We start from the raw sequence: 72089 nt of genomic DNA on the forward strand, positions 1-72089 counted from the left end.
CTATGCCCAGCACCCGTGGTGACTTGAAGGCTGGGGGCTGCAATCATCTGAAGGCTCATTCACTCACATGTCCAGTGGTTGATGCAAACCTTCAGCTCAGACTTCAGTTGGGGTTTTGGTGGCAACATCTACACGTGGCTTCTCTTTGTTGCCTGGACTTCCTCATAACTTGGTGGCTGGGTTCTCATGGCAAGAATCCTGAGAAAGCAAGCCAAGGCCCACATTGCCTTTTATGACATAGTCTTCAAAGTCCCATAGTATCATTTCCTTCACATTCAACTGGTCAAGGCATCACAAAGGTCAAGGGACAAGAATACTGCAGTGTCCGTCGTTGGAAAATACAGCATGCACAGACACACAGAGTGGTGATCTATACCATCCCTTCCAATTCAATAATCTCCTGAAAGAACATTGTGTGTGCATGTGTGTGTCCCCAGTACTATACTCACGAGTTAATCGTGGTTTGCAGTTGCTTCTATTTTTTCTCTTTAATTTTAAATTATAATGTTATAATTAGCCCATAATTATCAATTTAGTTTGCTATAGGCTATTTCACTTACATTAATCATGAATATTTATCTCAATAATGTTTTGGTATGCAGTTTTATAATAATTGGAAATTAGGATGTGTACATGGTATTTCAAGTATGAAGCATCAATAAGATGTATGAATAATCACCCCAAATGTACTCACACAATGAATTATGTGCTGCCCATGAGTCATGTTTTTAAATAACTTGCAATATATTATCAAGTGTAATTAAAGTATTTTAAGTTTATAAGCATTTTCTAAAATAAATGTGTAAGTTCATCCTGACACTTATTTATTTAGCTCTTTGTATAGTTATTAAAGTAAATTATTTTCTCATTAGAAAATGAGAACAGGAAGGAATGAGACAGTAGTGTTTTTCCTACCCAATGGGCCCCAGGTAGATGCTCATCAAGGTCTACTGAACTAAATTGAAGTTGTATAACCCATTCATTCATTCAATTTATTTATTCAAGACAGCTGAGGAATGTCAAAGGGAGGAGGGCACCTAGGATGACTGCAAGGCACCTAGGATGACTGCAAGGTTTCAGGCATGGGCAACTGAGTTAATAGTGGTGTTTTCCTAAGATGGGAAAGACAGTGGGAAGGGCAAGTATTAGCCTCGCTAGGACTGTGAGCTCATGTGTATGATGGCAACAGCCTACATACCCTACCAACCTTTCTATCAGCATTTCTGTTTAGATCTTAAAACCTCCCTATGCTAATGAGGTACCAAGATTTATGATATTTTAAATGAATCCATCTCTACCTTGGGTTATCAACAGCTAAGACATACCCTTCACCAATCGATGGTAGGAACCAGGGACTCATAAGGACAGCATGAAGAAAACCACTGATTCTCCACTTAACCCAACAAAAATAAAACTTTTAAAAACACATGTGGCAGAGCGTACTATTGCTAGATTTGTTGAATGAGATGTGTGATTTGACTTCGTTTTACAATAGTAAGAATGTTACAGAGCAAGAGGGAGGGGGTGGTTCCTTCACGATAAATTATTACAGAAAGAATTCCCCCTTTCTGTCTCTGGAGGTTCCTTCCCCCACGCCCACCTGCTAGGTTCGCAATGCCCGCCGCCAGAGGAAAGACGTCTCTCAATGCCAGAGACTGGTGAAAAGGAAAGGAATTGTTTATTTAAAAGTTACACAAACTTAAAATAATGACCTAATGTCTTCAATAAGATACTAAAGTCCTCTAGAATACCCACAGATGCACAGTCCTTCCCTCTCCCTGTGCCCAGTCTGGGGTACCGTGTCTCAGGAAAAGAAGTAGAAGTCCGTGATTCAGGCTCCCGGCACCATCAGCTGTGTGGCTGCTGCAATCTCCAGTTAATCCAAAGCCATGCGGCACCTTCTCATGGCCCACCAGCAAGAGTCCTCTCTCCCCTTTCTCTATGGCTGCAAAGTCTCTCCTGCTGCCTAAGCCACGTGGCAAGAAGAAGCACTCCAAAACCTCGTGGTCCTCTCTACTCTCCTTCAGAACCGCGTGGTCCTTTTCCCCACTTCAGAACTACATGGACCTCTATCTATCTACTTGCTTCAGAGCCTTGTGGTTCACTCCTTCCTTCAGAGCCGCATGGTCTCCTCCCCATTTACTTTGGAGCCGCGTGGTCTCCTCCTTCTCCCCCAAAACCTTGTGGTCCTCCCCATTTACTTTGGAGCCGCGTGGTCTCTTCTTTATTTACTTTGGAGCCGCGTGGTCCCCTCTTACTCTATGGCTGCCGGGCCTAGGTTTAAATCCCAGTGCCCATCTTCCTTTGCAGCCCCATTTCTGACTCCTCCTACAGTCAGTTACACCTGCCAGCATCCCCGTATTCTTCCAGCTTTACTGGGCTGCCATAGTAAGTCTGGGCAGGTGTGGCCCCATGGCATGGAGCCAATCATCTCCACGCTCTCACGCAGGCCCTGTAACCAGGGGGAGTTGCTTCCCAGTCCCATCCTGGGTGGAATTTGGTCCCATCCCCCTGGCTCAAAGCATGGCCACAGCTACTTAACACATCCATGAAACCAGTTAAAGGTTATAGATATGTTAAATGACTGTGCCAGGGGTTAGCTGCAAAGCTCTTGCTACCCAAAACAGCTCTGAATGGCCCTGTTCCATGTGTCCCATCCCCCTTGGCTCAGGCCTGTGGGGGTGAGGACATCCTATATACATTTTTCTAATATTTCCTGGACACCCCGAGTCCTGGACCCCATTACAAATCCCTTCTTGGGGCCCTCCTCTTGGCTGCACCCTGCTTCAAGAATTGGATACACTGATCCATCCCCTTGTCCACCTAGTCATCAAAAGCATGTGAATATTATAAAGCTGAGGAGAAGGAAAGGGCTCGGATGACTGTACCTCAACGGGACCAGACCTGTGATCTCAGCCTCACAAGCACCCATCTTCAAACTGAAAAACAACCCACCATAAAAGAAGTTCAAATTCCTATACAAATGTCTGCTTTCCTGAGCGCCACCCACCAGCCCATTAATTCTACTACTCTGTCCTCATCTACCCCCTTTCTCAAGTTCTAACTTTCCTCTTTACACAGTTTAGGTTCCATGCATGTCTTGCTATGGTGGAGCAGCATAAGAGATGTTTAAAAATGTCTCTTCTGCCCGTCTCCCACTGCAAGATACTCAACTGGCAGGTCTTTGTTGAAGCCAATCACCCACCTCATCTGTGCCCGCACTCAGGACGCTGAACATCGCTGGAGAAGAAATCCTACAATAATGCTAACTGGCCTCACTTTAAATTCTGACCATGTATCTCAAATCAACGCCCAACACTGGCTAACAACCCTGCCCTATTACCCTAGTAATTTCACTGTCTTACTTTCTGAGATGCTATCACAACGTCTTTCTCATCAAACCTCCCAAACACCTCCCAACCACAGCATCATTTTATGCTTCTTTAAGAAAGTAGGCAAGAGCTACTCAGTAGTAGCTCATAGAGAAGCTGAGAATTATATGCCCATGTAAGATTCCTACAGTTCATCAGTGGCAAAGTCAAGGCCAGAATTCTTGTCTGTGAATTCCTGTTCCTTCCAGAATGTTCCCCTGTCCCATCACACCTTTATCACACCCCTATCCTACTGACTTTATTAAAAATGACTAATTAAATGACCGATTTTAATCTGATTTTAATTTTACTAATTAAAATCAGAAGAATTTTTCAACTCACATTTCCCTGAAACAGACCCAGGTGAGCCAATCCCTCATGTCAGCTCCTCCCCAGTCCATGCCCAAGTTCAGGCTTTCCACACCTCCACACTTGTTCTACAGGTATCTGTCCACTCAAGAGAGGTGGAAATGTGAGTTTGCCAATCCCATTATCTTTGACATCCCTTGTTTCCTCAAGCTCAAGTTAAGAAAATCATATCTGCAATTTAACTCCATCTAGAGGCCCTTGAGTCTGACTTCAGAGACCTACTTTTATGGTTCCTTATGTGTCAGGCATGAAAATGAAGAATGTCTTCCTGGCTCTGCAATAATGCTCACCGTGTAAATCACAGAGGCATGGCAGTGAAACGAGGCTATATTTCAGGACGCCAAATGCTGAGGGAGGTACGTGGTACAGCAGATGCAGGGAGAGAGGGGAGTGGCAGGCAAAGCCCAGAAGCTCAGGGTTTGGGAAATGTACATTCTGGATTTCAGGCTGACACTGAGTGAGGACAAGGTGTTTCACTCTCAGAGTTTCCTTACTAACAGTCCTGGGGCAATTGAGCACAGTATCCACAGGCCAGGAACTCTTCAGTTGGAGGAGAGAGGCTTCAACTGCACAAACCAGAGAGAGGCATCTAGCCAATCCCTGCCTTTTAGTCTGCTGGGGCCCATTTACCATTATCTTGAACTATTGAGTTCTGGGTATTTCCCAACAGACCATCTTTTCACATTCCCATTCCTTATTCTCTTCGTCCCTCTGCTTCCTGGTCCCACACATAGTTCACATTAGCAGCTTTTAGCTGGGATAAGTGCGTTACTTTCTGATAATTGGCTTCATGCTCAACACTAAAAGCTCTTCTGATTTGACTGCTCAACCCAGAAATCCTTTACTTTGTCAGAATTGGGGCAGGGAGTGGGGATGGAGCAAGTGAAAAAGAGCTCTTACAGAAGCTTCTTCAGGAAAAATTATACTTTTTAGTTAGCCAATATTTCATTTGGGAACATCATAACCGAAACACAACCTACATTGGCTGAACAAAATAACATTGACTTTGCCTCAGACAACATAGAGTCCAGACGTAGACTTTCCAAAGCAAGAGCTATAACACCATGACACTGTCAGAAACCCCAGTTTCTGCTTATCTTTCTGCACAGCCATCCCTTAGTGAGTGCTTCTTGCCTCTTGTGCACAGTACGACTGCCCTACTGCCCACATTACATCTAAGTTTCATGAAAGCATAAAAAGAAGGTTCTTCTGCTGGTCTTGTGTAAGCTCACTCATGCCTCTTAGCTCAACTGGTCCATGATGGCCTCACTTTCATGTTGGCTGGTTCTCAGTAGGGGTGGCAGGGTTAACAGCACAATGTGCCTCTCATCATCCAGCAGACTGGCCTGAGCACTTTCACATGGTCCTAGTTTCTCAAGAGAAAGCAACTACCAAGACGCAAGCACTTTCCAAGACTCTGCTTGCAACTCATCAGCAACAGCCCATTGGCCAAAGCAAATCACAGAATCCATGTGGGGAGAGGATGGATGCAGCAATGGGAAAAATTTGAAGCTATTTTTGCAATCTACCACACTCCCCTGAAAAAGTGTTCATTACAACCAGTTGTAATGATGTAACATACTTTATTCAAACAAAAATTAACCATTTTTTAATCTTAATTTTAAGTAATTTTATTTACTTATACACATTTTTCATAGTAAATGCATTTTCATTATTCATAAATAAAACATCTAATGAGAATAAAAATAGATCTTTCTGGGGGCTATGGCTCAGTTTGTTGGAGCATCATTCCATACACCAAAAGGTTAGGGGTTCAATTCCCTGTCAGGGCATATACATTGGCTGTGGGTTTGATCCCAGTTGGGACATGTATGGAAGGCAATCAATCAATATTTCTCTCTCACATCAATCTCTCTCCCTTCTCTCTAAAATCAATAAACATTTTTTTAACCACATCACTGTCCTACTTAAAAACCTATTTTGGAAGCATTAAAGAGGTTTGTCAAAAGCATATCCCTATTTATACCATCCTTATAAACACTTTTATGTCTCAAATGAGGCCTTTAGTCATTTGGAGACAGCTTCAAACGACTAAATGAGAAGGGAGAGTCCTTCTCTAACCAGGTGCTCAGAAAAGACAGCGTCTGGCACTGGGTTCACCTGGCAAACAGATCTTGTGGAGCAAAGTAGGGAAGAGGCAGGGCAGAGAGGCAGGCACAGCCAGCATTGTCTGAATTTCTCCTGTGGCCTCGAGGAGTCCCCAGCAGACCTGCATGACCCGCAAAACCAAAGACCCAGGCAGGTAGCCACTCTCTGGTCCATTTTGCCAAAGCCCTTTGTACTTTTTCTGTCATGATACTTGGCCCACTGAACTAGAATTGTCCTCTGTACACGGAGTCTCAGCAGCCATTTCTCTTATCCTTGAATCCTCAAAGGTCATTCTGGCCTTAGAAATCTGCTCTACCCTAAAATATTCAATGAGTTCTATGGCTACCCTCTTCTTGTTTTTTAAACTCTCAAGTACCAGCAATAGCCTCCAATCCCCCTCAATTTGTTTTCATCCAGTTGCTAATTGCTAACTTATATTTTCCTGTTTGATTAGTTACTTGACTGATTTGCTTCTCTAATTAGAAATGTGAGTCTCAGGACAGAGATGGTCTAAGCTTCATTCACCAGCACCCACCACAATGCTTGGCACTCTGTAGGTGCTCAGTAAATATTTGTGGAATGAATGAATGTCTCTGGCAATCTCTTTGACATCAAAGTCCGTATCTTAATCCTTTCAAAAAAGGAAGGAGAAAAGAAGATTTTCATCCAGGTCTCATTGGCTGGCCTGTGTCATGTATCCGCCCTTCGATACAAGGGAGGCAGAGAAATTGAGTCTGACCAGGAGTGGTGCCACCCGGGACAGCTGGCTTTCCCTGAGCAGGGAGAGCAGAAGAGAACATTTGGTAGGCAGCTACACTGTCTGCCACAGTGGCTTTTCTGAATTGCCTTGGCATAGTACCAATAGCAGAAATGGTCTTGAGAGCTTTCCCTGTCTCCTGATGCCACCAAATAGTAAATCCCACCCATTATAGGATATAAAAAGGGTGGTCCAAACCTACAAAAGTATGTTTGACCATCAGTCATCTGTCAGTAGCAATGGAAAGAACAGAGAGGAGGGACATGGAGGCATAGGAAGGAAAAGAAGAGAGAAAGCCCATCTCTCATAACTTCTATCTCCATGTTCAGCATCTCAAAAGCTTCTAGACCTTTCTTTATGGCCCTCTACTCCAGTACCCAATCCCAATCCTCACACATACCACCACCCAACCTGTGACTACACATCCCGTACACTGCGGCTTGTGCTGCCAATGACACTTCTGGGGTTTCTGAACACACAGCTGTTCTCCCCAGTTCTATTGTTGCTATCATCACTGTGACCTCAGGAATACAGATGTTGCCCCTTCCATTTTGCCACTTCCTCCAGCACAAAAAAGGTCTCTTGCCGAATTCTCTCTAGTAAAGGACTTAATGAGGCTTCTGTGAAGGTTTGGCAATAATATAAAGGGAAAGCAACACAAATAGCAGCTTACTAAAACTAAACAGACTATAAAGACTTATCCCTGGCTTGCTATCACATGACCAGGAAACCACCTCAATCAGTGGAAGTTCATCCAGCCCAAGAGTACAAGCCAACCTCACTTCTATCCCTACAGCAGGAAAACACTTTCTCCCTCAAATCTAAGATCTATGATTGAAGGTGGGACCCTCTATTCCCTTCAGAGGAAGCTCAACCCCCATCCACAGGAGAATGGGGGACCCTAAGGCCCTGTGGAGGCAATTATGTAGTAGTGCTATATCATTTCAATTCTCAAAGTCCGGGTCATTTGTTCTGAGTGTGGAGAGCTGCAGCAGGCTTAGTCTACCTCCTTTTCAAGTCATCTTCACTAATGGTTCAAAACTCTTTGGGGTGCTCCAGTCTTTCCCACTGTTTGTCACATTGTCCCATGCTCCCGTATCCCAATTTTCAGACCCCACCACCCAGTTGCCCAGATCCTCATAACTTCAATGTGTTAGAAGCTCTGACCCCACCCACAGTTTTTACCCTGCCCTGTCACAGCTGTAAGTCATAGACATGCTCGTAATCCACAGGTGTTTAATGTGTAGCCTAATGAAAAAGATGATTAGGAAAATGAGGGTTAAGAATCAACCGAAGAGAACCAAGATGGCGGCGTAGGTAGACACACTGCGCCTCCTCGCACAACCAGAACTGACAGAGAATCGAACAGCAAGGGGGACCAACACCAAGGAAATAGAAAATAAACATTCATCTAGACCGGTAGGAGGGGCGGAGACGGGCACCGGGGTGGAGAGGACTCGCGTGGCTGTGGCGGGACTGAGAATGGCGGAGTGTGGGACAAATGGCGCAGGCAGTCTGAGCACTAGCAGACCCTGCAGCCCTACATTTGCACAGATAAACCCAGAGGGCTGGACTCAGAGTGGCGGAGAACGGGGCAGGCAGAGCAGCGGGTAGCACCCTGCGGCACCACATTCGCCCACAGATAAACCAGGATTAACGGCAGGGAGCGAGGCAGACCACACAACCCAGGGCTCCAGCTCAGGGAAATAAAGCCTCAGACCTCTGATTGAGGATGCACGTGGGGGTTGGGGCGGCAGCGGGAGAGACTCCCAGCCTCACAGGAAAGGTTGTTGGAGAGACCCACAGGGGCCTAGAGTGTGCACAGGCCCACTTACTTGGGAACCAGCACCAGAGTGGCCCAGTTTGATTGTGGGTAGCAGAGTGAAAGATTGAAAGCCGGAGGAGAGTGAGGCTGGCGCCATTGCTCCCGCTCGGCCCCTCCCCCACATACAGCGTCACAGCACAGCGACCAGCATTACCCCGCCCTGGTGAACACCTAAGGCTCCGCCCCTTAAAGTAACAGACATGCCAAGACAAAAAAAAAAAATGGCCCAAATGACAGAACACTTCAAAGCTCCAGAAAAAATACAGCTTAGCGAGGAAGAGATAGCCAACCTATCGGATGCACAGTTCAAAGCACTGGTTATCAATATGCTCACAGACTTGGTTGAATCTATTCGAAAAACAGATGAAAAAATGAAGCCTATGCTAAGAGAAACAAAGGAAAATGTACAGGGAACCAATAATGATGAGAAGGAAACTGGGACTCAAATCAATGGTGTGGACCAGAAGGAAGAAACAAACATCCAAGCAGAAAAGAATGAAGAAACAAGAATTCGGAAAAATGAGGAGAGGCTTAGGAACCTCCCGGACACCTTGAAACGTTCCAACATCCGAATTATAGGGGTGCCAGAAGGAGAAGAGGAAGAACAAAAAATTGAAAACTTATTTGAACAAATAATGAAGGAGAACTTCCCTAATGTGGCAAAGGAAATAGACTTACGGGAAGTCCAGGAAGCTCAGAGAGTCCCAAAGAAGCTGGACCCAAGGAGGAACACACCAAGGCACATCATAATTACATTACCCAAGATTAAACACAAGGACCTACATCCAAGATTACTGTATCCAGCAAAGCTATCATTTAGAATGGAAGGGAAGATAAAGTGCTTCTCAGATAAGGTCAAGTTAAAGAAGTTCATCATCACCAAGCCCTTATTATATGAAATGTTAAAGGGAGTTACCTAAGAAAAAGAAGATCAAAAATAGGAACAGTAAAAATGACAGCAAACTCACAGTTATTAACAGCCACACATAAAACAAAAACGAGAGCAAACTAGGCAAACAACTAGAACATGAGGGTTGTCATTAAGGGAGTGGGAGGGGGAGCGGGGGGAAGGTACAGAGAATAAGTAGCATAGATGATAGGTGGAAAATAGACAGGGGGAGGGTAAAAATAGTGTAGGAAATGTAGAAGCCAAAGAGCTTATAGGTGTGACCTATGGACATGAACTATGGGGGGGGGAATGTGGGAGGGAGGGGGGTGGGCAGGATGGAGTGGAGTGGGGGGGGGAAATGGGACAACTGTAATAGCATAATCAATAAATATATTTAAAAAAAAAAGAATCAAGCGAAAGCATTGTGCTCAAGAGAAAATGAATCACCAGATATGGTTCAAAGTAACCAGAGGGACAAAACAGTCAGCAAACGCAGCATCTGCAGCATCTGCAGCATCCCAGGCAATGGTTGCCTGCAAGTGCAAAGTTATCAGCTCACCAAGAGACAACAGGAAGGCAGAAATAGAGACAGATATTTGGGGGTCTGGATTCAAGTGACTTAAGGCAGGTCTTTCAATGTAGACATTTGACTGGCTCTGGGCAAAATTCATGTTGTAAGAGTGTAGGATTGACAGACACAGTAAAGCAAGGGTCTTAAAGCAACTCTGGATATGTTACAGAACAGACAGGGGGACGGAATGATATGAAATACCCCCCCTTTTTCTCTGGGGGTCCCCCTCACCTACTAGATTCACTTTGCCCACCACCATAGGAAAGACGTCTCTCAATGCCAGAGATTGGTGAAAAGGAAAGGAATTATTATTTATTTGAAATAATACAGACTACAGTTCTTTAGAATACCCACAAACACACACAGTTCTTCCTTCTCCCCTTTGCCCAGTCCGGGGTACCGTATCTCAGGAAAGCAGTAGAAGTCCGTGGTTCAGGCTCCTGGCACCATCCATGTGGCAAAAGGGAGCACTTCCAAAGCCATGTCCCGGAAAAAGCTGCGTGGTCCCCCAAAAGCTGCAGGATCCGAAAAAGAGACGCCAAATTACTGCCGCACCTGGGTTTAAATCCCAGTGCCAATCTTCCTCTGTAGCCCCATTTCCGGCTCCTCTCACAATTGGCCACAGCTGCCAGCATTCCAAGCAGGTGTGGCCCTGTGGTGTGGAGCCAATTATCTCCAAGCTCTTCTGGACCCCATTACAAATCCCTATTTGGGGCCCCCCTTTGGCTGCACCCTGTTACAGATACATACACAGTTGTTTAATCATTGAGCTATTTGCTCGGATGAGCAAACTATTGCCTGAATACATTGATTTTGAGAAATTTTCTGATCCAAGCAGTGAAGTTATTTATTGATTTACAGTCTCATCTTTCATGGCGAGACTTTCCTGACATGATTTAATTGGGTCATGTTAACAAACAGGTGGTCTCAGTTCTTGGTCCAAGTAGTTGAGCTCTGTGTATGCAGGTGGTCTCATCCTCAGCACTGAACCAGAATCCAACCCTGCCCCTGTGGTGGCTAGGAGCCTCTATGTGTCTGAGAATACAAGACTGGATAAGAGCTCCTACATATCCACCAAGCTTTGAACAAACCAGGCCTAAATATATGCAGAAGCATATCTTAAGAGGAAGAATGGGAGATTTCAAAGAACAGGACTTCCTGTGAAGTCAGTGAGAACATTTATTATTTGCAAGAGTAAGATGAAAAGAAAATGCAATACTTCAATAGTGTCTTTTTTCAATTATTACCTATCTATCCTTGCCACTTAGACTTCTTTCGGTTTCCTGAGATATTCATATTCTATGCACCCACTGGATAGCTCCTTTGGCTATTTCTTTTTTAAGAGAGAGAGAGCGATGCAGAAAATACAGTGATGCTCTCTCAGGGAGGACCATCCTCCAGTTTCCTGAGAGTCAGGAGACAGGCCTGGCATCCCAAAGACAAGTGTTCCCCCCATACACACTGCAATATCCCCAGCCTTGTTCCAGAACATGTGGGATGTTTCCTAGGATACCTGTGAGGCGGCCTGTGTTAAGTTCTTTCGACATAGATGACTTCAGACACCATCATGAAGGAAAGCATGGTCATACTGGTCAACAGAACTCTTGTAAACAGTAACGCTTCACAATAAAGCAGAAGGAGCTTCAGGATTTTCATCCAATGTCTTTTGGTTGCCTCTGGCCCCAGCTATTAAATGGTGATGCCCAAATATAGAAGTTTAACCTCGAATGTATTTGGAAAACATATGGATGAATATACATAGTTTGTTAGAGTCAATAAGATAAGAAATCATAACTCCATCATTTACCTGTAAGTTGGCTCTCCTGTCTTGGTCTTACTATAATTTCTTTTTGCCTGATCATTCTTTCCAATGGTCAATAGTTGGAAGTGGGAGGAGCAATGAAGAAAGATCATATCTATTTTAGGTTACATTGAGGGCAAGCTAAGATGCCCTTGACACATGAAACTCTGAATGCATTATCTCCCAAAAATATGACTAATAACAGTGGCTCCAGGGAAGACCTTGTTGGAATAATTGGGGAGATTCAAGTATGGAATATGAATTAATATTTTTTCTTGGGTGTGGTAATAGTACTGGGGTTATGTAAAAGAACGTAGTTACTCCTAGGAAATGTATGCTGATTTATTAATTGGTTAAGTTGCACGATGCCTACAACTTACTATCTCATGGTCCAGCAAAACAAACAAAGGGAAATCTTTATACACATAAATAAAGCAAACACAACAAAGTAATATCAGTTGTTGAATTTAGATCAACGGTATGGCACATAAGCAGTTACTGAGCTGTTCTTCCAACTTTACAGTAAATTTAAAATTTTTCAAATAAGAGTTGGAAAAAAATGGTTATAAGCATTGTTATGAGAGTAAGGGGGTCATCTATCAGTTGGTCTTCTACCTTCCTACCAAGAAGCTATAAATAAGATTGCACAATGAAAGTTAAACTATGAAATCCACAGTGAACCAGAAAAGAGCTTTGCAAAATCACATTAAGATAGAGTGGCTCCCAAGCCCAAGAAAGACTGGACTGAAGATACTAACAAATTTAAAGAAAGAATAGGCTCATCCATGGAAGCATAGCAAAGAGAGAATCAGAAAAACAAGTGCTGGCAGTGACGACTCACACTCTGTCCAGAGGACAGGACACCTTGTTAAACGGCTTTAAATGTGACGGTCTCACTGGCAAGAGAGCCCCCTGTTACAGACAGGGCTTCAGCCAGCTGTCAAGCCCTGAGTCCATTAAACTTTCAAGATCACATAATTAAAAACCGCTTTGCTTAGATTCTATGCTCAATAGGAGACCTCCTGATTATTATGTGGCTTCCCACTGAGCTTGCCTGCAGGGAGAGAATGTGCCGCAGGAGGTCTTAAATGTCCAATCCGTCACCAGTTACAGTTCTCATGATAAATTATAAAATTTGCATTCCGATTTTACACATCAGACTGCGCTATCTGAATGAGTACTTTCATCAGAAATGGATCCACAATTGCTAAGCGAAGAAATTGCATTTCTGAACCTGCCAGACTGAAAACTAGATTTTGAATGGTGGAGAATACACCCTGAGATAGCTACCTAGATTTCACCAAACCTTGTAGCTCACCTGTCCTAAGCAGTGAAGCTTACACTATCATTTATCTAGTCATCGCACCACCTTCTTGTCATGGAAAAATATATCTGACTTCAAAATAACTCACTTACAAGTGAATATTTGGAGCACAACACATGTGTAAATGGGAAGCTGCTGATAAAGGAGTAGAAAAGATTCCAGGTCAAGATGGAAGGCTGTGCTCATGCATGAAGCCTCCCTCCCTTTCAAAACACACAGAGATGATACATAATGCATATGGATTTTGAAAATTCAAAATACATGCTTAAAAACAAAAATGAGGAACTCCAGTTGCCAGAAACATTGCAGTAGGTAGGAGTTGAACCCCTACAGCCACAGGAGTAACTGAACCATAGATGTGCCTTACAGGTTGAGGTTTTAAATCCTCCACAGAGGCTGGAACTGAGGCCAAGGCTACACGTTTGGCACAGGAACTAGGTCTGAGACCCTTAACAGGAGTCAGGAGCCAGTAAATGTCTTTTCTGTCCTTCAAAGTGGATTTAGGAAATTTTCACTCATTGGCCCAAGTCCACAGCCCTTAAAAAAGAAAATCCCCCCCAAAACTGCACTGCCTGAGAGTATGAGATGAGTGAGTTTTCTTAAACGGTTTACATGATGCAAAAACCTTGAGCCAAGAGGTAAATGTAGAAAATTGCTGCTAAGATTTTCCTTGTGGTCCCAACAGAAACAAATATGAAAATTCCCACAGGAAAACCTCTGCAAGCCAGGACGTGTCCCACCAGTGTGAAAAGTACTCCATGCTGCAGTCATGGTCCAGACAGAAGAAACCCGATGCTCTAGGAGATCCTCAGCAAGCACGATGAAGATCCATATGCAAGAAATCACCAATAATAGACCAATGAGTGGAACTTTAAAATAAGATTACCTATAAAGTGTACACATGAAGAAAGAAATGGAGTCTAACAGGCATGAAAAGACATAATGGAAACTAATAAAAGAAAGTTTTTAAAAACATAAAAATTATAGAAATAAAAAAACACAGTGGGGGAAGGGGCAGATACTCAACAGATAGGTTAGACAAGAGATCAGAGCTAGCCAAAGAGAAAATTCATGAAATGGAAAATAGAGCTGAAACAATTTTCCAAAGTTAGGCAAAGAAAAATAAAACTGGAAAAGAAGAATGGGACAAAACTTATCAACTTGAAAATATACACAAAAGGAGTTTTAACAGTGAGTAAAAACAATAAATGTAGCAATTAGAATACAAGTAGCCTAACACATCATTTTTCCCCCACAGCTAGATGTCTGGGGAAGAAGCTGTCCAGAGCTAGAATAACAGCTCACACCATGCCAAAAATAAACAAACTAATATATATACATATATTTTCTAGGTAGATTAAACATAAAGGTAAGAAGTAAACTTTAATATCATTACAAGAAAATATTGGAAAATAATTATATGACCAACTGTAAAGAAATATTTCTCCAATTTAAAAAAAAACAAAAATTCATAGGTTAAAAGATCAAAATTTAAGTTTCTTGAATGACAGAAGATACTTCGGGCAAAAATGAAAGCAACAAGTTGAAAGACAATGTTTGCAGTCTATCTAAGCAACAATAATTAATATCCAGAGTTGCTACCTGCCATTACAAAAAAACAAACAAAGCAAAAACAAAAAAGGACAAAGCAGAAAATAATGCAATTCATGTGGAGGAGTGACCCGGAGTAGGCGATGAACACATGAAGCAGTACTTGTCCTCATCCTCACGAGTGACCAGGGAAATGCAAATTGAAACAAAGAGATAACATGGCTCAATATCAAACATTGGTGAGAATGCAGTGAGTTGGTCAGTGGAAACTTAAAACCTTGCTGGAGGAGCTGCATTACAATATAGCCCCTTACAAGTGCAATTTGGCAATGTCTAGTAAAATTCAAACCCAGTCATTTACTCCTAGGATTATACTAGAGAACTTTTCTCATGGGAACTCAAGGACTTTTTTTAGCAACCTTGTTGATAACAGCAATAAATTAGAAAAAATCTGAATGCTCATCAAAAAGATACATTTGGGCATATCCATAAATCACACATTACTACTAAAAGTGTTAAAATCAACGAACTTAAAATCAACATACATTGATATATGTCAATATGGATAACTACCAAAATCCAAATGATGAATGAATTGATAGGGACAGCTGCCAAAAACCAAACCATGAGTAAAAACGAGTTGCAGAAAGGTATATGTGTGTACATTTTAACAACATTTATGTAAATTTTAAAGCATATGAATCAATTCATATACAGTTTATGGATAAACATGAAGTGGGAGTATACCCTCCAAGTTATGATAACATTTGCTTCTGAGCAAATACAGATAAAACTTCAAATATATCTTTTGTTTTTTAAACACTTAAAACAATTGAGATAAAACATGTATTTGTTTATTATAAGTAGTAAATGGACTGTTACAATATTTGTTATACTGTTCTCTATATTCTCTTAACCTTTATTCTTTCTAAATTTAAAAGACATCGAGTAGGAAACTTTAAAAATACATGTAGATATTTTTAATGCTTTTTTAAAGATTTGTTTTTGCTCTTTTTAAAATGTATTTTATTGATTATGCTATTACAGTTTTCCCGTTTTTTTCTCCCCTTTATTCCCCTCTGCCCTGCACGCCCCCTCCCACCATCATTGCCCCACCTTACTTCATGTCCGTGGGTCGTATATATAAGTTCTTTGGCTTCTCCACTTACCATACTATTCTTAACCTCCCCCTGTCTATTTTGTACCTACCAATTACGCTTCTTATTCCCTGTACCTTTTCTCCCATTGTCCCCCCCACCTCCTCTCCACTAATAACCCTCCATGTGATCTCTACTTCTGTGAATCTCTTCCTGTTCCAGTTGTTTGCTTACTTCATTTTTGTTTGTGTTTGTTTAGGTTTGGTTGTTGATAGCTGTGAGTTTGTTGTCATTTTATTTTTCATATTTTTGATCTTCTCTTTCTTAGGTAAGTCCCTTTAACATTTCATATAATAAGGGCTTGGTGATGATGAACTCCTTTAACTTGACCTTATTCTGGGAAGCACTTTATCTGCCCTTCCATTCTAAATGAAAGCTTTGCTGGATAGCGTAATCTTGGATGTAGATCTTTGCTTTTCATGACTGAATACTTCTTTCCAGCCCCTTCTTGCCCGTAAGGTTTCTTTTGAGAAATCAGCTGATAGTCTTGTGGGAACTCCTTTGTAGGTAATTGTCTCCTTTTCTCCTGCTGCTTTTAAGATTTTCTCCTTATCTTTAATCTTGACTAATGTAATTATGATGTGCTTTGGTGTGTGCTTCCTTGGGTCCAACTTCTTTGGGACTCTCTGAGCTTCCTGGACTTCCTGGAAGCCTATTTCCTTTGCCAGATTAGGAGAGTTCTCCTTCATTATGTTTTCAAATAAGTTTTAAATTTCTTGCTGTTGTTCTTCTCCTTCTGGCATCCCTATGTTTCGGATGTTGGAATGTTGAAAGGTGTCCTGAAGGTTTCTGAGCCTCTCCTCATTTTTTTGAATTTTCATTTCTTCATTTTGTTTTGGTTGAATGTTTATTTCTTCCTTCTGCTCCAAACCATTGATTTGAGTCCCTCTTTCCTTCCCTTCAGTGCTGGTTCCCTTTATTTCACTTTGCATAGCCTTCACTTTTTCCTCTATATTACGACCATACTCAACCATTTCTGTAAGCATCCTGACCACCACTGTTTTGAACTCTGCATATGATAGGTTGGCTATCTCTTCCTCACTTAGTTGTATTTTTTCTGGAGCTTTGATCTGTTCTTTCTTTTGGGCCATATTTTTTTGTCTTGGCACACCTGTTATGTAGTAAGAGGTGGAGCCTTAGGTATTCACCAGGGTGGGGCAACCTTGTCACTGAATTGTGGTGCTATATGTGGGGGAGGGGTCCAAGAGGGAACAATGCCACGTGCTCAGCTCTCAGCTGGCTTTCAGTTACTTCCCCACTACCCATAAGCAAATTGGGCCCTTCTGGTACTGATTTCCAGGTGGGTGGTTTTGTGTACCTTCTAGAACCCTGTGGGTCTTTCCAATGAACTCTCCTGTGAGGCTGGGAGTTTCTCCTGCCACCTCAACCCCCACATGTTTTTTTTCAGTCAGAGGTTTTGAGGCTTTATTTCCCTGCACTGGAACCTTGGGTTGCATGGTCTGTCTCTCTCCTCAGTTGTTCCTCCCAGTTTATCCACATGCAAATGTGGGACCACCCACTCTGCCAGCCACCCTCTTTCCTGATCCAGTCCTCCAGCTGCTGCCTTGCTGTGAGTCCTCTCTGCCCCTCCTACTGGTCTGGATGAATGTTTCTCCTTTATATCCTTGGCTGTCGGACTTCCATACAGTTTAATTTTCTGGTAGTTTTGCTTATTTTTTGTTTTTAAATTTGTTGTTATCCTTTTGGTTGTACAAGGAGGAAAAGTGTATCTACCTACACCTCCATCTTGGCCAGAAGTAGATTTGCTTTTAAAGGTTCACAAACATAGCATAAGTACAAAGATGCCACATAAGTGAAGTCTTTCTATACCCATCAGATTATCTCCTTAGCTGTTTGTTTATCCAAATAAATCATGTGGCTCAACCATTCTTGTTGGGAATTCAACACTGCCTGACAAAACCTTCCTCTCCCCGGCAAAAGAGCAATTTATTCCATTAAGCAAAACCTGGGCCTGTGAGAACAGTCAGAATGGGACCCAGGGATGACAAGTTAAGATATCCTGATGAATTGCTGTTTCATCTCAGTGAGCTCACTCAACTTTTATTTTTGTGTTGGAAAGGGGTTTCCAATAAATTATTCAAAATAAAGCATCTCTCCTTTCCAAAACAGGCTGTGTGTCAGAACCAGTCTTATATACACAATCGTAAATAGCCTCATGCAAGCAACATCAGAGCCAGCATCTAATTGGTGCCTTGACCGGGCCTGGGGCAGAAAGCCTGCTTCATTGCAGTCAATATTCACAGTGTAAGAAAACAAGGGTTCCACAGAGCAGAATAGACAAGAAGTAGATGTCAGCATGGAACTAAAGATGCATCCAGATTACCTGCAGAGGGTGAAGTGTGCCATATGAGAGCCCGGACTTCTCACCAGCTCCAACCCCAATCTTCAGGCCCCTACTCTCCCACTCTACCCTGTGTACCCAAGATGAAACAGGGGCCAGGGTGGATGTGGTCAATTAGCATAGGTCCAAAGAGGCAAGACCCTGTCAATGTTGGAACTGAACAAAAAATTGGTATTTCTCTTTTTCTATCCCCAGTAACAGCCAACAGTGAGGTCTTGAGGCATTTCCAAATCCTCAGAATCTTACATAAGAGTGAGATGACATGGCAGAGCCCTGGGACACCTCTGGCAGTGGCCCAGGGTTTAGGAGACCTGAATTCCAGTCCCAGCTCTGCCACTAACAGGGGAGGCCCTAACCTGAGGCCTCTCTCTGGGCCTCAGTCTTTTTCACCCATAAAATGGGATGATAACACTCACTATCTCTTCCCAGGGTGGTCTGAGGATCTTTTAGTCAATGTGTATATCAGAGGAAATTTAAAAAATCTAAAGCTAATATAGTGCAATAAGTATTTTTCTAAAAAAAAAATGAAATGCCAGTTAAACATACCCTTCTTACTTTAAAAGTCTGGAGGGTAGCCCTGGCTGGTGTAGCTCAGTGGATTGAGCACAGGCCTGCAAACCACAGCGTTGCCAGTTCGAATCCCAGTCAGGGCACATGCCTGGGTTGTGGACTTGGTCTCCAGTAGGGGGCATGTGAGAGGCAACCACACATTGATGTTTCTCTTCCTCTCTTTTTCCTTCCCTTCCCCTCTCTCTAAAAATAATAAATAAAATCTTTACAAAAAACAAAAGTCTGGAGGGTTGAAGCAAAATCAAAGACACAAAAATGTTTTCTCAAAAAAGAATACTTTTAAATATAAGCCATGTGACTAGCCAAGCCATGGATCCAAATCCTCTGATTCAAGAACAAAATTGGGGTGACTTGGGAGGTAAGTCTTTCACAAAAACAAGTAAGATCTTCTTCAGCCAGATTTTTGACAAGTTGCCATCTTTACTGGGTAACCAGAAAAGTCCAAGCTGTTACAAGAAAAACAAAAGTGAAACATGACACTCATTTGTCAACGGAATTAATTAATAAATAAATACAATTAATAAATAGAATTAAATACAAATTGAATTAATAGATAGATTTGCTTGTCATATGTAACTGGTTGGATTGTTATAAAGATAATAAATATTGGTCAATTAATGAATGGTACAATTCAGGAGAGCATACTGATGCAGAGATTTCAAAGACAGCGAAGGCTGTCAGAACCCCCTGGACTGTCTCTTTCCGCCACCAGAAGCTAGAAAAGGCAAGTTAGGATGCTCCCCTGGAGTCTTTAGAGGGACTGTGTCCCTGCTAACACCTTGATTTCAAACTTCCAGCCTCCAAAACTGAGGGAATAAACTCCTATTGTTTAAGTTACATTGTGTATGGATATTTGTTACAGCAGCTACTGAAAACTAATACACCCTCCTCTCACTAACCTGCTTCTTCCCTGTCTGTGCCCTCATAAAAAAGGCCCCATCCACCCAGCTGCCTGGGAAGATGGTCATTCTTGTCTACAGGCCACGGACAGCTCACAGGGGCTCACAGTCTGTGGCTGAGCCCAGCCTATACTCTGACTCACAGACCTAAGCGAATCCCTACCTCTACCTCTGCACATGCTGTTCCCAAACCTCTGGCTGTCAAACCTAAGAGACAAGTAAAGTAAACACCCTGAATCAAGGGTCTGCACATTGGAGGTGTTGGCACTCCTATCGTGGGAGTTCCATGGCTCTCTGTGGCATGCAGTATGTCTGTCTGTCTGTCTATCATCTCAGCCCATCCTTTCCTGAGCAAAGGGGCAAACCCAGGCTTCCCACACACACAAGTGCTCCAAGCAGAACAGCATGGTGAAAGCTCTCCCTGGGAATGGATGCCTCACACGACAGTGATTGAATCGCAATTCCAGCCATGGCTAGGGACATAGCTTAACAAATCCCAAACTGAAGTTTACTTCAGGGATCTGGCACATGGGGCCGAAGACCCAGGGCACGGCCCCGGGTGACCCTGCACATGTGTGGGTGTCAGCCATCTTTCAAGGAACAGGCCTGGGCTTTACCAACTTTATAGATACAGAAACTGAGGTGTGAAATATTGCCTATTGGGGTTGCTTAGCCATTACTTATATCCACCCTTTTTCTTTATAACAAAGAATTTTAAAAGAATATAAAAATAATACCAAGGAGAAAAAATGGAGGAAAGTAATAAATACAAATGAGGGATACCATGGACCTAAGGTGGAAAATATCAAAATGACACACACACTTACTATGATAAGCCAACAAATTGTATAAATAATGTAAAAAGGGAAACCTAAGCATTTAACAATGTCTGTGAAATAAAAAAAAAATTACTGCGGTAAAGGATAGTTTTCTTTATACTAAACAGCTTCTCAACAGTGGGCACTACTGGATGTCTCACAGGCGCTCTCTCCTCCTGGTGGCCCACAGAGATCTCACCTGCAGTAAAAGAAGTTCGTGGGCACAGCATGGTGAGGAGAACACCAAGGTGGAAAGAGATCACGTTTCTGGACTCCCAGTCCAGTGCTCATCGCAAGCTGTTAACAAGGCTAGGATAAGGTGAAGCAGGACAAGGGAAATATTTCTTTAAGGACAATGATTTTCTCCAGCTACAGTCTAAGGATGGGATAGGATTAAAAAAAAAAAAAAGAACAGGTTAAATATCAAGGCCACGACCGTCAAGGAAGACTGAGGAAGAATCATTACAAACTGAAGGAGACGAAAAGGACGTGACAGGACAAGGCAACAGGAAGGCGTAACTGGGACAATCAGTCACATCCGAATGTGATCTGAGTGTCAAGGCCAGCTTTCTGACTCTGATGGTTGGATTGTGGTGCTGTGGGAGAACAATTTGTTCATGGGAATGAAGCACAGGAGTACCCAGCAGTAAGGAATCACCAGCTCAACAACTTCCTCTCATTCGTTAAGAAAAAAATACTTTTAATTGCACTTTTAACTCTTCTGTAGTTTGAGTGTTACAAAATTTAAAATAAATTTTTAAAACTCAGCTCAAAAAATTCATGGAATGAATAAATGCAACCTTGCATAGATACAGCCATAAGAAAATGTCTCTCAGGAGTTGGCGCAGGTGATGGAGAAGGATCCGGAACATCAGAGGGGGACAAAGGCTGCTCACAGAGGCCCGGCTTTCATCATCTCGAGGAGAAGGAAGGCAGGAAGACAATGCTAGTTCCCATTTCCATAACGAGTCCTGTTTCAAGTGGGTCAGCAATTGCAAGGAGAAGAGCATTTTATCTCCTGGGCTTCAGAGAATTAGTTAATGATAGACACTTTAGCTCAAAGCTACACAAATAGTTTCCATGTCCAGCATTATGTACCCAATTCTGAAGTTGTCTACAGCTCTCACTATAGCCTGTCATCTCAGCCTGTTTTTTGTTTGCTTGCTTGCTTGCTTGTTTTTAGAGAAAGAAAGAAAGGGAAAGAGAGAAGCATCAGTGTGAGAGAAGCAATGATTGGTTGCCTTAGTACACACCCAGACGAGGGATCCTCACTGGACAGGGAATCGGGGATTATCTGTGTCTGGACTGGGGATCGCACGTACCCATGCCCAGACCAGAAATGAACCTGCAACCCAGGCATGTGCCCTGACTGAGAATCAAACCTGCAATCTCCTGGTTACAGGATGATGCTCCAAACACTAACCCACGCTGGCCAGGGCACAGCCTGTTTTTCTTAAGCATTGAGGCAAAAGAGGCAGCCAATGTAGAAGCAGAATTTGAAATTGCCTCAAAAATGCGAAAGAATAAGCCCAGCCCCCAGACATCTGATATGTGGAGGATTGGTGGGATGGTTCCTAGGAAGGTTGCTGAATGAAGAAGCCACATGTGAAACTATTGCAAAATCTGACTCCTGGGCAACAATCCACTCAGAAGAGGAGGAGGTACTCTGAGTAGGGTCAGCTGTCTGTCACTCTGATGTGGCTTTGGGCCAGGTCCCCACTGGCTTTTGCCTTTGTCCTAGGGAAAGAACGTTGCACTCAAAAGGTCAATGAACACATGTCAGCCTGACTTCATTTGGAATCAGGAAAGACTACCTACTCCTAACCAAGTCATGTGACCCTCTCCACCTACATGCCATTACTTTTTCAACAAAGCCATTTCCCTATGTTAACATGTAAGAGCCCATAATTCTAGGTATTTGCTAATTACAGCTGTTAGGCATCACACAAGTGCCTGGGGCAGGAATCAGCTGGAAGCCCAGACCAGCCCCACATTCCCAAGCACAGCAGCACCACAGGACACCCCTCCCTCACTGCTCTTCCTGGCTGCTGAGGAAGTCAGGGCCTGGAAGCCTGAGCCCCAAACTCGGGGGTTGGACTGAGACACACTAATGAACACTAAGATGGGACATGGGAAGAGAAAGGAGGGCCCTCCATTAATGAATAATGTAATATATAGCACCTACCATAATGCTACAAAGTATATGTGAAGATTAATATGTATTAAATTATAGTATTTTTTTTCATTTTACCGTGGGCTTTTTTTCAAGTGCCCAATGCTAGGCAGTTAAGAACAATGGAACTGATGATTCCGCTGTTTCTCTCTCAGTGTTACGCTGGTATCCTATGAAAACCTCACTTGACAAGATCAAGGCTGCATGTGGGGAAGCCAGTTTGGACTGGTTGTTTATAGTTGCTGTCTAATCATCAAGGTCATTTACACTGTGAAAAGGATCATCAGCTACCCATTCAACGTGAGACTACAGCCTGATGTTCGCACCATTTTGTCCAAAGCACCCTGCAGACCTTGCCTTCCTCTCCTCCCTCCTGGGAGAATTGACAGAGACTACACGGGGCCCTCTGATCTCCGCAGAGATCCTCCAAGGAAACTGCCAGATCAAAGTTTCACTTGCTAGAGGGTACAGCGCTGACTGCTACTGCAAAAACCACCTGATCACTCCACACACAAGACAGCTGTGCCAGATGTCACTGCCTGGCAGGTGCAGATGTGAAAGTTCCCTGGTCTCCTACCCAGTCACCCTCCCCAAACTACCCTGCCTTGTTTCATCCTCTGAATTTCCCACTTACAAGCATTGGACAGCTTCCTGGCCAACCTCCACATTCTTTACAATGTGAGCTCAACCTCTCATCTCCCACCACTCTCTGCATCCTCTCCTTTACTCCAGTCTCATAGAATTAACCTTCATTCCCCCAAACACACCATTCTTAGGTCTCACTGCCTTTGCACGTGCTGTCCCTTCTGCCTCAAATTTCCTTTCCTTTGACCAATGCCTATTCAACCTACAAGACTAAATCCAAACAGCATCCCCTTCACTGCCCACCTTGGGGCTCCCTTTGCACACCATTCATGCTGCTGGCAGAGTGCTAGTCACACTGTGTTATAAATTCATTTTTTTGTTAGTTCCTGAGTTTCTCAAGGACAGAAGTGTGTCTCATATTTTTAGTTCTAGCAGGAAACCCTGGCACAAGGTCCAGTACAAATCCAATTAACAAACACTTTTCAATGAATTAGGATTTGAGGAGCACATTGTCATTTACAAAGGGCTTCTAATGGGTCTTGAGATGGCAGCTATCCTAGTGTTTCCAGGCCTGAGACTGTCACTTTCATATTTCAGTCAAGGTTAGAGGGTCCTGATCATTTCTGATCAACAAAGGCAGTGTCTATTTTACCCTCCTTTGTGTTTAAAACTGAGCTAATTAGTGTGGGGAAGTCAAAAGAAAGACCTTGCCTTGAAAGATTTGCATTCAAAGACTCCATTAGCAAAACAGTGACAGAAAGGTACTTAGCAAATCACTTGAGTTAAAAAAAAAAGATAGGAGCAGTGATTTAAACATTTTAAGTCCTGATACACCAGTGGGGTGTGAAATCAATTTGGTGAATCATGTCTAAAATCTTGAAACGGAATGGAGTGGAATGGGGTAGGACAAGATAAGATAACCCAGCGGAGCACTGCGTGGAATAGTCAATGTCAGACCTAGTGCATCAGAGCTAGTGGGAGTATTGTATGAGTGTTCTGAGTCATGGAATAGTAAGTGTTTTTACCGTGGGTCATGGCCAAAAATATTTAAAAACCACTGTCTTAGAATGTGATCATCAGGGAATAGGCAATGAGAAAATTAGCCTAAGTGCCTTAAATTAAAAAAATTCCTCCCCCAAAAAATGGAGAAGAAAGGAAAAGACAGAGCAAGATCAGGATTGATCTAGGATCAAAGGTTAGGAACGTTCCCTGGGAATGAGTTCTGGAAGATATTGTAAGAATGAGATAGCTAGTGTTCAATTAAAGGTTGTTTTGCAGAAACAAGAAAGATTTCTGAAGTCTACTAAGGCATGCTCTGCCCTTCCTTGGCCAATACACACACAGAAACCCTTTCTGCAAATAGCAAGTAATCTGTGTTTAAGCAACATGGTCATTGATTCCAGCTAATTCTATGTAGAACAGAAGCAGCAAGACCGCCAATGGGTGTGCACATCCAAAGGGAGCACAACCATGCAAGCCCTCTAGGAATCTGCACAAACTGTACAGTCACGGGGAGCAAATGGGAGTCTGGGTCTCTTCTCTAGGTTTCAAGGGACTGGAGACGTCAGCCTACATCCAAGTCTTCTGTGAACGTTCACACGGGCTGGTGGTAAGGAACACCACGATCAGATTACAAGGACAGAAAGCTAAATGACATGCCACCCAATCCAGCCTGATCTCCCTCCAGGAGCCATCTAGATGCCACCACGTACACCTGCAGAGATGGAGACAGTGCTGTTCCCTGCAGCTGCCATCTCTCCATCGTATAGCCCTGAGGCCACACAGACACGCCTGATATGATATTCCTGCACACACTCGGCCCCTGCCCTGAGTCTTCTCATCTCCTGACCTAATAGCCCCAACCCCCACCCCAGCTTCTCCTGGAGACCACGCCTTCTGTCCCCTCTCACCAGCTGGTCCCCTTCATGCAAACACACACTGCTTCACACATGGTTCCTTTACAGCACCCTAGTTATGGATGGCCATGCATAGGATCCAGAAGCCTCAGCCCCCTTGTTTTAGATGCTACACTTGCCTTAAGGCAGCCTGAGGTCCCAGGAATAAATGCGGCTGGTGGCATTCATCGAGTTTGTCTAATTAAGCTTGTAGGAAGTAAGAAATTTATGCACGTCTTGTTCAGCTGCCTCGTGGCTTTCAAAGCACGAGTTCTCCTTGCTAATTCAATAGAAAGAGTCTGTATTTCCTCTACAGATCCTAACAATGGAAAATGTGATTTCCTGCAGCCCATTCATCATAACAAAGTTCCACCACAACAAAACAATTCAATGTTCCTGTGGTTATAATAGGGTTGTCGCTATTTCCACCCAATAACCAGACTTACGGAACTTTCTTTTTGGACTGGATTTTTGAAATTGTGATATTGATTGATGTCCATTCCATTTCGTGCAACAGAAAGAGAAATGGGCATGAGTGAGGCTGCCAGGCTCAGAGCCTGGCTCCCTCATTTACCAGCCCTGCAACCTTCATAAGTGACTTGACCTTGACCTCTCAGTGCCTCAGTTTCCTCATCTATAAAGAGAGGACAATAAAAGAAGCCATTGGCACTTGTGAGGTTTGCACACAGCGGTGCGTGTGTGCTGTGCTCAGCATGGGACCCGGCACCCAGTGAATGTCCCCAAAGCACAGCGACAATTCAGCCTGTTGCCCAAGTTGGGGCAGTTCTGAGACTAAAAAGGAACACTATTGAAAATGGAGACAACTGCACTTGGACAACAATAAAAAAATTAAAGTAAAAAAATAAACTTACACCTTTTTAAGCTTTAAATAAATATTATGTAGAGACACAATCTTAACTGGGACGTAGGGCCCACCTGTCAGCATGCATCAGCCACGACCATGATGATGACATTCTTCTCACCTGAGCCCTCACTTCCCGCTACTAAAGAACAGCGATAATACCTGTGTTCTAGAATTACTGAGGGGGTTAGAGATGATCTGCCTGAACGGGCTGGTACACAGTAGTCCATCAATAAGTAGAAACTTTTAAAATATGTTTATGGCTTCTAACTCAAAGTTCATGTCCTTCATGATGTACCCCTTCTGATATCAAAATGAGGCTGGAGGTCCTGGATCCCATGACTTTATATTCAAACATAGCCTGTTAATAACCGAAGAGGAAGGAACAGCCATGCACGGAGAGTCAATCTGAGTCCTTTCTTGGCTCCAGCTGATGAATATAAATGATTTGACAATTAAAAAGCCATTAGGCTATTAAAAATAGCTTCTAAGAACAATCTCTCAATAAATTATTTTCATGCTTAAAAACCCAGCTGAAAAGAATATAAATGGTAGTACAGACCATCTGAAAAGTCGATAACCAGATATAACAGTCAATTTCTCAGATATTATTGTCTAATTAAGCAATTTTGCTTTAGTTGAGATTGCATTTAACTGAGTCAGTATAGTCTGAAAGTGATGTAGAACCAATTTCTTTCAAGCTAAGGAGAAAAAAGTAAAACTCCAGGACAAGGAAGAACGTATTCGGATTTATGTTTTGAGCTCACTAGCTGACTTTCCAAAGTGCGTTTCAGGAGCTAAAAGGGACCCTGTCAAATGAGCCAGGGGCCCGGGAGGCAGCAGCACTCTGCAGCCTGTGTGCCTGGGAGTCGGGAGATGCTCTGTCTTCACGGCATCTTGCCCACAGAAGCAAGAGGCTCTGAGTGGTTCTCTCTCCATTCAGTGATTCTCAGGCTTTGGGGAGCTTTTAAAAATCCCCATACCAAACCCCGCCCAAACAAGAATCAGTGGGAGGGGGACAGCAGCTGCAGCATTTTTTAAAGCTCCCCGGGGGATTCCGACATGCACCCACGGTTCTGGATGGTTCCTGAAGCGCCTGTAAGCAGCAGTCAGGTGGTCAAAAATTTCCTTAAGGACATGACTTTTCTGGTTCCCGGCCTCAGTGCGCTGAAGAACAAGGTGGACCAGTGGGCTCTCTCCATAGTTCACTGAAACTCCTGAGGATGCTGGGGGAATGTACCCTGCAAGAAAACTGCAGCATAAAGATGAATGTTCCTTGTGCTGAGAGCAAACCTCATCAGGGTGAATGTGATGGTTAACTTTATATATCAACTTCACCAGGCCACCGGGTACAAAGATACTGGGTCAAATACTATTCTGGGTGTTTCAGTGAGGAGGTTTTGGATTAGGTTAACTTCAGAATCTACAGACTGAGGAAGCAGACTGGCTTCCCTAATGTGGGTGGGCCTCATCCAGTCAGCTGAAGGCCTACATGGAACAAAAAGAATGGCCCTCCCCAGTAAAAGAGAATTTCCCCCTGCGTGCCTGCCTGCCTTTGAACTAGGACATCGGTTTTCCAGCTTTTGGACTTGAACTGAAACGTCAGCTCGTCCTGGCTCTCAAACTGCCAGCCTTCAGACTGAAACTAAACGTGGGCTCCCCTGGGGCTCCTGCCTACCTCCTCACCCTTAAGATCTGGGGACTTGTCAGCTTCCATAATCACTTAAGCCAATTTCTTATAATAAATCTTTTTCTAGATATGTTCCTATATACATCTTAATGGTTTGGTTTCCCTGGAAACACCTGCCTAATGCAGTGAGTCTTTCTTTCTCGCTGTTCTCCAACTACTCACCTCCCAAGAAAGCACAGGCTGCCCCAACACAGTGGCGTAACTGGCAATGCAGATGGCCCAAATAATCCCCACCCCCTGGTGTTCGCACCCTTGTGGGGTCCCCTCCCCCTGCATCAGAGTTGGTCTGTGTCACCAACAGCGCAAGGCAGACCCCACAGTGCTTCACTTCCTAGGCCAGGTCCTACGAAGCATGTGGCTTCAGCCTTGCTCTCCCTCAGATCAGTTGCCAGCTGCCGTGTTGTGAGGGCACTCAGACAGCCCTGTGGAGAGATGCACATGGCCAGGAACTGAGGCCTCTGACCCACAGGTGGCAAGGCACTGAGGTCTCCTGATAACAGCCACATGAGACCGTTGAGAAGCCAGTCCTCCACCCCAGGGAAGCCTTCGGGTGATCCCAGCTGGTGACATCAACCCCTCCCCAGCTCTCCACGCTCCCCTCCCTCAGCAGCAAATCCTGGCAGCTCTCCCTCTGGACAAGATGTCTTGAGTCCATCCATTCATTTCCCTGCATTTCTTCAGTCTCCTCCTAGTTCACGCCCCTGCTATGTCTCACTGGATCTACTTCAATCGTCTCCTGAATTGTCTCCCTGCTTCCACTCTTCTGCCCTTTCCAGTTGTTCTCCACACAGCACCAGCGGTTAGAGCAAAGATTCCCAACTCTTGGTTCATGTCACTCTTAGTGTCTCACTAAGTTTTTTCTCAGCACCCCTAGTGCCAAAGAAATACCTAACAGTCCTGTTTGGTTAGGGTCAAATAGGTATTTATATCTCAACAATTAAGTGTCCATTTTAAAAATAATATATATAAATTGAAAGAAAAATTAATATTTTGTATCATTCTTAAGTAACCACAACCACTCACTAGTGGGCAGTGCACAACTCATATGACCTTGAACTCAGATTAGACCATCCTCGGTTCCTATCCCATGTAATTGGGGCTTTTTATCGCAACTGCCAACTCTAAAGATGGAGTTACATGTGGTCCCCTTGAGTCTGATCATGCTGCTCAATTCTTCAGTGACTAATACCGACATAATCATATTATTGTAAATGCCATCTGTGAGTTCTTAGTTATTTTCAACCCATAGTGAAAGCTGAGAAGACTTTTCTATGGTTCGCAAGAGGGTATAAGTATTTTAAACCTGCCAACACAAAAGCAATGCAGAGGGAGGGAAAGGAAAGAGCAGCAGCATGAAGAAACTAAATTCACAGATCAAACGCTAGGTATAGAGTATTTCACTCAGGCTCATCATGGAAGCCAATAGAAGAACCAAACACCGAGAGTCAGCTGAGTCTGCAGTGTGGGCCTAAGGGTGCAGGTGGGAAAGGCTTACTTTTCATTTCTGTACACTCCCTTTTACAGTCTTCTGAACCTCTCTTCTAACCACATGAATGTTAACTGTATAAGGCCAACAAAATCACGTGTTTCTTTCCATCTGGGGTTTCAATGCCTCCTTCCACAGACCAGTTTGAAGTGACATTTTACGTACGTGTCAGGCATGGTGTTCAACTGCAAGGTTTTGCTCATGGGCTGTGTTACACTGCTTGGCCCCTTCTGGTGTCATTTCCCATATGGTTCCTTTATACAGGACTCTACAAAAGTGACTGCTAACTCCTCTCTCTAAGTCCTTAGCTTCTAGGAGACAAAGAGTATGCCCCTCTCTGTGCCACCTACAAAAGATATCCTGTAAGTGGTTGTTTTCTGACCTCAAGTCTATTTGGCTGCTAAGACAGGCTGAATATCAGCCTCAGAGGAGCACAGCATTTATTTGTCTTCTCTCCCGGACTCTATTCTCCTTGCAGACAGTCCTTGGTTTTTAAACATTCCCAAGTGATTAGAGACTGATAGATGCCAGCACACAAAAACTACTCAGAACGGGACTATGGGATGAATAAATGAATGAATGAGTGTATTCAGGAAGTTGAAGAGAGAGTCATCTAGAATCAAGACAGCTTGCTTTTGCAGAAATTACCCAGTAGTGCTCTTTCCTTCAACTTCTATTTTTTGCTATGCTTTGGCATTAACCATTGAACACTTTTGTCTGTATATACCATGCGTTCAAACCCTATAGTATTTAAAAGGATCTTTGCTACAGACCACTACACATTTATCGAAAGTTCTCATTTGGATCTGAGTTTCTCAGAAAAAGAAGAAGAGTTCTAGATTTCTTTTCCTTTTTTTTTTTTGATACTTTAGTATTTTATTGCATCCCTATTATTTAACAAGAGTTACCAAATGAGGTCTTGGGAGCTATTCCAGAAAATTTTTTAAGTATATTTTATTAATTTTGCTATTACAGTTGTCCCATTTTTTTCTCCCTTTTTTCACCCTCCCCCTTGTACCCCCCCTAACCTCCAGCATTCTCCCTCCCTTAGTTCATGTCCATACATATAAGTTCTTTCACTTCTCCATTTCCTACACTATTCTTAACGTCCCCCTGTCTATTTTGTGCCTACCAATTATGCTACTTATTCCCCATACCTTCCCCTCCACTCTCCCACTGATAACGCTCCATGTGATCTCCATTTCTGTGATTCTGTTCCTGTTATAGTTGTTTACTTGGTTTTTGGTTTTGTTTTTTAGGTTCAATTGTTTATAGTTGTGAGTTTGTTCTCATTTTACTATTCATAGTTTTTGATCTTCTTTTTCTTAGGTAAGTCCCTTTAACATTTCATGTAATACTGGCTTGGTGATGATGAACTTCTTTACCTTTACCTTATCTGAGAAGCACTTCATCTGCCCTTCCATTCTAAATGGTAGCTTTGCTGGATAGAGTCCTTTCCTTTCATGACTTGGAATACTTCTTTCCAGCCCCTTCTTGCCTGCAAGGTTTGTTTTGAGAAATCAGCTGACAGTCTTATGGGAACTCCTTTGTAGGTAACTCTCTCCTTTTCTCTTGCTGCTTTTAATATTCTCTCCTTATCTTAATCTTGGGTAACTTAATTATGATGTGTCTTGGTGTGTGCTTCCTTGGGTCCAACTTCTTTGGGACTCTCTGAGTAACTTGAATTTGCATGTCTATTTCCTTTGCCAGATTAGGAAAGTTCTCCTTCATTATGTTTTCAAATAAGTTTTCCATTTCTTGCTCTTCCTCTTCTCCTTCTGGCAACTCTATGTTTCAGATGTTGGAACGTTGAAAGTTGTCCTGGAGGTTCCTGAGCCTCTCCTCATTTTTTTGAATTCTCATTTCTTCATTCTGTTCTGGCTGAATGTTTATTTCTTCCTTTTGTTCCAAATCATGTATTTGAATCTCGGTTTCCTTTGCTTCACTGTGGGTTCCCTGTACATTTTCCTTTATTTCACTTTGTACAGCTTTCATTTCTTCCTTCATTTTGCAACCGAACTCAACCATTTCTGTGAGCATCCTGATTACCAGTGCTTTGAACTCTGCCTCTGATAGGTTGACTGTCTCCTTGCCGCTTATCTTTTTCTGGAGTTTTGACCTGTTCTTTCATTTGGGCTATATTTCTTTGTCTCGGTGCACCTGTTACATTGTAAGAGACGGAGCCTTAGGTATTTGTCAGAGCAGGGCAACACTGCATTGCCTTGTGATGCTGTGTGTGGGGGAGGGGTCAGAAAGGGAACAATGCTGCTTGTTCAGTTCTCACCCCACTTTTCATCACTTCGCTTGCTTCCCACAAGCAAATTGGGCCCTTTTGGTGCTGATTCCCGGATGGGTGGGCTTGTGTACGTTCTAGGATCCTGGGGGTCTCTCCAACGGACTCTCCTGTGAAACTGGGAGTTTCTCCCACTGCCACAATCCCCACGGTATTTTACAGCCAGAGATTTTGGGGCTTTATTTCCCAGTGCTGAAACCCTGGGTTGAGGTGCTTTGTCTCACTCCCCATTTATTCCCCCCAGTTTATCTGCATGTCAATGTGGGAAATCCCATCTGCCAGCCCCTGCCTTGCCCGCCCCACTCTGCAGCTGCCTTGCCGGGAATCCTCTCTGCCCTGGCTGCCTGTCTCCACCCCTCCTACCGGTCTGGATAAATGTTTCTTCCTTAACTCCTTGGTTGTTGGACTTCCATGCAGTTTGATTTTCTAGCAGTTCTGGTTGGTTTTCGTTTTTAAATTGGTTGTTATCCTTCTTTTGGTCATGCAAAGAAGCAAAGCATTTCTACCTAGGCCTCCATCTGGGCCAGAACCCCCTAGATTTCTTTTCTTTTGGGATTTTTGTTTCTGTTTCAACTTGCCTCAGTCACAAGACCCAAAATTCCAGCCAGGATAATGTACTCATATTCTCTCCCTCTCCCTCTCTCTCTCTCCCCTGCTGTGTCTCTATTTCTCCCTGTCTCACACATACCCATACATGACAACCATCTCTCAGTCTCTTGAATCCCATTGAATGCCCTTAGGGTCTGTAAGATTTTATAAAAGATTTCCTTTTGTAACACACATCTTTAAGGTCTCTTCTGAGATGACTCCAAACCCTCGAAATACTTCATGTTGAAAGCTATTACCTGTGTTGAGTGCAACATTGTCTACCTCTTAAAAGCCTTTTGACTTTCCAAGGAGTAGCATTCCACATTGCCCTTGAGCTAGGAAAACCTCCAATTACTGGTAGACACTACTTGGATGTGACAATGAAAATATACCAACAGCTTCTATCACATTATCCCAAATATATTTCCTCTGCAGGCTTGCAACTATATCCCACCCTCTACCTGTCAGGCATTGCCCTTTCATAACCTCCGCAAAAGGACCAGTAGGAAGGTCGCTGGCTGCCACCACTTATCAAACCTCTATTCTTGGTCAGGCACTGCACTACAAACACAAAGAGCCTAAAACAGTGGGAGCATAGTAAATGTCACGTAAGGCCCAGGGATGACTCCCTTGTGTGTCTATGATAGGCAGCAGAACCCAGCATCACTGTCAGCAGGCTGCTGGCTCTTTGATGGCTCTGTCCACCTCCTTGCCTTCCACACTGGAAGAATCAGGTGTCCAGTATCCAGCTTCCGTTCACAAGATGGGCTGGAGGGCAGGGCTGGGGGTCTGGGGAGGAGGGAACCTCCCTCAGTGAGGCAAATAAATATGTGTAAATTTGGAAGAAAAATTAATCAAGTTCAGCCACTGCCTGCACAGCTTTGAGCAATGAACTTCAATTCGTACAGAGTCTATGCGTAGTGAGGGAGCAGGTGTTGGAGTTCCCACTTTAGTTAACTCGTTCCCAGCCCCCTCCTCCACACACATGGGCCCACATGCCTAGACTCACAGGGTGCTTCAGATGTCTACACCTTGACCATCAGGAAGGACCCTCCATGCCCCACAGCCCCCCATGCCTTCTTTCTCCCTCCAGATTTCCCATTTCCTCATCTGCCATGTATGTCATCATTTCTGTTCTGATTGGTAGAGACAGAACATTTGGGCCCCAGGAGAAGTGGAGAGGGAAGAAAAGAAGAACATGAGAAGGGAGGTCTCTTGTGGTTAGGACTCCAGGTTGAATATCTTTTTTAAAAATTACTCAGTTAGATGAGTTGTCCTATAGAGGTTTCTCTTTGCTAATAACATATGGTTGGATGGGGACAACTGAGACAGATGGTGGGTAGAGAAACCGTACCCTAAATATACAAGTACTCTGTGGGTTATTGTTGTTATAGTGGGCTTTACATACGTTATCTTATTTAATCCAAAAACGAACTCTACATTATCATCCCTATTTCACAAAATATGAAAATATATTCAGAATTTGCTGGATCTTTCTGTTGTCAGCTGTGTTGATTATGTTTCCCAAAACCCCCTTCTGTATAGGGCTCTGAGTTAGAGATGGGCACAGGAGGAAGTTGTTTAAGATTGGGGGGAAGGGAGACAGAAGTGAAGTGTAGGGGGGTGCATTGCTTTCTGAAAGATTTCAGGGTCAGATATGGTGACAGGCAGAAACAGAAATGCCTGGCAGGTTCTAGCTTATTCTTCCTTTCCTCCATTCCATATCCAGCTCTTCTTCCAAAATGCTGACTCTGCTGACCAACAGTGACCCTGCCTTCCACAGCTGTTTGCCCGCAGACCCATAGAGGTAATGACTTCCAGTAAACCTCTATATGAGCTCCAATTCCAGCAGCTGGATAACCCTGGCCTCCTTATCACCAGGGCTTCAGAAAGCCAAGAAGTGACTTCTCGGATCCTGCAACTCCTCTTATGGATCTAATTCCTACAATATATCCCTATTCAGGTATATCTAGTTCTGCTTCCCAGACTGAAGTTCAACCAGTAAAGAAATATTAAATAATGTCCCAATGCCAGATGCCTAGGAAGCAGCAAAACCAGCAGCCAGGTAGGTATGAAATATGTGGAAAGCTCTGAAGGTTGAATCATAAGTGGCAAAACTCATCTGGCCCAGGAGCCCCCAAGGCTCCAAACATGTTGCCCAAGTCCATAACAAGCTTCCCCTGTGGCACTGAGCCTCTGGTCCCAGAGTGCCCCATTCAGTGGTGGCGTCTAGTGTGCAGAGCCAGTGGATGAGACCCTCAGTCTTGTGAACACTCTTCCTGTCATGAGAAGACCTCTATCAACCTCCAGGTAACAAAATACATCCTTTCTCTCACATTCTTTCCAGGAAAGAGGACAGATCAGCTACCAGAAACCAACCAAGCAGGGCCACCACCTCCGTTTGGAACTCAAATATGAGGCACAGGAGCTGGACTTCAGGAAGTGGAAGCAGCTGAACACCAGGTCTGCTTTCCAAACCACACCAGGGGCAGGCAGTAGCCATGAGGGACCTGCCTGCCGTGACAAAACTTGTCTTGGGAACCAAAGAGATTTTAGGAGGAAGCTTTAGTGACACCCTCAGGAAGTGAGGGCGTGGGGAAAGGTGGGGAAGGAGGCACTGATACCCTCGCATTTTCCAAGAAAAGCCTACTGAGAAGCACAGCACCATAACTGAGAGCTCTGACCCCAGAGACAAACAAAGCAGGGGAAATAGGACACTTCTTACTCATGGTACCAAAACCCTCTGCACAAGAGAAGTAAAGAGCTCCAGGCTTGCTGTGGAAGGCAGCCTGTGGTTGATATTGTACCACAGAGTGGAAGCAAAGCATCTCTACTGAAAAATCTGAGCAAGATGCCTGGACTTGCAAGTGAAATCATTGAATGCTGATGGACTCCCTGCTCATCCATGTCTAGAAACCAATCTCCTCTCATACCTGCCTGTTCTGCCTCTGCTCACCACTCAGAACCAACTCATTCCAGCTTGTCACCATGCACACTGGCTTAAAATCCCCACTAGGCCACTTCCTCTTGAGCCTTTTACCTCCTCTATAAAATAGGGATAAAAGTAGTATCCATCTCAGAGCTGACCTGAAGATTAAGTGACTTAATAATGTAACTGGCTGAGAATATACAGGACTCACTGTAAGGATTTCATAGATGCTAGCTCTTTTGAAGTGCTTTTTGTTTTCCAGGCAATACTGCAACAAGTATAATGCTTGACCCCATCAAGGGCTGGTGGGGACTCTGTGGTGTGTAGCAGTAGTCCCAGCATGGAGACCACATACCAGGCACCATGTCCGCCCAGCCAGTGAACTGCTCCTAACAGGGAGCCACAGTGGGATTATGTTACGGTTGGAATTGTATCCCCCCAAAAAACATATGTTGAAGTCTTAACCACCAGCACCTCAGAATGTGATCTTTTTTGGAATGAGGGTCTTTCCAAAGCTAATCAACTTAAAATGAGGTCACTAGAGTGGGTCCTAATCCAATATGACTGGTGTCCTTACAAAAGGATAAATCTAGACACTGAGACAGATATACACAGAGGGCAGACAATGTGAAGAAACAGAGAGACGGCAACCATGTGACTAGAGAGGTGCATCTACAAGCCACGGGACACTAAGGATTGTGGCAGACACCAGAAGCTGGGAGAGGCAAGGCTTCCCTGGAGCCTTCAGAGAGAGCATGGCCCTGTCAGCACCTTGTTTTGGGACTAACACAGACTGTGGCCTTAACCCTTGCCCAGGGCTGCCTAGACTCTGGAGCAGGAGGGGCCCACCTCCCACTTGTCATGGGGATGGGGAAGCAAAAGAATTCAATCAGCAAAGAAAATGAGAAGAAAATAGCAACACAGAAAAAGCAAGACATAGAGAAAGCCAATCTTGATTGTTATTTGTTTCTCTGTTTGGTCGCTTCTTAAGGGCTGTCTAAATTCCTTTCCTAAACTCTGACAGCACCTGTATGTCTCTGTAATAAATTTTTCTTTCAGTCTTAATCTAGTTCAAGTGAATTCGTACTATTTGCAACCAGAGACCTAAAAAATGCAACAGCCATAAACTCACAGAAAACAAAAACACAATGACCACTGTGGTTCAACTTTGCAAGTGCCACCTGCAAGACCTGGCAGAAAGAGTGGGAGCACCAGAAATGTACAGAGGACGGGACCCCTTTGCAGTGGGACGATCACTCCCCTGGACGTCACAGGATGCCTAGAAGTTGACCAGAAGGAGAAGCACTCCAGGCAGAGGGGACCATGTTTTACTCTAATGTTTCCGTAAGATTAACACTGAGCTGGTTGACATTGGGAAGGTTTTATTATTCTTGAGCTGAAAAACAATCAATCTGGAAACAAAACCACTGCCTACTTGCCATATTAAATTGAGCCAGGCATCAAGAGATTGAACTGTCCCACATCCTCCTGTTTTCAAAAGGAAGCCTCAAGGTCTCTGCCAGTTGAGACCACATCTATTGATCCCAAAGCAAATTGACTCCCCTGTCTGTGTACTGCAATTTCAGACACAGACACTGAAAGATGTTACCTTCTGATCACAAGAGCAGCGTTTAAGCTGCACAAATATTTGCTTCCTTCCTCCACACTCCACCAATTAAGGCAAAGTATAGAGGAAAATCACATTGCAGCAGGTTGAAAGAATGAAATGCTATGGTTAGTAGACACTCCAAGGGATGTATGGAATTGGAAGACAGGTCTCACAGTGGCAAAATAGATCCTTTCCTTTCCCTCTCTTCCCAGAATAAGATAATGCAAGAGGTTTCTTTAAAGTCAACATATGCTATGATCCTACTGACCCTTGATGCAGGTATTTCCCCCTAAATAAGCATCTTTTCTAAGCCTACTCCAGAATCTCTGCAATCCATTGTGCCCTGCTCTCAAGTTCTTTCTCTTTCTTATTTCCTGCTTTCCATTCTTCTTTCTGTGCTTTTCTGTTCTGTTTTTCTCTTGCTCACCTTCGTTGGGGGTCTACAGGGAAAGCAGCCTCCTTCCAAAAAAGGAAAAGGGAAATAATAAAAGCATTGTCCATCTACTGGTGACATCAGGGGAAGACAAGAAGAAAAAATAATCATGGGATTTAATTCCATTCCAGGGTTGGTCTTGAAGCTGACAGTCCTCTTGGCCCAGGGCCATGGTGTCCTATGTCCTTGCAGGGCTGAACTTGGTATAATGGGGAGATTAAGAGCACAGCCGAGGGCAGAGCTGCTCAGGCAGTACAGTGGCTTTCATTAGTGTCAAACTGAAGGAAAGCAATCCATTCCACACTTGTTTGCAACCAGGAATCTCAATAAACCCCATCCTTGAGCAAAGGGGAGGAGGAGCCGTCCAGGAAATTACTGCTCCCTGCAGTCAGGGCACCTCGCTGGGCTCCACCAAAGTTGTAAAGAGATGAACAAGACACTCACTCGGCCTTCGGGAAGCTCCAGGTCTGGAAGCAGACAGGAAGCAGGCTCGACCCCAGGAGGATGCACGATGGGAGCAGAACACACTGTGCAGCAACAGAGCTAGTCCTGGGCATGGATAGGAGTGAAGCAGGTGAAGAAGGAGAGGAGGGATTCCAGCAGAAGGAACAGCATGAAAACATTGGTGGCATGAATACCACACAGTGTGCTGGGAAAAGAAGGGGATCTGAGATTATCACGTGGCCCAGGGAGCCTGGAATAGATTGGCCTGGAAGAGAACAGAGCCAGACCTTGGCCTTACACCTCATCCCCTAGGTGTTTAATTAATTCTCTTTGACCATGAATATATTTTTGCAGTAAAATCCACAAAACAAAAACTTTGCCATCTTAACCATTTTTAAGTGTACACAGTTCAGTGGCAGTAAGTGCATTCACACTGTTGTGCAAACACCACCACTCTCTCTCTCCAGAACTCCTGCCCAACTCGTGTTCCCAAACTAAAACGCCATATCCACTAAACAATAGCTCCTCGTTCTCCCCAACCCCACCAGCCCTCGGCAGCGCCCATCCTATTTCCTGTCTTCATGAGTTTGGCTACTCTATATAAGTAGAATCATACAGTATTGGTCTTTCTGTGAATAGTTTATTTCACTTAGCATAATGTCCTTAAGGTTCATCTATGTTGTCACATGTTAAAGAATTTCCTTTTTTTAAAGCTAAATAATTTTTGTAAGGATGTTTATAGTGTGGAACTTTTGAAATTAAAATAAGTTGAACTAAATAAAATATGCATGAAACTGCAAAAAATTAACATTAAAAAAAGGGACTTTTGTTCTTTGTGACAGAAAACCCAGGCCAAAATGACTGATGCAGAGAAAGGGGATTTATTGGCTCACAGACTGAGGAGTCCAGCCAGGGCTGGCCCCAGACAGGGCTAGAAGCAAGGGTTCGGCACTATGTCACCACCTGGCCTGGCAGGGGCCAAGCACTTTGCTGGATACTGGGGATAGAGGAGGGGTTAAAACAAGCGCAATCCCAGCCCTAACAAAGCTTGAGTCTTACCTTCACTTCTCCCAACTACTATGCCCATGGTAGACATCTCTAATCGATTCCTGCACATTCTATGCTGAGCTCTGCTGGGCCTGTGGGTGTCTTCACCCAGTGCTCCAGAAGAGCAGCACTCATGGATCAGAATCAGCTCATGAGATAAACCCACCTGCCATTCTTTCCCTAGAGCAAGGCGATGATAATTACAGCCAATAGTTACTCGAGGCTCACTGTGTATTCCAGGGGTGTTAGCTACACTAACTCATTTAATCTGCAGAATAGTTCCATTTTCCAGATGAGAAAACAGAGACATAGAAAGGTTAAGTAATCTGTCCAAGGTTACTTGTTGGATCCAGATTTGAGCCCAGGCTGGTTGGCTGGCTTTCCTGCAGGGTGTTTCCTGAGGAGCCAGCCAACCTCCCTCCCTTCTCCAAAATGCCACAGAGACACAGAACACAATGACAGCATTCTAGAGAAATTGCAGCATTTTCCGAAGTGCTTCAGCTCTTTATCCAAACTCAAAGAGAGGAGCTAAAATGAATTAAATTATAATTAGACAATATGGGTTTTTGACTTGTAATTGTTGTAATTAATTCACCATCAATATAATGCAAGGAGTTAAAAATAATGGATTGAAAATGGTTGAAAACCCACTGAAAATGTAATATGTACAAGTGAAATACTCGTCTTACATATAAAGTACTTAACTGAATATGACATCCTCTAATAAATCTCTCTCTCGTTCATTACGGGCAGCATATGTTACAGTTCACAGACAAGCTTATCAGTGGAGCAGAAGAGTGATGCAATTGCTCTTTAAATTCCTCTCAAGACCCCCTTTTGGCACGAGAATAAATTTCACAACAGTGCATTGTTTTAAAGCCTCTGCTCCTCCTGCTTGGATGCGCATTCTCACTGGGACGGCTTGGTCATGGCCCGGAGCAAGGGAATCAGGGTATCAAAGGCGCTGGAAGCATCTGCTGGGCTAGTGCTGAAGGGGTCAGTGCTGGTGGGGAGGGGCAGGGGTATCTTTTTGGCATGGGGCAGAGCTGGGTTCAAACCTCAGCTCGGCCACCCATAACTGGGGAAATTTTAACCTCTCTAAACCTTGGTTTCTTGATTTTTTTTTTTTAAATCGGTAAGCAGATTACCTTCTCACAGGGTTGTTGTGAGAATTTAGCAGGAGAATTCTTAGTAAGGCATTAGCACAGGCTATGGCACGTAGGAAGCGCTCTGCTTTGTTCACAGTGTGTTTTTATATATTGTAATCTACGTAGACATGTACCAGAACAAAATGAAAAATCCTCATGCGTTGTTCTGGACTGAGTCCCAGCTCCCTTCCCTCCCCAAAGGCCACCGTTCAAACGTCAGCATGTAAGTGGAGATGGTTACTTGGAACTCACAGGGCTCGCGTTGGGATTATAATTGTTGCCCAGTACTTACTGATACCCTCCCAGACACCAGCAATTGTGCTGGGACCCACACAAAGCAAAGAAGAAGACAAGGTTCTTACCTTTGGAGAACTCAGAGTCCAGCACGGGCTGGATAACGGACAGTGTGCCAGGGCCGCGGTGAGACGCATGTGGCAGCATCTGTGGGAAAACCCTGAGCTGCTTCAACCACTTGGAGGGCCTGCCTCACACCTCAGTGGGACCCTGTGTCTGACATTCCAGTCCAGTGGGACCACAGGACAAAGCGGGACTGATGGGACAGAGGTTAGAAAGAGCGAGGCAGAGCTTTGGCAAAACCATGGAGCAGGCTGGCTTAGAAGAGAACATACTGGAACACTAGAGGGGCTGGTTGGACCAGACCCCAGGAAAACTCAGACCAACTTCTAGTGGGAAAAGGAAAGTCAAAGCTGGAAGAGAAGAACATTCCTGATTTCCAGACACTCTAAACACAGGGCTGATGGCAGCCAACCTAGCCACAGGCCCCACCTGCTGGGTATGTGGACCCAGCTCAAGTGTCACCTGCTAGGTCCCCAAAATGGAAGCCACAGCAAGAGACAGTCACTGCTGTCAACGATCCAAAATAAACCTCCCTTCCTCAGGTCGGAACTGCAGAAAGGAAGCCCTTTCTGGGCTCTGGGCTCCAAAAGGGAGGACCTGGAGGGAAATAGCAGGGGAGAGAGGAGGGAAGCAGAGAGGGAGGGAATGGAAGGCAGGGAGGAAGACCCGTGTATTCAGGGCCATTTCTGGGGCCTGTGAGGACCACATGCTCAGGAAGCGGTGCCAGTGAAGGCTGGTGGAGACTGACGGCCACTGGTTTTCATTTCCATTCTACCACCAGTCAGGGAGATTCTGCTCTGCTCTGAATAAATCCACATTAAGAGGAGAGAGATGCCTAGACACATTTAATCCAGAAAATCCCTCTTTCCAAAAGGAAATCACTGTCTGCCTGGTAGGGATATCAAAAGGCAGTTGTAAGGTGATATTAAAAGCATGGATTTGGGCATCAGACAGCTCTATGTTCAAAACCCGAGTCTGGCACTCACTAAACACCTTTGTTCGTGAGCGTCGGAATGTCTCTGAGTCAGAATGGGGATGATCGTAGCCTCACGTCATTGCTATCAGGACCACAAGCTCATTCATCACACACTGAGACCCTCCCAGGTTCCAGGAGCTGGGTAGGACCCCCACAAAGCAACGAATAAGAGGAGGCTCTTGCCTTGAGCGAGCCCATGTTCTAGCATGGATGGGTAATGAAGAGCCACAGTGTGGTGTGTCTGCCATGGGCAGCAGAGTCTACTCAGCTGAGTCAGTAACTATGGGTGAGGTCAACTGCACTGGAGAGCAGAGCAGGCCGGAGAGCTCATGCAGGGAAGGTGTTGAACTTGTCTGCAAGGCTGAGTTAGAGCCTTCTGGTAGACCAAACGCCATGGGCACTCCAGGCAGAGGCATCTGCAAGGGCAAAGGCATGTGCCAGGAGATGAAACGGCAAAACCAGCAGGAGGTGGCGGCAGAGGTTTAGGGGCAGACACAGGCCCAGTTGTGGTTCACCGATGTGGTACTTTAGCTCTACCTCTCCTTATTCGAAAAGGCTCTGAGAGGGATGAGTGTGAATTTCATCCAAAGGTCACTGAAGAAGTTAACTTAAGGAAGTAAGCATGGTTAGTCATAAAGTGTGTTAGGGTGTCTAAAGTTAATAAGTACTCAACACTTGGCTTCTTGCTGTGCACTGAGATGGAAATCATTTCATTTTTCTGTATGTTTTCATCTTCTGTGTGCGTATCTAGTACCTTCATGCCTTGCTGTCATCTATGGAGGTCAAGGATAGAGAGCGGGGTCATGTCAAAGAGGATTATTGGGTTTAAGGTTGAAAGCCATTGTGAAAGGCAGAGGAGGGGTGCAGAGAGCAGACCATGAGAGCCGCTGTATGCAGAGCCCCGGAATGCCGTGCCTTCAACAAGACAGAAGTACATTTCCCTCCTCCATAACAGCTCGGGAAGGGCAGGCAGAATCTGTACCACGAGGACCTGCAGGGACCCAGACACTTACCTTCATTCCAGGCTTTGAAGTAACTGCATTTCCACCTCTGCAGTTAGCCACAGCACAGGGAAATCGAGGAAGCCCAGGGAAAACCGCTTCAGGTTGGAGGAACTTCCACACCAATCCTATTGGCCTGAGTGTCGTTACATCAGCCCATCTATGTTGAGTTTGAGGTGCCACCAGGAATGCAGGAGCCTGCAGGGGGTGAGGGTGGGCTTCTGTGGAATTTATGGAGGCTGGAGCCCCTGGTCGTCTCACAAAATGCCACACTGGCTAATAAAAGCCGTGTTGTGGAACAATAGCATGCGCCACAGTCACTGCTTGGCTACTTACTAGCCACAAGGCCAAGGATAAGTCCTTCACCGAAAATCTCTGAAACTATTTCCTCACTTGTAAGAAGGTTGTAAGGACAAGGGAAACAACCTCCCTTCCTTGTGAACAGAGGTGGCTGAAATGACGTCTCTGAGTGACACTAGGGGTCCTTGAAAAGGTTTGGTGGGTCTCTAGAGTCTTTCCATCAGGGGAACCTCACTGAAGCTGCAATTTGGAATAGAATGTCAAAATCACAAGCAGTTAGAAGTCCACTGCTTTTCATTTCTGAATCACACACTCCATCTTTCAGCCAATGTCACTGAGCACCAGCACAGAAGCAGACCAGGTTTCAGCTCAGGAGACAGTGTGACCCAGGGCAGAGGGGGGTGGGGGTGGGGGGAGAGCTGGCTTTGCGTGGAAAGGTTGGGCTTAGCCCCAATTCTGCCACAAAAGTTGTATGACCTTGGGAGAGCCATCTCTCTAAACTTCCATTTCTTTATTAATAAATGATAATGCCATGAAGGGTGGGGCCCTCATGATGGAATTAGTGCCCTTATAAGAAGAGATCAGAAAGCATTCTCTCTCTCCTCTCTCTCCTCTCTCTCTCTCTCTCTCTCTAGCATGTGACAGCATCTGCAAGCAAGGACAAGGGCTCTAACCATAAACCAAATATTCCAGGACCCTAACCTCAGTTTTCCAGCCTCCAGAAGTGTGAGAAATAATTATCTGTTGTTTAAGCAACCCATCTATAATATTTTGGTTTAGCAGCCTGAGCAGGCTAAGATACATATCTTATTGGGATATTGGATGAGCTCCCAAGTCAGAGCTGGCACTTAGCAGGTTACTATATCTATAGTATATAGTAATGATAATTGTCATCACCACAGTTATTTCCACCATCATTTTTATCACCTAAACTCTGCCCTCAAGGCGCTCGCAGTCTGGTAGGGGAAACAGCCATGAGACAATGTTTGGGACCGAATAACGGAGGCACGGTGGCCGTCCTGAAGGGTTCAGAAATAAGATCTCCCCCTAAGAGTAAAGCTGGACTGACACCAAGAGCCACAGAGACTCTTCTGCCGTACCAAGCACCCCGATATGGCTGAGCCTAGAGCAGGGGCTCCCCACGGGCGGGTGGAGCTGCAAAACGCAGCCTCACAACTAGCCGAGTGGAGCTCTGGGCACGCACGGTGGGCGGGCGCGGAAACGCAGGCTGCCTCCCGAGTTGCGGTACACGGTGGCACCCTTCCGGGTGCACAAGCTGTCCCCACTGCTGATGCCAGAAACATTGCCGAGGCAATGTCATATGGAGCTGGGTTTGGTCCCCACCCCCTCACCAAGTACGCCTGGCAAAAAGTTAATTGCGCTTTATTTCACTTCGGGGCCATATGCCGCCTCGATTCCGATCAGAGGCATTATAAATTACAGTCTGTCTCCCAGAACATTCAAGGAGGCTCATTTCTCTCTCCGTGTCAACACATTAGTTTCAATTGTTTGCGAAGCCATGTGAGATTGCGTTCTCTTAGTTCGAAGATAATTTCTTTCCTCTGCTCCCTGATGACAGGGCCCCTGGTGAAGACCAGCTCCCCTCCCTGCCTCCCTACCAAGGATTTAATCTGCCTGGGGCAGGCCGGTTGTTTTGCAATCAAAGTTTGCAATCTAACAATTGGAAGAGAGATTAATTAAGGAAGGAAGGATTTTCTCAACTTCTTGTAGGTTCAAAGGCTTCTTTAATAAGAGAAATCAATGGAAATCAAAATAAAGGAGCGGAAACTAGGGCCTGTCCCCCCCACCTCCACCCTCACCCCAGGTCTCAGCAGTCAGGCCCCAGGGCTGCTGGGCCTTTGACAATCTTCCCTGCGAAGCCACTTCAGAGCCCCTCCGAGAAATCAATTGGGCGCCCCTGCGGGCATGAGATGGACAGAAGGAAATTTAAAGGGGATTTCTTATATATTTCATCAATACTAGCACAAAACAGAAGCAGGACAGCTTTATTGATTTAAACATTAAAACAACATGTGCTTTCTTTGCATTTTCCCAGAGGTGATAATGTTTCTTATTTTTAATCTAGATTGAAATCTCAGAGACTTTCCACAAGCCCCTTGTGGTGATTACCAAAGATTAGTAATAACATGTCTAATTAATGTAGAAAGACATAAAAATCAATGCAAGTGTGAAATGTTACACTGACTGACGGTGCTCAGAGGAGAGTCGGCCTGTGTCTCCTGAGATGCAGCGGCATCTGGTGGCCCCTGCGTAGCCTGGGCCCCGGGGGGGCGGGCTTACACTCATCCGAAAGGAAGCCGGGGCTTTGCAAAGGCTTTCCAAGTTCCCAGATACTCTTTTTTGAGTTTGGATGTCATTGTTGGAGGAAATGATAACAAGAGGGTGTGATTCATTGACAGGGGAAGCCAGCCAGTCCAGCAAGTGCCCTGAGTCTCCATTTGGCCTGTTCGCACAGTTCAGCAATACCGACCAACCACCCCCAGGGAGCAAAGGGAGACCAGACCCAGGCCCTGGCTTCCAAGACACCCTAATCCACTGAGCAAGAGAGGGTCCTGTGGATGGTGGAGCCCCTAGTTCTTAAACTCAGAACTCAGGAGCAAATTCCCAACTGTTCAGTTCCATCCAGGTGGGAGGTGAGGGTCCCCTTTCCATCCCACACAAGACAACCAGTTCTCCACCCACTGTCCAGGTCATCCTCTGAGACCCTTTCCCCCCACTCTTCTGGCCTCCCCCTCAGTCCCTTCCCTGAGGCCCAGGGTGACCCCGGTCAGATGACAGAAAACAGCTATGCAAACCCTCCCTGGAGAGTTTTTCAGAGTCTCTGTTTCTGCTTCACCAAAGGAGGAGGCAGCCAGGAGAGAGGCCCTGAGGGTCAGAGTGGGAGAGACAAGGGGAGGGAAAGACTCGGAGGACACCAGATATAAACACATGGGTTGCACATTACTCATAGACACGGCTCACCATTCAAGTCAGGCTAACAACTGAACATGGTGTCCCGGGAGGTATGATGAAGTGTCTTAGGGACACGGGCGAAGGAAGGGTTAATTCTGCCTAGGAGGCAGAATACAGAAAAGGGGTGAGTTGGGAGGTGGGCCTGGAAGGATGTGGAGGCGGGAAAAGGAAGGTTACCCTCACAACCAGCTCACACTCAGGGGCAGAAGCATCACAGTGGGAGGGTGGGGAGAGAGGGTCAGTGGTGTAACTGTCTCCCTTCCCCTCATGCCTCACCCACCCCCACCTCCCTCCCTCCTCTCCTCCAGGACCAGCAGACAGGCAGTGTCCTGTCTTCATGTGACTGTACCTTGCTACTGCACTTGGCCCTGTGAACCCCTCCCTCTAGAAACATCTTCCTTGACTTATGCTGCTCATGGTCCCTTGGGTTCCCCTACTTCTCAGTCCTTGTCCGGATCTTTCTTTCTCCCCCTGTTGATCATCTCTGTGGCTCACCCAGAGTGCCCAACATTCTCGACCTTCTGCCTTTGGACAGTGTCACTCAGACCCTGGCTTCACCTCCACCTTTACCTGGAGAAGTCTCAAACCCCCTTCACCAGCCTCTGCCTCCCTTTTCATCTGCAGACCCACATGTCCAGCGCTTTGCCTGATATTCCATCTGGAATGCCCTTTAAATAGGCACCACCCCTCCAAGCTACCACAGCCAGACGCACCTCTCCCCCTAATAAGCCGTCCCTGCAAAGCCTTTCTGCAGAGAATGGCAACACCCGCAGCTGGCCGCCCTGGCCAGATCCCACCAGAGCCCTCCTTGTCGCCCCAGCACCCCGTCACCCCAGCTCCCTCTGTGGTGTCTGCCACACAGCCTTGGTGCAGAACATTTCTCTACTTGCCCAAACCCCAGTGAGAGCCTCCTATGGGTCTTTCTGTCTCTCCCATTGTTCCCTCCCTGGAGCCCCCACAGCGCTGCAGAGCTAGTGCTAAAACACAAGAGCGTTTGGTTTTTTTCTTTCTTTCAATGTATCTGAGGCACCCCACTGCCTTCAAGAGAAAGTGAAAACCCTCAGCCTAGCGCACAAGTTCTAGGTGACCCATCCTCCCAGCCAGATGGAAGCACTACTTGTATTGCCACGAATATATTAAGCTGTTTCTTTAATTCATATTTTTTTAAAAACTGAGACCCCACCAGGTCCCAGGCACTGGGTACACAGTCAATGTTAGGGACCCAGTTGTAAAAACGAATTAGGAGGCTTGGATTCAAACTTGGCAGTCTTTAAACTTGCTGCTTCCCCTGAGACGAATGCCCTTCCTGCCCTTATGTAGCAGCCAGTACCTTTGTCCTCCAAGACTCAACTGGAGTGCAGTCCCCAGGGCTGGCTGGTGCCGCGGCCCCTCCCTCCTGTGCGCCCACAGCCCCCAGCCTAACGGAGCCTTCCCCTCTCGTGATTTGCCCCATGGCCTCTGCTCCCAGGTCTGCAGTCAGGAGCTGCATCTTTCTCTTGTATGAATCCCTAGAATCTAGCACAGGGCCCAGCACGGAGCAGGCACTTGGTAAATACGTATTGGAAAAAAGTGAGTAAATGAAGTATCATGGGGCTCAATCTTTTTCTCTTGTCTAATGAGTAAAGGGCCAGAAAATAATACTGAAATTGCTACCCCCTCCCAGGAGGTGGGTGCCAACAAACACCTCAAGATTACTTGGAAAGTATCCTTCAGAGGCTTCATCCAGGACAGTCTTCTCTCAGAGTGGGAGAGAGTGAGGGCCTACGGGGAAAAAAGGTCCATGATTTAAAAAAAAAAAAAAAAACTCCATGAGCTGAGAGATGCCAGCCCCCATGCCAAACCAGGGTTTCCAGGGCGAGACAGGTTCTGGAAGGAGGCTGCAGATATGAACTGAAAGGGATGTGCCCTAAGACGGACAACCTCAGGGGACCAAGCCTGGAGAGCCTTCAGCCAAACTGGGGACCAGAGAGTGACTCATTCTCAGGAATTCCCAGGGGTCTCTGCAGAGATTTAACTACTTGGCAGAGTCTGGAGGACAGAGTGCCAACAGCGACACTATGTGGCCACAAGGAGCAATAGCAGGCTCTAATCAGATTCTGAAAGTGGGATGTGGCGTTAAACCCACTGCATTTTGGACCATGATGTTTGAAAAAATCAAGATTGAGACAAGCTTCAAGACAGAGATGCTAACTTTTTGAAAACAAGGCACGTTGGCTTTAAATAATTGCTTGGGTAAATAATACCTAAGTGTTTACTTGCACTTGGACTTTGGGGAGCTACCATGCTGGTTAGCAAAGGGCCGGGGTGAGGGGCTGTGGGACAAGAGCCTGGAAGGCAGCGAGGGCCCGTTGACAAAGGACAGCGTCTATCACTGTGCAAAGTTCAACCTTTAAATGTGAGTTCTGAACTTTGAACTTTGAAATAAATTCAGACATATGTTTACAAGCTGCACCAATAGTACAAATAATTCCCATGTACCCCTATCTGCCATCCCCAAACGTATCATCTTATGCAACCACAGAACAACGAACTAAATTAGGGGCCACAACTGGCACGATACTATGAAGTTTCTTCATCCCTTATTCAAACGCCTCCGATTGTGTTTCCTTTATCCAGGATCCTGCACTGCATTCAGCTCTTAGGTCTCCTGCAGCCTCCTCCCCATCTCGGACAGTTCTCAGAACATCAGGTCAGGACGCACCTGAAGTCAGCACGTGTTCATCACCAGGGAGCTTGACTTTGGTCATTTGAGAAAGTGGGAGCTGCGGGCTTCTCCACCGTAAAGTCGCTTTGTGATTAATATATAGCTTGGAAAGGGCTACTTTGCGATTAAGTGAATATCCTGTTTCTCGTCACATTTTTGCCCATTTATTTTACCATCCTTTGGTGATTTTTGCCTGAAAAAGAAATTACTATTCTGGCGTTTGCATTAGTTCCATCATTCCCTCTACACTCAACGATTAGAATCCTACTGTGATAAAGCACTTCCCTCTCTTCAGCGTATTATTTACTCAGGTATGCCAGTGTGGACTCCCAGGTATTGATTTTATTCTATGTATATAATCCATTACTATCATTTATTTTGTTGCCCAACTTGTATTAGACTTGGGCACTGGGAATTCCTTCAAGCTGATTCCTGTGTCCTTTTAACATGGGCCTGTCATTTTTATTTTTAATTCTCACCCAAGAATGTTTTATTGATTTTAGAGAGAGATGAAGGGGGAGGGAGAGAGAGAAAGAGACAGAGACCCAGAGAGAGAAACATCAGTGTGAGAAACGCTAATCGGTTGCCTCCTATACTCACCCCAATCAGGGATCAAACCCACAACCTAGGTATGTGCTCTGACCAGGAATCAAACCTGTAACCTTTTGGTATACAGGACGATGCTCCAACCATCTGAGCCACTCAGCCAGAGTGGGCCTGTCATTTTTCTTAAAGCAGTTTCTTACTTGTTGGCACCCAGACATTCCAGGCTCATCTTGCACCTTCCCTACCGCAGCCCTGGCACCAGCCACTCACCAATGCTTTCACACCCAGCACCACAGTCAGTGTGGAAGCACTCTGGAAACACACCTTCTTGCATATGTCCTAACTGCTCCCTCCCTCCGCACCATCATAGGTGCAGGTAATTTCTTTGCTCCATAACTTACTGGTTCTTGGGTGAAAGGGGATTTGTAGCATATCTTCATTGGTTTGGCAAGAAATCTGGAAGCACTTACCATGTGCTAGGTGCTGTGCTGGTTGTTGAAGATAGAGATTAACAAAGCCTGAATCTCCCTTGCAAGAGCTCAGCCTCCAGGAACAGCAGGCTGCTGAGACCAAGGTCCTGAAGACAGTGGATATCCCATCCCAACCGAGACCCCGGGCACATGCAGAACTTACCAAAGAGCTCTCTGAATTTTAGGAGTTTAACAACTCCTCAACTCCCCGCCCATGCCAAGGGTTAAGAGAGGAGGTTAGGGAAGACCTCTTCTTTGGAGAAAGCGGGGCTCAGTCCCAACCCCAACCCTACCTCCCAAGGGAAGGGACACCTTCTCCGTACCCAAGCCTGGTGTCAAAGACTTCAGGGAAAGGACATTAAGAAAGGGCTTTTAGAACGAGCTCTTGATGTGCTGTCAGTCCCAGCCCCTACCAAGGGTGAGGGCTGCAGGGTGCCTGTCCCTCACCTCGACCTTAGAGAGGGGTCTATCAGGCTTCAGCAGAAGCCCCCAGAGTACTTAATGCACATCCCCACACTGGAACACGTACAGGGCTGGAGTTGGATTCTGAGAAGGCGTAGGATGGGTTAGCTGGTCACTAACAGGCAAGCCGTAGCAGGGGTGGTGGCACTCGGGCTCTTCCTCCTGCACTGTGTCAGGACAAAGCACACACGTGTGACTCCCGTGGACCAGGTATGGTTCAGACCCTCTCCGACAGGGCAATAACCGCCTCAGAAAGAAGCTACATGCAGCCCTGGAAGTACAGGGGCCAGAGAACGAGAGAGAGACAGGTCCAAGGAAGATGCATCACTCACATCAAGGGTTCTACAGGGCAGAGGTCCTCAGAAATGGGGTGAACAGAAAAAAACCCATGGAAGTGCTCCTGAGAGAAAAAGTCCCTTAAACCCCCTCAGGAGCAGAAAATGTGACGTCATAGCCCTCAAGGTGCTTGACGCCTGGTCCTGTGCGTGTGTCAAGCACCAGGCACAAGACACGGCTTCCCCATTATCACTCCCCTGTCCTCAGAGGCCAACCCTGCAGGGTCAGAATCTGGTGGTAGGAAGAGGAGGAAGAGAAGAGAAAGCAAGGGGCTGACAACCACCTCCCTGGCTGGCCCAGCTGCAGCAGGCTCAGCACTGGGAGCATGTAGTTTGGTCAACTTTAAATCAGTTTGCAACTTTTGGTCATGACATGGGACTAGAATTCTGCTTTATAACTTAGCATGGCCAGGGGAGTTATTCTTCCCTACTAGGACCCGAGGAGTCGTGGGGCCCGACCCAGCGGTCACCAGCTGGCCAGGGTAAGGGCTAGCCCCACAGACAGACTTCAGGGCACAGGAAAGCAAACACAAAGTCATTTGATGATTACAGCCCATAATTTATGTGACTTAAATGCTGCAATGGATGCGTGAACTAAGCTCTAGAAGAGCCCAAAAGGACAACTTGAACCAGTCCCTTAATTTCCAGGTGCCTCAGCACCACATCCAAAAGCAGAAAGAAAGAACTGAGCATCCAGGGCTTCTAGAGAGTTACAAGACGATAAGAGGAAGGGAGTTCGTATCCCTGCTCTGGGCAAGGCCTCTTACCTATGTCATCTTATTTAATCTGTGCCTAGAAACAGAGAGACGTGGTTAGGTGCCAGATAAAGCTACATGAAAGCAAACCGTTGGTCTCAGCGGACGCCTCCACACCAGAAATCTTCATTTGTTGCTCTGCCCACAGGGAGGGAAGAACAAAAGACTCAGAACTCCTGGATTCAATCAGCTTTCTCTTATTTATTTTCTTTTTTCTTCAGGAGCACTTTTCACCACCTGGCAATATTTCTCCTTTTAAGCCAGGATTTGTGCTTTTAAAGCTTTATAAAATGTGAGGCTCAGGCTTTGTTTTCCTGGCAGGCAGACTATTCCCAGGGCCCCCCCCCCCGTCCCCCACAGCAGTTCTGTCTGGCTGATGTCACTGCGTCCGGAGGCAGCTCTGTCGCCTGCCCCTGGATCGGCATTCCCTGCAAACCAGGCCAGCAAAAGGCTCCTGAGGAGCAGATGTTTCTGTTTAAAGCTGATAGGAACTGCAGGGACCATTTTCCCCCATCGGTTTTCAAGTGTGAGAGGCAGCTGTTGCCAGGAACACAGACCTGGATTCTAATGAGGTTCGTGGCTGAGCCAGGCCTGCGAGACTGGAGGCCTGACCAACACCACGATGAGGTTATTAGCAAACCCCGGGAGGGAGCTGGCAACAGGCCATTTTTTCATCATCTGGAGGAGAAATGACTTGTTTTCTGGGAGCCAGTTTGATATTTTAAAAAGCATAATCAATGGGAATTGTCAATTTAGTCTAATTTCTGCCAGGGATTCTTGCTCAGCTTACAGAAGGCTGCTGATTTTTCGGTGCGTTGTTTTTGTCTCCGAGCGCAGGACCTAAGGTGCCTGGCGCATTGCGCACGGTGCAATCGTCAGTCGCGTTCCCATAATGCTCACCTACTGTTGGGCGTGAAGCTGGGCAGGCTCAGCTCGACACCTGCTGCATTCTGTTGTATCTCGGGAAGAACCAGGAGCTCTCACACCCCGGGGTATGAGAACGCTCCTTCTGATGAAGCGGTTTCCACGCTCAGCCTACCCGCAGCATCAGCACTGACTTTGCAGAAACTCTGGCCCGTCCAGATAACCCAATGTTGCTAATTCGTACTCTAGTTCTGCAAGTTTCTGCTACGATCATTTTGGTAGCAGGAGCCAAATGTTTAAGAACAAGTCTCTGATGTGGTTTTGGGGTGGAAAAATCAAAACTGAGAAAATTCCCAACCATCGATTTCAATTTTTCTAACAATTGGAATATGGCTGCAATGATTCTTTAAACAAAAAGTTATAGTAAGAAACCTTTCATTTTACAACGAAATCCCACAGCCTGAGAACAGAACCCATCTGGGAAAAAAGACATTAATTTAAATTCACTGTAAAATAAAATGGCTAACGTCAGAACCTCTCCTGTGTGCACGCTTTGGTAAGGGAGACAGGGTGTGCTGGGAACATAAAGGGCATCGCGTCTACTGAGTGATTAACATGGGTCAGGGACTTTCACTCATATTACCCCATTTCATCTGCCACAGTCCTGAGAGGCTGATGTCATTACACAAATTTTGCAGGTTTGAAACTGAGGCTCAGAGAGGTTAAATGATTTTCCTAAGATAATATAGCTAGTAAATAGTTAAGTTCAGGGACTTTTTAATTAAATGTTTGTTTCTAAAACTGTTTACATGAGTGACAGCTTACATGAGAACACTGAGACGTCACCCACAGCACTCAAAGATAACTATGTTTATTTCCATACACGTGTGTGCACACACACTCATAGATCCATTTGAAATGGAATCACATTGTACATACGTTCATACCTGCTTTCTCACTTCTTGTGTTCCAGTCATGGTTCCCTGTCTTCCGCACTCTCTCGCACTGGCCCATACCACTTTATTGCGTTGGGGCACCAGCTTATCGTTAAGCATTCCACTACTGGCTAATTAGTCTGATTTGAATTTCTTTCTGTTCTAAACCATGATGAGACAAATATCCTTGCAAAAACAAATTTTTTCTGGGTTGCCCTTTAGGATATATTTCTACGAATAGAATTTCTAGGTCAAAAAAATCAGCATATTTTAAGGCTTTTGTATATATTGTAAAATCACACTCCAAAAAGGTTGTACCAGGTTAAATCAGTGTATGCAAGTGCCCCTTTCTCAAACACTGTCATTGTCTTTTTCAAAAATGCCGATTTTGTAGTGGAAAATGACATCATTTATGTTTGCACTTCTTTAATTCATAGTGATGCTGAGCTGTTTGCGTGTTTCTTGGCCATCGGCATTTCTTCTGTTGTTTATGTCTTTGGTCCATTTTTTAACCGGGGCAATCATCTTTTGTTTTATTGATTTGTAAACACTCTTGATATATGAAGATTATCACACTTTTTCCCACAATACATGTTGCAGATAGATGCCCCAGCTCATATTAAGCAATTTTTCTAGTTTATGATGGTAATCTGCCAGATTAAAACTTCAGATCTTTAGGTTGTCAGATGTATCAATCGATCTTTAAAATGTTATCCTTGACTGGAACATAAAATCAATATATATGTTATTCTAATGTTATGGATATTTTTAAATAAAACCTTTAATGTACCCTGAAGTTTAATTCCCAAAATGTTAGTATTTCTTTGATTAAAATCATTGCCCTGAATTTACTGTACACTAAATGGTTGCATATATCTGGGCCTGTTTGTACAGTTCATGCTTTCTGTTTCTTTTACTTCCTCGGCTCTGAGCCAGGACCAACTGCTTGAATCATTGTAAGTTAAGAGCAGGCTGTCCTAGTCAGTCGCTAGAGGCCAATTCTTTCTGACCACGGAGCCTGGATTTTCCCACCAGAATCCATCTGGAGGCCCAGGAGGGGGGGTGTCACTGTGATGGGGGTGTCACCGTGATGGGGGTGGGGAGAAAAGCTCTTACGGAAGCACGTTACCGCTTCCTAGTCATCAGCAGAGCTGGTCTTGCCAAGAAAAGTGAAATGAACGGAAGACAGAATGAACTGCAATACCAAAATAAGGCAATTTTGTGGAGAATCAAAAGATTCACCTCAGCTTAAAAGTGTGAATGGAGCCCTGGCTGGTGTGGCTCAGTGGACTGAGTGCTGGCCTGCAAACCAAAGACTCACCAGTTCGATTCCCAGTCAGGGCACATGCCTGGGTTGCAGGCCGGGTCCCCAATGGAGGGTGCATGAGAGGCAACCACACATTGATGTTTCTCTCTTTCTCCCTCCCTTCCCTTCTCTAAAAGTAAATAAATAAAAAATCTTTTTAAAAAAAAGTGTGAATGGAAGTCAATGTGCTGAGTACTATGTTAGGCTCCAGGGCCGTGAAGATGAGTAAGACTTAGTGCCTGGTTTTGAGAAGGTCACAGAAGGTCACAGAGCAGTGACATGTGTAGGAAACCAGACACACTGACCACATCTCATGCCCATATCCCTCCCCAGCATCTCTCAGCTGTGGCCTCCAGCCCCGAGCTCAGCATCAGTTCTGCATTGGCTTCTGGTGAGGCAGGAGGCACTAAGCAGCCCACCCTCCCTCTCTTAAGTTAATTTGCTACTAAACAAGTACCCTACTTTTCACTAAGTATGGAAAGATGTTAGTTTTGTGTCCTAACTGTTAACTGAATCAACACAACAAATAAAAGCACAATTACAATACCAAAAATTAAAATTTTTTAATTAAAAAAATAAGTCAGGTCCCCCTGGGCCTTCCCCGGAGAAAAGCCGTGAGTGCCCCTGCCCTAAGTGCTGCAGCTCTGCAGAGTGCTGACCCATCCTGAGGTCAAAGTCCACCCCTGCAGCTGAGGCCCTGTTGGTTACCCCACGAAGTTCAGTCTCTGGGTTTCTTCTTCCTGCCTTCTACAGACTCAGTTAGTGGACTGAACCACTGCCCTAGACTTCTGGCACTTTCCCAAGTCATATTCTCTGATGGACCCAGGGGCAATCATCTGACTCAACTCTGTTGTTGATGAGGGAGGCTCCGGGAAAGTTTACTTTAACAGCCTGACTCAGCTGGAATGACACTTCCCAACTTCTCCTACTTCCTCCTGCCTGGAACACGGATGTCGTAGCTGGGGCTGTAGCAGTCATCTTGTGATTTTTAGGCAACCAGAATTAGTACAAAAGCCCAGACATCAAGAATAATGGACCAGAAGAATGAGAGCTTGGCTCCCTACTGTCACTGTTGAGCCACCACGGCATCCCTGGGCCACTACTCCAGTCTTCTGAGTGAGAAATATAACCCCTATTCATTTAAACTGTTGTCAATACAATTTCTGTCATTCGTGTAGCCAGACCCGTTCCCACTATGACTCTCCTTCTGGCTTCTCATTCCAGTGACGTAGCTGACTTCTCAGAGCATCTGCCAACTACTCAGTGCAGGCTGGGGTCCGGCCTAACTTATTTTTCTTTTTCCACTCGGGGCAAAATTCCTATAACATAAAATTAACCATTAATTCAGTGTCATTTCATACATTTACCATGTTATATGCCATCATTTCTCTCTAGTTCCAAAACATTTTCATCACCCCCTCAAAAAAACCTCCATACCCATTAACTCCTCATTTCTCCCTCCCCCTGTCCCTGGCAACCACTAGTCTGCATTTTGTTTCTATGGATTTACCTGTTATAGACATTGCACACAAATGGAACCATATAATACGTGGTCTTTTGTGACTGGCTTCTTTCCCTTAGCATAATGTTTTCGAGGTTCATTCATATTTTAGTATGTATCAGTACACCATTCCTTGTAATGGCTAAGTAATATTCCTTGGCATGGATATACCACCTTGAGTGTATCCATTCATCGGCTGATGGAGATTTGGGTTGTTCTCACCTGTTGATTATGGTGAATAGTGCTGCTGTTCGTGTACAACTTTTTGCTTGAACATCTGTCTTCAATTATTTTGAGTGTATACACAGGAAGGGAATTGCTGATTCATGTGGTAATTCCAGGTCTAACTTTTTGAGGAAAGGTGACCTAACACTTGGAAGCTCTTTTTATGATAATTCTAGAGGATGCCCCCTGAGTGCCAAGCCAGGGGCTAGAGCTCTGCTCTTCAGGAAGCTATGTATGCTGTCTAGCTGGAGCTATTCCTTCCTCACCATGCTCCACCCAGTACAAGTGGCCCACCCAGTACTTCAGCTTCTAGCCCAGGGCTGGCCATCGGCCAGTGGTCCCTATTCCTCTGAAACCCAGCATCCTCTAGGCTGGGCTGCCTATCCCACTCTAGGATTTGGAAAGAGAGCACCACAGGTATGAGAGAAAAATCCAAGATGGTTAAATGAGCGGTCCCAGCAATCCCAGGTAAGTGGATTCTGGTGGAGGTTTTAGGGATGAAAGTGAGGGCTGGAAAGGGCAGTACTGGCAGACTATGGAGCCAAGGGAGGTGTAAGACCGGGTACAGGGAAAAGCTGAGACAACCAACTAGGTAGAACACTCAGCTGGCATGCCAGACCCTGTCAGCTGGATGCAGAGGCAGGAAGCAAGGAAAAGGCAGAGGGGAGACCTGTGTGTCAGAAGCTGAACAGATTCCCAAGATGGTGGGACTTGTAGGGTGTCTGAGACTTCCAGAGTAGGGTATGCTAAAAACACTATGGCACCGAGACAATATGCCTTTGTCATGCCCAAAAATATGAGTCTGGGCCTGAAACAGTTCTTCAGTCCCCCACTCACTAAATTGTGTTAGAGACTCAAAGAGAGTCCATATCCCAGTGAATCTTTTCAGTGAAAGGTGCACATAAAAGCAGTAATATGTTTCTGCTGTGAGTAGATAGGCCAGGGCATTTTTCGTGTTACAGGTACAAGAGTTTCAGGCATAGATCTTTGCTTTATTTAATCCGTAAGTGCTAGGAAGGAGTGTCAAAATTTTTTTAAGTTTACACACATTTATGTATTAACTCAAAGTGGTGAAAAATGAAAAACCCAAAGTTTCATCTTCTCTTTGTTTCCAAGGAGACTAGCCATTTTGTATCACAATATCCTATTACTCTGTAAACAAGAGAAACAAAAACACACTTCCCCTCCCCCATAAAGAAATAAAGTTCATCACTCATACAGACCATGTGGGGCTGCGTTCTCCATTACAGAGAGTAAGAGAAGCACAGAGCAGCAAGCATCCTGGGAGGGCACCTGTCAAACTGTTACGGAACAGACCCGGGATGGGGGTAGGGGGTGGCGCGAATGATGTACTATTACCAAATGGACCCACCCTTGTGCTCCGGGGGTTCCCACCCCCGTACTAGGTTCGCCTTGCCCTCCTCCAGCGAAAGATGTCTCTCAATGCCAGAGACTGGCGAAAAGGAAAGGGATTATTTATTTAAAAAGTTATACAGACTTAGAGTAATGACTTAATGTCTTCAATAAAAATACTAAAGTCATTTAGAATACCCACAAACACACAGTCCTTCCTTCTCCCCTCTGCCGAGTCTGGGGTACCGTATCTCAGGAAAGAAGTAGAAGTCCGTGGTCCAGGCAGCCCCTTGGTTCCGGCACCATCCGCTGTGTCACCGCCACAATCTCCAGTTAATCCAAAACCATGTGACACCTTCTCACGGCCCACCAGCAAGAGTCCTTTCACCCCTTTTCTTCCCGCAGCATCTCTCCTACATTCTTCCAAACTGCTAAGAGAGAGCTCTGCGTTGCTGCTGCATCTTGCCTTCCGGCTTCCTAAGCTGCATGGCAAAGGAAGACCCAAAGCTGCATGGTTCTCCCCTGCTAAAGCCGAGAGGTTCTTCTCTGCCAAAGCCACATGGTGCTTCCTGTCTTGGCTGCCTCGCCTGGGTTTAAATCCCAGAGCCAATCTTCCTCTGCAGCCCCACCTCTGACTCCTCCCACAATTGTCCACACCTGCCAGCATTCCCTTATTTTTCCAGCTTTTCTGGGCTACCACGGTAAGTCCAGGCAAGCATGGCCCTGTGGTGTGGAGCCAATCATCTCCAAGCTCTCTTGCAGGCACTGTAACCAGGGGGAGTTGCCTCCCACTTATATCAGAGGTCGAAGTCACTACCATCCCCCTGGCTCAAAGCAAGGCCACAGCTATTTAACATATCTATGAAACCCGTTAAAGGTTATAGATATGTTAAATGACCGTTCTAGGGGTTATCTGCAAGGCTGTTGCTATACAAAACAGCTCTCAATGGCCCTGCTCCATGCATCCCATTCCCCAGCTCAGACTTGTGGGGATGAGGACATCCTATATGTATTTTTTTTTCTTATATTTCCTGGATACTCTGAGTTCTGGACCCCATTACAAATCCCCATTTGCCTCCGCCCCCACCTCTTGACTGCATTCTGTTACACAATCAACTCACTTTGCTCATTGGAAAACTAGCCCTTCAAGTTTAGGGAACTGTTCAAGGTCATACTCCTGTCTGCAGTTGAGCAAAGACAATGGCTAGGGTCTTTTTCCATCATGCTGCCTCCCTTCTTGCAGCTCAAGATGAGATTCCACACAAAGGTAGAAACCGATCATTACGCACCAGCAAAGGCTCCTGTGTTTGCCTTTGATCACCACGTAACTGCCAGAACTCCTTGGCAGCTCCATCCACAGGGTTCGTGTTCCAAATCGTGTCTTCTGGTGAGAGCTCTGATTTTCTCCCTCCCAGGGTAATTATCCATCTTGTTCAGGGACGTCTGACCGTGTGAGGTGGGAGACTGGCCACTCTGAGAGTCTGAGCCCCGAGGCTGATGGGTTGAGGCTGTAATAAACATAGTACAGATGAGACCTGCTACCTGCGGAGCGCTGACCTGGTGCCTGTAGGGGTCGGTTTATGTCACGCAGGTCAGCTTACGTCAGTTTAAACTGACTCCTATAAATCCCCATAAGGCCCCACACCTAGGCTGATGAAACTGAGGCACTGAGGCAGAAACACGTGCCTGAGGCTACAAAATTAACAAACAGGACCCACCCCAGGCCTTCTGGCTCCAGGGCGCTGTCCTCCCGCACTTGCCCCTGGTAGAAAAGTAAGGGAGCAGGGGGGAGCCATTTACTGATTTGTCCATTTCCAGCCACATAATCTTCAGTGCAGCAGAGCTGTTCCACCAAGCCAGACGTACACTTCACAACCCTGGAGGGTCCTTCCACGTAGGCCTTTCAAGAAGGAGAGAAAGGTTGAACTCACATGTGGAATGGGAATTACACTGAATATCAAGTTAAAGACAGAAGCGCATTTAAATCCAATTAAAGACGTGTGCACAAGTCCCCAGGCTTACCCCGCAACTCTCCTCCCCCCTTTCTAGCTCTCAAGTGCCTGGTGTAGTGGTAGGAACCAAGAATCAGATGGACCTAGATCCAAATCCAGCTCCAGCCAGGAGACAGGCAGAGTGCCATCCTGACATTCATTTCTGATTCATCTCTTAGTGGAGAAGACATGACGACCCCCAGGTAACCGGGGACGGGAGAGTTGTCTGTTTTCTCCCTGCCTCTTGTTATTGTGGCTCCTTCACAAGGTGGCCCGTGTTGTCCTTGTTCCAAGCAGGTTCAGGACCTGAGCTCCTCTCTTGCACTAGGCATTTGTGATGATTTACAGAATCACCTTATATCTTGGCTTATCTACAGGCTGAAAACAAACCGTGGGTACTGACTGGTTATCTGAAGGGAAACTGCCCCTGTCCATGGAATGGCCCCCACCACTGCCTGTTTCTGCAGGAGGGGCTTTCCTCTGGGTGTGAACACCGCACTTGCTTCTTTGCATCTGCAGCTGTCTGCTCTGTCCCCACCCGCAGGAGGGTTTTTCCTCCTGAGACCCTGACGTGCTAATGTTTAGTATCACTCCCCACCCTATGAGCCCTGGAGATGGAAATACTGCATCGCACGGAGCCCCCGCCATGGATTGCTACAGCACATGCATACACACTCGCCTACGTGTGCAGAAAGACTCTCTTAGCCTCTGTGGTTGAGAGCTCAGGGGAGTCAAGCCCCCATCAGATGCACAGTCTTTCCCTGACTGTGTCTGCAGAGACAAATATAGTTTTCATATGCCACACAAATTTTACAGTGACAAAATGATGAATAGGTGGAGGATCTCAAATGAATGGTTTGGGACGTGGCCCCTTTTTATGCTGACAATAATTGGCCAAATATCCTGCCTGAGGCTCTGTGAATGCAGTGAAGGTGTTGCAAATACAGTTCCTGGTTATTATTGGTTCCATTACAGAGCGTTTAAGCATTTAAGGAGGTACGCACCTGCAGTTCCATGTTCCTCTGCAAAGACAGACGCTCACCATCCTTGCTTCTGATCACCCCTCCCACCCCCCGCATCACCTCTCTCTCTGCAGTATCCTTCTCCTGCAGCATACTGATACATCTTTCTAATCTCAAAATATAAATATTCCCTGCCCAATCTTAAGTAACTATTAAGTTCAATTAACACCGGACCACCTAGACTCCGCAGAGTGGGAACAGAAGAGCATCATGAAATCTCCCACAGTGGGTCCTGTGCAAACCCTGTCTACAGCAGCACCTTACAGTAGACTTTTCTGTGTCTATGCCACCACCATCTGTGTAACCAAACACCGCATGTGACCACTGACCATTAAAATGTGGCTGATGTGCCTAAGGAATTGGGTTTTTATTTTATTCTTGTTCACTAATTCAAATTTAAATGGCTCCATGTGGCTCTGGTTACCATGTTGGTCGGTCCTTGCCACCCCCAGATACCACTGCAGTCCATTGCCCTCACCTCACAAGTCACTCTCAGTAGCAGAAGCCTCATCCTAGCACTGAAAACATCTTGTCTGGGGTAATAATCACATAGTTACAGTCAGGTCTGGAGCAATAACTACACTCCACACTTTTATACACTTAGACCCTCTCCTCTGTGCCCCCCCCAGGGCAGCTTTCGGGAGTTGGTGGTATGCATTGGGGATGGCAGTAAAGGGTAGTTCCTATTTCCTCATCACACCCTCCCCTCCCCAGTTTCGTGTGTCATCCCTCCAGGGTCAGAGCAGCGTTGACAGGCTCCCCAGAACTCCTGCAGTGGTGGTCCAGTCCCAGGGCCCTCTGGATGAGGGGGACCCTTCCTCTCCTAGGACAGATTTGTGGGGGGTTTTAACATCTCTAGTCTGGCCTCCTCATTTCCTTTGGCTATGTACACAGAAGTGAGTGGAATTGCTGGATCATACAAAAAAAAAACCCTCAAAATGGATTAAAAATGTAGACATAAGACCTGCAACTGTATAACTACTAAAAGAAAACAGGGGAAAAGCTTTCTGACATTGGTCTAAGCAACAATTTTATTAGCTACGACAGCAAAAGCACAAACAACAAAAGCAAAAACAGACAAGTAACTTGCATTAAACTAAAAAGCTTCTGTCCAGCAAAGGAATCAGCAGAGTAAAAAGGCAACCTACAAAATAAGAGAAGCCATTTGCAAACCATATATCTAACAAGGGGTAAATATTCAAAATATATAAGGAACTCATACAGCTGAATTACAAAAAAAAAAAAACAAATAGAGTTGAATCTTGAATAACATGGGGGTTAGGGCCACCAATCCCCTGTGCAGTCAAAATTCCACATGTGAATTTTGACTGCCCCAAATTTTAACTACAGTATACAGTCATCCCTCAGTATATGTGGGGGATTGATTCCAGCCCTTCCCCTTCAGATTCCAAATCCCCAGATGCTCAAGTCCCTTATAGTAAATGGCATAGAACAGTGCATAGAGTTGGCCATCAGCATCCTCAGATTCCCAACCTGGGGTCAAATATACTGTTTCTGATCCACAGTTGGTTGAATTCGTGGATGCAAAACCCAGGGATATAGAGGGCCAACTGTATATTTGTTGAAAAAGATCCATTTATAAGTGAACCCATGCAGTTAAAACCTGTGTTGTCCAAGGGTCAACTGTAATTGTATTAATAACAAAGTGAACAAAGAACCTGAATAGACATTCTGAAAAGAAGACATATGAATGGCTAACAGGTGTATAAAAAGATGCTCAAAACACTTATCATCAGGGAAATGCAAATCAAAACCACAAGGAGATATCACCTGACACCTGGTAGAATGTGTGTCCTACAACAAAAGCTAACAAGTGTTGAGGATGTGGAGAAAAGAGGGACCCCTGATACACTGCTGGTGAGAGTGTAAGTTGACACAACCATTATGGACAACAGTATGGAGGTTTCTCAAAAAATTAAAAATACTGTTCAAGTTTACTAGTTTAAAAGTAGAATGATGCACTTTCCAACCATGTCTCGAACTCTTTAGATTATAATCTCTGAATCTGATGACACTTGAAGTTGACCATAACCCTGCCTTCCACATGCCACTGCCATCAAAGAGAATGGATAAGGATCCAAGATGGATTGAGAAGAGTGGTCACATTCCTGCAAAGAATACCCTTCCTTCTTCCAGCAAGGATAAAAACTGACCCAGGAGAGCATGGCATTCCAGCATCGATTGAAGTCAAGAGAGGACATTGATTGGAAGGACCTTTATGTATTGCAGAGCAAAGGTCTTAGAAACCTTCAGAGGAAATGGGTCCAGCCACCCACACAGGGCTGCCTGACATCCAGTGCAGAGCCCAGGTGCCACCATCAGGAGCGCATCAGTTGTAAAGGATACCTGCTGCCCCTCTACCACGGTCAGAACAGAGATGGACAAATGTCAATACATGGACTCACATGTGCGGCTCAAGCCAAGAGGCTGGTGGCAGACCACTGATAGCCTAGAGCTCGTAACTCAGCCTGGCCTACATCAGATATGAGTAGAGAATCACCCCAAAACAGCATGGCGGCAACAATGCCTCTGACCTTGTGCAGTCTTATGAAAGGAACATACTAACCACAGGAGTAGTGTGCTTGCCCAGCTGCCCTCTTGGACTTGGGGCCAAGTCACCGGGTCCTAAAATGATATCATAGGGAAGATTCCTGGAGCTCCTTGGGGCATCTCATCAAACCCACCTGTGAGGTAGGGATCAAAAGTATCCTATTGGTAGAAACAAGCTCAGGATTCACATGGGACCCAGTCTGAGCATGGGCAGCCCACCCAGATGGCACTCCTGGCCCCACCCAGCCCCAAAATAGAAAAGGGACTTAGAAAATGTCAAGGAACTTCTCGTGACTGGAATCACTGGTGTATCCACCCCACCATTCTTTTAACATTGTTTCTGTAAATGATGACCTGTTAACTAATCTGTGACTACAGATAAACAGCCTGTTTGCTCAAGAATTCTAGGAACTAACTTCAACAAAAACAGACTGACCTTCAAACATGCTGGCTCTGGGAGATTTGCTGACCTTCAACCAGTGATCTGAACAGACTGTGTTGGCTTGCACATAGTTCCCTCAGCAAAGAACTCTCAACCCTTTCCTTTTGATTCCTTTGTTCTCTTTTGTTGTCTTCCTCCTCCCTCCTTACAAATACCCCTGTCCATGTCCAGTTGTTAAGATGGTCTTTGCAACATGAGTCCACCATCTTCTTAAGCTGCCAGCTCTTAAATAAACCTTCTTTTCTTCCCCCAGCCCTTGTCTCTTGATTACTGGCTTTTGAATGGCAGGCAACCAAACCTGGGTTTGGTATCATTGGGACAGATCTGGTCTCAGGGCTTCCTACTCAGACGGCACAGGCAGGCCTAGTTACTCCCAAGTACTGGAGACAAACTTAGAAATTTTGAGGAAAGCATGAGACCCTCTGAGACACAAGGCTCTGGGCAGGGATCCAACTCATCTGATCCAACTCATCTGAGTCTGAAAGTGATGCTGTATCCTGCCCTCAAAGAGTCCATAGCAATAGAATGAGTGGAACCACAGAAGAGGAAGAGCAAGGTAAGAGAGTAGGGCTCACTGTTGTTGAGCTGGGAAGATGGACGAGAAGTAAAGTCACAAAAGCCACTTGAGTGCTGATGGCAATACTCTTGGCTGTGCTTTCTGTCATGGCTGGCATCCAGCTGGTGGTTCCCATTCTGATGGCCACTTGTGTGTGTCCTCCAGAGACTCCCAGGAGGGACTTCCAAGGTTTCGCCCTTCACTGTAGGTCATGCACTTTCCTGCCAGCCACTTTTCCTGCCTGACAAGACTCTCACCTCTTGTTGCTCTAATCCCTGGAGTCTCTTTGCCTGGGCATGCGGTCCACTTAGCTATCCCGCCGGAGTCCCCTTGGCCCCTGGGGAGCATACTCTCTCGCTCAGCAGCTGGTAGACAGGCAGCTTGCTCCAACCTCAACCTTTGTGCCTCACAGCTCTTCCACGTTCCTCAAACTTTGGGGACACTTAGTAAGTTTCCCCACACCTTTCTGCTCCATTCTTGAAGCCATAGCATAAACACTCAGCCACAAGAGTCCGTAGGCAGTCTCCCATCTGGCCTGTACTCCACGCCCCACACAGGATTATCCCAGGGACTCTTAATGGCTTAAATTTAGGAATGGAGCTGAGATGAGCACACTCCCAACCACTGAGAAGAGCCCACCCCAGAGCACTGGACTCCAAGATCCATGATGGCCTCAGAGTCCCAGAGCTCCTCGCAGGCCACCCAACACACAGGTCCTGCCAAAACTTCTATTCAGAGATGTTGTTCAAGATCTGAACTAACTTCCCCAGACTTTTAGTAATTGCTAACATTCACAGAGTACCTATTAACATAATGTAACAAGACCAAGGAAAAAGCTTCACAAGGATTACCCCAGTCAGTGCTTACCAAGACCCTGCATATATGTACTATTGCTGCAAACTCCTCTGGAGACGAAGACATAAAGTCTTAGAGAGGCCACAGAAGGTTTTCCAAGGGGTTACACACTTACCAGAAATTGGAGCTTAAGTCCATGCCTGCAAGTCTGAGTCTAGCATCTGCTCTCTTAGCCTGCTATAGTAGGCTCCCTTCACATCCTGGAAATCAAACAATTCATTGTATAGTAAATGGTTTAATGCTTATCTTCCCCCCATTTTCCCCATGATCAAGAACCTCTTACTCACTGCTAAACTTTTAATGTTTAATAGTGTACTGTTTATATAACAAGCGCTCCGTAAATAGTCGTACAATGAATAACTGTGCTTAAGACAAATGGGAGAGAAGTGGGCTATGCCTAAGACCCCAGAGCTATAAAGGCCGATTATAAGGATTTATAGCTCAGAGTAGCTATAAAAGAAATAGCAGAGAAAAAAAGAGGAAATTCAGGAGAAAGAAACACAAAGACCTCAGTCTTTCTGATGGCATCGATTCGGCTCATTAGCTCAGGGACTTAAGAGTTGTGGCCTCAGGACCCAGCACTGTTCTTATTGGGAACTTGTGAGTTTCTCAGGTTGTCAGAGGGGTCCCTGGCCAGACAAGGGGAATCTTGGGCCAAGGCATTGAGACAAACGAAGCCCAGGGCCTTTTGAAGTGTGGGAAGGGATGTGGCTCATGAGAGAGGTAGGTTTTTTTCCTCTTTAATCTTCCTGCTTCTTTCCCAGGTAGGTAGTGGTCTTCCAGTGTCTCAAAATATGTCTTTCATAGGATAAAAGTCTGTCCAAAACTGTGTTTCTTTTCTAAAGAAAAACCATCGCTTTAGGCAACAACATCAATCCAAGAGAGTGAAAAGCAATGGCTGCGACAGCTCCTTCCTAAATAGAGTTGAAAACCAGAAACTTGATGCCAAATCCATCCCATCCACGAACCTGAAGTTATCGTCATGTATTTTCCAAATTAGTGAGAAAGTAGCAGAGTTTAGACTGTGCATATACAGAGACTCATCATCCTCGCAAAGACCAGGGTCTTCAGCTAATTTGAGAGGCACCTCAGCCTGCTGGCTGTGCCAAATGCCTCCGTTTATTTCCACTAAGGCATTGGCTCCCCTCTCAGATTGCAATGAGCCTCCTGGGCTGCTGCAAGGAAATAACTCCAGCTCATGGCCTCATGACAACAAATGGCTCCTTTTGCTTTCCCCATTGTTACCTTGGTTTCTTCTAAGAAAAAACGTGTTAAATCACCAGGTGTCATGACAAGGAATATGACCCGGCAGAAAGAAATCACTCTGTTCTTCCCTCAGAACTGCCACGACCTTGGTCCTGGGATCACAAAGGTCAACAACATTGTCCTCAGAATTTGGAGACAGATATATTCACAAAAAGTGCAGTACCATTCAGTAACACTTTTTACATAGTGTGGTAGGAACTTAAGAGAGTTAACAGCTAACTCTGCCTTGGAGAAAGCAGAGAAGACTCCATGGAGGAGGTGATATCTGAGCAGTGTCTTGCTGTGGACAAGGGCAGGAAAAGGTTCCCAAGAAGAGGAAACAGCCAAAGGCACAGAAGCAGAACAGCATGACAGTTATCAGAGGAGACACAAGTGGCTCATGCGTGACCAGACTGTGGAGAAATGGAAAAGAAGAGAGATTGTTAAGGGGTGGCCATGTCATGGGGTTGAGGGACCTCACTGGTCACATAGGTGGTTACCAAATTTGTCCACATGTCAGACTAGCCATGAATCTGATTCTTATTAGAACCACATGGTTACAGATTCATAACAGTTTCAGGGCTGAGAGAGCCATTTGGGAGAATCAGAAAAACTCGTGCATTTCCCAGATTAGAAACTTTAGAAACAGGGAGGGTGACTTGCCAAGAGATCCCATAGAAATTTAGGGTGGAGTCAATGACCTGGAGTTGGCGGCTATTCGCTCAGGTTCCTACAGGCAGGAACACACGTAGGCTCCACAGGTGACATCACCAGTTCCAAGTGTATTGTTGTGCATAAAAGTAAGGCTCCCAAATATAAACTGTGGTGTGATTATGGGTGATTTATATTACATTTTTAAACTTTTCTTTGTTTGCCAAAAAATCTACAATGAATATGCATTACTTCTACAATCATAAAAGTATATATTTGTAAGAGAAAAAATAGTCCTGTTAGTACTTTGGGTACTGTGGTTGTGACTCACAGCAGGCCTGCCCCAAAGGGGGTTTAATGTGACAGAGACGAGTGCTGGGAACAGGTTCCCGCTAAATGGGAAGGGAGCCAGGAAATCGAGTTTTTGTGGACAAATTTATCTGCACTTGGATCTTTGCTGCTTTACATTTTAAAACATATTCTTTGGCTTCTAGCTGACCTCTTTCTAAAATAAGACACCTTGCTTGCTCTTCAAATAAAATATGTATATGATTCTTCAAGAGAGTGAAAACCAGTGGCTGGGGCATCAGCGTATCCACCAGAAGGAATTTGGCAATAGCTTTCAGAACACTTAGAAAACCCTTTTGGGCATTTATGCTGCGCAAGTCATCAGAGGTGTGCGTGGAGACTGTGCTCAGGGCACTCAGCCTGGTGACCTGTTTTCGGTGGGGGCAACAAAGAAGGAAAGCAAAGAGAAGGGAAAGGAAAAGATTGGAAATTGCCTAAACTAGGTAAATGTGTAAGAAACTATTGTACATAAGTATCCTGTTGTGGACCTTTTATGTTTGTATCCATGATGTGATGAAGCAGAATAAAACACTGTCGTGAATTCTGTTTTTGAGAATGTGTGTGTGTGTATCGGTCGTAAGCTCAGACACTGGATGGGAGCACTGTGCCAATGACCCTGATGTGGTGATCTCTGAGCACCGAGATGACAGGTGGTCTCCACTTTCTTCCACAAACTTCTGTATTCCCAAAGCTGCTGTAGTAGACATGTTGTGCTTCTATCACTGGAAGAGTCACAAAATGTGCTCTGAAAGAGCATTGTTCAGACTGGCCAGAAAAACATCCACAAAAACAAAGTTGACCTTTTTTGTGTACTTACATGGTGCTACGTGCTGGGGCCACAGGAAAGAGTCGGATGTGGTTCCTAAGTCCTCGAGCCCAGTGTCTAGTGGAGTACACAAAGTTAGAGAGATAAATACAGTGCAACATGGTTGCACAGGATGAACAAAGAGGACCGCGGGAAGGCAAAGGGGACAGCACTCACTCAAACAGGGGACGGGGAGGTGAGCAAAAGCATCGTGAAGGAAGGGATAATTGAGCTGGGCTCTGACGAGGGGAGATTAGTTCATCAGCAGGTCAAGGTCAAGGTAGGGCATTCCCCCAGCCAGAGCAGCACGAGCACAGAGAGAAGGCAGGATCAGGGTTGGGGGACAAGGAGGGATGCAGTGAGGAAAAGCCCTGTGTGGCCATTCACAACTCTGGACTCCATCCCGTGGGCAATGAAGAGCCCACAGCAGATTCTGGAAAAGATCACTTCTGTGGTTGTGTCGGAACGGCCTCAGTCAGACTCCCGCAGAGAACAGTTACTGAGCCCCGCCATTTTTTAACAGTTAGTTGTCCTGGGGTATTGTTTTCTCTTTAGGATGGTGAGATTATGGGTCATCCCCTTTATATCTGTTCTCCCCTTTCTATGTGTGCCTCCCAGCTGCAAAATTGTTTTCATAATTTAAAAATATTTGGGGAAAGGAGTTTTATAAATAGTCAATACAATTTTTCACTTCAGATGCTGTCTCTTCCTGTGATTGGATAGTATGAATCGGATAAGAATTTTTCCATAACCAGAACATTGAGAACGCCTTTGCCAGAGGATTCACTCCTTCTCCACCGTGTGCGTCCGGTCACTCATCCATGTAGCTCTGGTAGGTGTGAGCACCCTGGCTGTATGTGTTTGGAGCCTGGTTTTTTCACTACCTTACGCCTTGCCCCAGGTCCTCACCCGCTGTCTGAAGTACAGACTTCAGGATCTCCTTAATCTCTCGTGAGCAGCTGCTCTATGTCTTACTTAAATATTACCCACTGTTGGACTTGCAGTGTTCTTCCAACGGGCTGAAATTACTTTCCCATGAACTTCCTTATAGGTCAAGTTACTTCCTTGGAGTTGGTAACTAGAAATGAGACTCTGTGCTGGGGGGCAAATGAAACTGATCCCAAAGGAGTTAGAGAATATGGACATTTTGAAGACTCATCACACTTATTGCCAAGTTGCTTTTGTGCGTGGGGTGTTTCCATTCACACTCCCTATGGAATACAATTTCTAGCTGTTGCTCTTTTTCATGGCATCTGGCCAGGATTTTAGCTCGGTGTCTGGCAACCGAGGGACAGTCCCCTTTCTTTTCTGGGCCTCGGTTTCCTCAGCTGAGGTGTGGCAGCTAAGATGTGTGTTTCTATTCTCTATAACTAATAAATTCGGGGTTAAAAGAGTCTGTGCTGTTATCTTGAGCTATTGCACTTGAAAACGACATTTATTTTCAGCTTCCCTCGGCTCCATTTTTTCAAGGTGAAACCAGGCATGAGACAAATCTATCCAGCATTTCTCCCACACACCCACGCACAAATCACATTTTCTGCCAGATTTAAAATGCAACAGTTACCGAGTGCCGCCTATTATCCAAGTCAACGTGGTGCCCTTACCCAGACGTCTGGTCACCATTATATATAATTCATGAATCCAGCCCAGAAACAAGGCAAAGAGAAAATGAACATGGACTGGAAGTGTCTGTGGTAATGAAACTGCTTTTCAGTTTCATGTCCCTACGAGTTTATGCTCATTTTCATTTCTCGATTTCTTCCCCAATTTGTTACCCCAGTGACTGACGCTCCAATTACAATTTCCTCCCCTCACTTGCTCCCGTGTTATCGAATAAATGCCATGGCCTTTCGCTGCGCGGTGCACTTACTTTCCAATTACTGTGGGTAAACAGGGATGAGCTCATGACTGAATTGAAGCTTTTCAATCATTTGATTTGGTCCTGAGCAAAATTTCAGAGATTGAGTCATAAACATCAAGGCCATTGCCTACAGAAATTGCAAGTGTTGGAAGAAACCGCCTGAATAGCCCCTTTTGCGGAGAGCACTTTCCGCTGGGACATCTTCACCCCAAGTGACTTCACACTCCAAAAAGACATGTTTCCGAGCCTGTCAGAGGGACACCCTCATTTGTTTCAGTTCTAAACTGGTGCCCATCAGCCTCTTTCAATCTCCATTAGCAGGTTGGAAATTTATTTAGAAAGTTGACAGGTACTATTTGGGGGATTAATGACCACTGATTTATGAATATTGAGCAGCATTTCAATAATCAGAGGCAGAGTGATCACTGGTGGCTTTTCTCACCATTACAGTCTATAGCAATCACTCAAAGCCAGTCAAGTGATTCTGATTTATGACCTTAACCTTCAGGGTCCATTCCGTGTGCTCTCTTGGTGTGTAAATTCTAAAAATGCAATTCCCTCCACCTCCAGAGAGCCAATTTAAGTCAACATTATGCATGAACCGAGTATGCGGGAATTCTCAGATCTCTTATTTCACTCATTAAATTTGCACTGAACATCTTGCAATTAAAATTTTGTATAGATTTCTTCTATGATTGACATTTGGCCTTGATGCAATGAGTTCAAATTTGGTCTCTCAAAAGACTGCAAAGGAGAGCGATGGGTCTAGACATTGTTTCGAGAGAGAGGGTGATGGGCACTAATACTTTGATTAGCAATTTGAACAGACTCATGGGTGAAGGACTTCCTCTCCCACAGTGAAAGACGTTGGGGAGCCAGGCCAAGAATGAGAAGCAAACCCAATCTGCTTTGAAAACTCTGTTCAATTCATTTGGAAATAACGAAACAAGAGATTCATGAACTCTTAGAGCAAGAAGCCTCACCCATCTCATAGATCAAAGCCTCCATGGTTCAGACACAGAGCCTGGTATGGGAGGGGAAAGGGCTTCCCCAACATGGCAGAGATGCTGGGACTCACAAATCTCTTCCTCGGGCCTCCTGCAGTGTGACCATGGGACCAAACTCTGGCCCATGGATCATTAAAGAAAGCAAGGACTGCCACCTGCAGGCTGGCATGAAAACCTTCCACATCTAATCCTCATGCCCTTTTCCCATCCTACTAACTGGACCGCTGTGTGAGAGAGAAACAAACATGTTGAGCGAAGCCACTGATGTGCCAGGGATGCTTTCACTGTTAAACTACACATTCAAAGGCACATGGGGTTCAGTAAGCCTATCCGTGAGGAGTCCGCCGAAGGGCACACAGTCGTGAAGGAGTGAGAACTGGAGCTCAGGCTTCAAGATTGAGGGCCCAGTGACTTTCTACTCCATTCAAAGTAGGTGGGGTTTTTAATTTTTGATTTTGTTTGTTGAGAAATCAAAATAAAAAATGTACACATCTACATAGATGTCAGGACTGGACCTCAACTAGGATTTGGAGAAGTAACCCCCCTCCCCGATGCATCTATTTAAATGGATATATGAGTATACACAGAGACCGTGGTTTGTTTTTTTGGTGTATATGTGCTTGTTTTATTGGGGGCAGGGGGCATTTTGACAGAAGAAGGATGAAGGGGGTTATTGTTGCAGGGTTTTTACAGGGATGGAGCTCGAGAGAGAGAGGAAGAAAAGGTGGAAGTGCCGTCATGCTGCCCAATTCTGTGAAGAAGGCGAGGGACTGAAATGGCTCTGCAGCTGAAGGGGCAGGGTTGCTGGACAGGCACCTCAGTGCAGAGCCCGGGACACAAAATGCAGCAGGGAGCGGACAGTGATGTGTAAATGTTAACAACAGGCTGGGGGTCCAGGGATCCTTGATAAGCAGCATTTGCCAATTTCCTTGGTATAAATACTCCCACTGTGGCCAATTTTGAGCTATCAATAGGATGTCATTAACTTCGGAGTTGGGAAAAGATTTACACAATTGTTGCAAGCCAGTAAGACTCAGCTCTGCCACACCACTGGGAGGGAGCCAAGAGAGTTTGGTACAGCTTCAGCCTCCTCTAGGTCTGAGGGTGGCCCAACAGAGCAACTCTCATGGCAGGTACCAGCAACAAAGGTGGGAGAGGCCCTTTCATCGATGATTTGTGCCCAGCAGACTGCAGACAAGGAAGGGTGAAGTGGCAGGAAACTGCGTGGGTACATCCTAGGCACAGGGACTTTGCTAGAGAGACCTGGGAGCAGGCCAGAGCTGTGGGCCTGCTATTTCGTAGGTCGGGGAAGAACATCGCTTAGGTGGAACAATTCATGTTAATACGTCGTCATCTTTACCCAGAGGCTGCTGAGACCTGGACCATTTGAAATCCCTAAGAAAGGCAATGTTGACAGTTGGGACAAGAGGTTTTGCCCATCTGGAAGCCACTAATGCCTGGCGTATATTTGGGGAGCGGGAGATAATTTTTAAAAAACACATAAAACACATAACCTGGTAGAAAGTGAACTGAAATTTGGGTGAGAATATCAAATTGTGGTCTCAGTCCTATCACTTTACATCATGAATTTAGTTTCTTCACCTGTGAAATAGGAAGTAGGCTCCCTGTATTTCACAGGTTTCATAAGATTTCGGTGAGACAGGACGTGTGAAATGCTCCCACCCAGCCACCATCTCGCCATCACTCGGAGAAGGTGAGTTCACTTGGATTCTGAGCCATACCGTCGTCTCTCATCCTGCTCTGCTTCTGCTAACCTCAGAGCCCAGCTGGAGGCAAAACAGCATTTGACTTGCGCACCTTCCTGGTTGGTGCAGGGCACGCCCAAACCCAGAGTGAGCACAGAGGAGCCAGCCAATCGGCTTTGCTGATTCAGGCCTACAGTTGTTTCCCTTCTTGGTTCCAAATGCCAGGCAGGACTGCACTGAGGACATGGGCAGCACTTCAACAGACAGGGACCCATCGGGCCGACAAACACAGGAGAAAGACTCCTGCTCCCTGGGAAACATGCCCAGCTGGCACAGGAGACGGAAACGCAGCCATCCTGTAGCAAAGCCAGCCACCGACAAGATGAAAAGGAAGCGGTGCATTTCCCACAG

Source organism: Desmodus rotundus, chromosome 1, assembly GCF_022682495.2.
Source record: "Desmodus rotundus isolate HL8 chromosome 1, HLdesRot8A.1, whole genome shotgun sequence".
Taxonomy (NCBI): Eukaryota; Metazoa; Chordata; class Mammalia; order Chiroptera; family Phyllostomidae; genus Desmodus; species Desmodus rotundus.